Source organism: Kryptolebias marmoratus, linkage group LG21 (genome assembly GCF_001649575.2).
Source record: "Kryptolebias marmoratus isolate JLee-2015 linkage group LG21, ASM164957v2, whole genome shotgun sequence".
NCBI classification, from domain to species: Eukaryota; Metazoa; Chordata; class Actinopteri; order Cyprinodontiformes; family Rivulidae; genus Kryptolebias; species Kryptolebias marmoratus.
Genome location: NC_051450.1, coordinates 14925459 through 14997547, shown reverse-complemented (window position 1 = coordinate 14997547; position 72089 = coordinate 14925459). Strand labels below are relative to the sequence as shown.

At 37.3% G+C, this 72089-nt stretch overlaps 2 long non-coding RNA genes across 2 annotated transcripts; both read right to left on the bottom strand.

The window, feature by feature from the left end:
• Window positions 1–31139: 31139 nt before the first annotated feature.
• LOC112450212 lies at window positions 31140–32051 on the bottom strand. The gene is made up of 3 exons (XR_003038754.2): window positions 31697–32051; window positions 31453–31527; window positions 31140–31359 (listed from the first exon to the last, which is right to left on the bottom strand). It is a non-coding gene; the product is annotated as an uncharacterized LOC112450212 (long non-coding RNA).
• An 18510-nt stretch (window positions 32052–50561) lies between these two features.
• On the bottom strand, window positions 50562–51436 carry LOC119616635. The gene is made up of 2 exons (XR_005232605.1): window positions 51193–51436; window positions 50562–50878 (listed from the first exon to the last, which is right to left on the bottom strand). It is a non-coding gene; the product is annotated as an uncharacterized LOC119616635 (long non-coding RNA).
• Window positions 51437–72089: the final 20653 nt, after the last annotated feature.

The window sequence follows — 72089 nt, the reverse complement described above, 5'->3', positions numbered from 1 at the left end:
TATTCTTAACAGTGGATGAAGCCTGTCCACAACCCAATTACAGGGTCAGAATGTGAGTGGGCACCTAATTGCACAGTGACACTAATCTAGTTTCAGTTATTAAATTTTTTGTAAAAATATTGTTATCCGATTGAGAAATAATTTGCTATTTTCATGCTTGCCAGGGAGGATTTGTCTATCCTCCAAATCAGGCGAAAATCCTGATTGAAGGCTTAGAACAGATATCTGACCATAATTCTTGGTGCCAGCTAAAATGATTATAAGCTTTTGCACCAGCTATAATGTCTGTGACCCAAAAGCTAACGCCCTGAACAAATCTTGTATTGTCATCTTGTTTTCTTTTTGTTGTTGTTGTTGCTGTTTTTGTTTTTTTTGGGGGGGGGGTTGGGGCTCAACAGTAGACTCCAGCAAAACCAGCACATTATACTTAGCTGAAGAATTTATTAACTAAAGATTTTCATCAACATTCTCAACATCAAAATGTGATGCAACACTGCACAATAGCACAGTGTTACTTCACGGGTAAGTGGTGCAGAACAGAAAAGAAACTTTGAACTCAAAGATTATTGTATTATTGCTCTACCATCATGTGTTAGTTTTGCCAATGAGTTGCTTGTTGCAGGAAAAGAAAGGTTGCGGTTTGCATGAACAAACTCAGTTAACTGTTTATGCTCACAATTCACAGTTTAAATGTTAGTCAAGACGGACAAAGATAAAAGAGGGAAGTGATTTTTCCGTCTCCAAAAGAAAGAATCTGGCCATCTAGAAGCTAAATAAATGGAGTAAGCCATTGATCCTAGGAGTATAAACTAAGTGCTGGTGTCATTTACATTTCCATGACTGTGATGGTAAATTCTCTGAAACATAAGGTGTGCAACAAAACAGTTACTTACTGAATAGATTCAGTTCCATGACTAAGTGAGAGATTTTTTCATAAAGGCTGGTTGTATCTTCATTATAACAGAAGACTTCAGTATCAATGTCATTTTAGTGGTGGAATTCACTCAGGTGATGATCAGATGATGCCACTGCAGGAAATTCTCCAGGGGTGCTGCAGTCTTGGAGATCAAAATGTTAGCTCAGCCTTGAGATTTAAAGTAAATCTCTAGCAACTCAGTTGAGATGATGAAGAGATAAAGGTTCCTGAGACCCTGCAAAGACAACATCTGAGTTTAAATTTAAAATGAGCACTGAATGTGCACAGCCTAACGGAAAAGTGCTTATTTTCTCAACTAAATTTGTAAAGTTGTGCATAATTTCTGTTGTGTTGTGTGGGAATTTGTTCAAAAGACATCTACAAGAATCACAAAAATAGAAAAAGCTAACGAATGAAAAACAAATTGGAAAAATAAAAAAACTTATTTTAAATTCAGAGCAAAAGCTCCCCAAGTTGTTTTTGGAAATGGTTGAGTCACTCATAACATAGACCCTCCTCTCTGTCTGTTAGCTTGACTCCCCCTTGAGAACTAGTTTCTCAGTTGTCAGACTGCAGTCCCTCTGACTGCTGTCTGCAAATAAGACACTCGCCCCTTTCACAATACAGATCTGCAATATGACCACAAAAATGAGCCCTACTTTAAGGCAACTCTGGGTGTTCAGAACTAAGTGAATGAGCAACAAACGACAATAACAAATGTTGGATACTTAACGCAAACTAAGATGGAAAAAAGAAGTCTCAAGGGCCGTTTACACTGCATGCAGCTTAGACATTCGTTTACACAACAGCAGCAGTCAGACTCTTTGACAATGAAACTTTTTGAACCCAGGTCTCAGAGTGGAACTTTTTGGACCCCTCCTCCATTTGCATTTCAAAGGAAGCAACATTTGAATTCGCACATGAGCACCTCAAGCGGCTGCAGTTGTTAGCTGTTCTGCGCATGCACAAGTAGATCAACAACAGTAACAATGGTGGATAGCAGAGTGCTGCTTGTGCTACTCACCCTTTTCAACATGTTGCAGCAACTCAACCTCACTGTCGAATCAGACAAACGTCCATGTATTCACGATTTTGGATGTAACTGGTTCCATGCTCAATAGACTGATGTATGTGCACATTCACCAACTAGTGACCGGGCATGGAAACTACAGCAGTTTCAACAAGTACATCGGCACTGTGTAAACATGTAACGTTTTCCAATCAACATCTGAAAATCTTTAACATTTCTAGCAGATCAGTCGTGTGTAAACTGAGCCTCAAACTCAGCTTAAAAGTGTATATTAAAAGGAGGTACTGACTATTTAGAAGTAGTCAACACAACTTCCCCACTTTAATTAAAAATAACATTTAAAAATGGAAAAGAAACTCAGGAAAATAGCTTTTGAACACTTAAATCATTAAATTATCCAGTTTGTGATTAGAAATTTTAAAAAAATACTTGTTCTAAGTAAGGTCTTCTAATATAACCAGTGCAGGCACTCTTTCTCTAGGCTGCCAGACAGCTGTATTTATTCAATGCACCCACAATAATTAAGGAGCAAGCTCCATGAAATTGTCTGTTTTGTTTTATCTTCTGTCACCTTATTTTCCATTTCCACCTCATCATATCAGACCCAAATTGTTCTAGGATTATGTTTACACTTGGTCTAAAGATTGAATGAGGTGCACACATTCTTCTTTTCTAAGTACCGTATTGTGTGTCTAAAACCAATCTGTAAGGGTGGTGCTGTTAGAACTAAGTGTAGGCACCATAGCTTTTACTGGCCAAATGTTTTTCTGTGAAAACCAACATTAAAACAAATAGCGTTTTTCTCTGACACTGGCAAATGGTTAGAAATGCCCATTATAAAAATAGTTTTGTTTGAAACAGAATATCTTAAATCTGATAACCCAACATTAAGACATTTCAGACAGGGCATTTGCAAATAAAGCCAGCAACAAACAAATCAGATCAAGGAAATTAAATTGTAAAGTGGATAAGTAAATCAGAGAATGTCTACGTATAACACTAGCAGTCTAACCATTTTGTTTCTTTTTTTTTTTTTTTTTTTTTTTTTTTTTTACTTGCACAATTTTTCCTCTCTTTAAGATTTGCTGGCATGTTTAGTGCTGTTCAGCTTTCTCACATCCTTTAGGTTTTACTTTGAGGAACTTTCTTCTCATACTCAAGCCTCCACTGACTGCTGACTGAAGGATCAAAGAACCTGCAGTGTGTACCTAAATAAAAAGAAGCACTTTTCAGTAAAAACTGAGCTGGCAGTTGGAAGTTAGAGGATGATGATATAATCATGTTACCACTGATATTTGTGCACTTCTGTCAAGCTGTCTCATGGCTTTACCCACTGGATTAGGTTGTTGACTGAAAACCCAATATTGGCCCATTTAACCTTGCAACCCAGCAGCCAATTACTTTTCAATGCACTGTGAATGGGCATTAGAGTATAATACAGTCCTGCATTATGCATTAAAATAAAGTCTGAATGCTGAAATATGCACTTCATAAACTTAACAAGCAACCGAGTTTGTAAATAATGTGGCACTTTGTAGCATTGCAGTCCTGGAAATGAAGTAGTGTTGTTTAGTTGTGCTCATTGTGGTGAAAAGATGATGAAGGCTGACAACAGCATCTTTTGATATTTGTATAAAGCCGAAATTTTTGTTTGGTTCATTAGCAGGGTTTCATGTATGTGCAGATTTATTCCTGGCTTAGTAAAGAATGTGTGTTTCTGCCCAACTAGAAAAAAATATTTCTCATTACAACTGGTTGGGTTAATTTTGCCTTGATGATATATTTCCTAAAAGTTAACTGCAGTTCAGTAAAATCATTCAAGAAGTCTTCAGATGCCACAGTACTTCTTGGACTTCTTCTACTGTGTTTTTCAGATCTTACTGCATGCCCTGAAACTTCTCTAGGTGATCAGAATCCTATTCACATTCACCACCTATCCAGAGCATTTAGTCTCTATTGTTAGTACTTCACACATTAGCATCCAGACTTATTATCATGCCCAAAGGTGGTACCATGGATCAAAGGCAAAGGATGTACTGTTTAATATTTCTGCCTCATTACAGTAGAGGGGCTTTTGATTACGTGCCTTTGTGTGCCTTTGTCAATTTGAGGCAGTGATGGCCTTTGCTGTACAGCAGGAAATACAATATTATTAGAGGCACATCACTCCTGAATCAGGAAAGCAGAGGAGCTGCAACGAACTTGGGTTTCATAGAAGTGGTGCAGGTCTTTTAATTGGTCTTCATATGTCACCCTGTCTGACTTTAAGTCATATGTCCCTACTTTGAGATAACTACTCAACCCATTAAAATATTCTTTACATTTGACAAATTTTGAGAAGCACTAATGACCATGTTGACTATGTTACCAACTATGAGGCAATTGCACTTCTTTATTAGTTTCGTTGTCAGACTTTCTAATTTTCTTATACATGCTTGTTTTTTCATACCTGCTTTCTCATTTCCTAATATATGTATTTTCTCATTTTCAAATGCTTACTCTGTTTTCTCATGTCATTTCTCAGTTTAACATTCCTGCTAATATTCTTGTACATACGTTTGCATTTTTTCATATTGTGTTTTTTTTAAATAGAAACTTTCATTTTAGTTCGGTTATAGTTTAAAAAGTTTGCCCAATCATTTTGTCTCAACAATAAACTTCCATACAAATATAGCTCCTTTAAGCAGGTGTGAAGGAAGTGTTACGCCTATATGCCTAATGTATTCATATTGCCCCATGGCTTTAAAGCAAAGAGTGCTGACTAATTTGATCTGAATCCAGTCTTCCACTTAATAGATCACAACATGCTGTCAGTGAGCAGTAGCAGTACAATCCAACCCCGTGTCAGTATTATGCATATGAGCCCATTATCTGCTCATTCACTGGACTGTGAGGCTACATCTCTGGCGCTGGACTCTGAGGCACACTCCTGCTCATCTGTAGGATCCACAGCAAACTATCCAGGTGGCTATATCTCAGTCCTATATGCTCGAGTGATTATAGGAAGAACCTCAGGCAAGCATGAAGGTTGTTATTGTTTACCATGGATGAATAAACAGAGTGATGAGATGGGCTGGCTGACTGATGGCACAAGAACTACCCTGGTGTCAATGCATCGATTCGCTCACACGCTGAAGCCAATGAAGCCGATAGCTCTGTGATCAACCTCCCTCCTTCCTGAGCGCAAAACAATCAATTACTCAGGTACAGGAAAGTAAATACTGCCTTCGCCTGTGTGTAGTCTTTTCATAAGGTGGGATTATGGGGTGTTCAGACATTTTATTTGTGCCATATTACCATTTTTCCCCGCAGATAATACCATCCACCTGTTAGGTCATGCAGTAGCTAATAACTATTGACAGCATGAGCTTAAGGACTTGTGTTAATACCTGGAGTAATTATCTGATGAAGAGCTCTGTCAAAACTTAGTCTTTCAAGGAAAAAAACAGGGTCAAGGGTGTACAGAACAACACCTCCACTTATATTTCTCCTTTTAGTCCTCTATGCCTGAGTGTTCTGTTCTTGCACTGAAGACATCAATTTGACAGTTCTGAGTAAAGCCTATTAATAGTGATTAGTTTGTTCACTTCACTGCACCATTTTTTTTCTTGTTATTGCTACATCCTCACCATTTCAAGTAATACTCAACTACTGCAGTCAGATAAAAAGATAAGAAATGTTTTGTTTGAGTTGATCAATAAAGATTTATCAAGCTACGTGTTGGGGTAATTCACAATGGAATAGCTTTATTTAGAGCACTGCATTCAGAAGAGGGTACAAGAATAACTACAGCTAGGAAAAAAAATTGTATATGTACAATCCACATGGTTTAATTAGCTTCAACTATAAAATTACAGGTATTAATGCATCTGACATAATGAATGGCATGACAAGAAGTAGAAGCTAAAGAATGCCTGATGCCATACTGTTAGGCTGAAAGGCGATTACATTGAGAAACGTATAGAATAACAAGGCAGCTGCACAGTAGTATCTGAGCGTGAGTTAATCTTGCTCTGAGAAACAACCAGCCTTTTCGCAGAAGCGCTGACCACACTCTTGTTCATATTAAATCAATGCTGAAAACCTGTTTCTTCACAGAGACTTTTATCTCAGTTGAGTAGATATGGTGGATTTTAGTGTGCAAAAGAGTTTATTATTCATGACCTATTTAACAATACTTTTATTGTTGGCTTACTTATTATTGCTTATATATTATTTACTTCAATATTTGTTAGCAAACTAATTAAGCCAATTATAGCATTGGCCAGAGCTGACCTTACTAGCCCAATTAATAGGCAGTCACATCTTTGAGCAGCACGGTGTTACAGGTGACACTCCACCCTTGTATCAATTGCAAAGCGCTTCCCATATAAAGGTGTCTTTCATAGCAAGGAGGCTTCTTTTGGCACTACACCAGCAGACCCCCAAGAAAGTTGACAGAAACATTATTAAACTTTTGAAGGAGCAATGCTATATTTGCATAGGAAAACCACATTGATTTGTAAAAACATGTGAGGGTGCTCAAAAGGTTTTGAGCTCAGTGGTATTGAACCTACTGTGAGCATCTGTTCCTTTTTTTAACTATTAGAATATTTAGATTTTTCTGTTTCAAAATCTAATGGATTGCATTGTGTATAGCTAACAAAACTGCTGTTGTAAATGGCTATGAATGCATATCAGCTGAACTTAATTAATGTGTTTTCAAAAGCTTGTAATGCATGTTAGTCAACCAAGGATGTTTAAAATGTGTCGATTTAACATATTCCGTACATTCTATACCTTTGCAGCATTGATGGCTGAATCTTGTGCAACTTGAAAAAAAATGCAAACATTTCAGACAAATTATCTCTCAGCAAGTAAAGCTGCCCTTTGGATGTTGTGCTGCAACATTTTTTCATCAACATTCTGCTAATTAAATTGTTCTTACCACAATCCTCTGAGTGATGCTCATTGAACTTGATCTTTGTTATGGCCCTTATGACAGCAGTTGTAACATCTTAGTATTTGTGTCTTAAGCAGTGATTAATGTTTGCCTGCAAATGTAGTAGTAATACAACTTGATTGGTCTTACTACTAGCGGTAAAATTCACAAAGTGATGTCAAAGGGATATGTTCTATTAGAAAAAATGAAGTCGATAAAGTCACAAATGTCAAATGAATATGAACATGAAAGTTAAATATTTTATTAATTACAGCTGCTTTTTTTTAACGCAGTACCACTGTCCAAATCACCTCACAACATTTTACCATTTTACTCACAATGTTTCAGAGTTAATAGCTGCTTTGGTTATGTGATAATGTTAAAGTCTTGTTTGATGTGTGGGTGGTATATAATTAAAAGGCTTACTGAGAAGGCTTTTTTATTTTGTATTTTTGGTTCATTGAATTTAATACAGTGGTGTGTGTGAAGCTGATTTTAAAAACTCAAACTGATCCACATCATTCCAAATGCCACTTGAAATACTTATAAAAATGCAAATTATTACCTCTTAGGGCTTATTATTTCCTCGTGGATCTGCTAGAAGGCATTTAATTCACATAAAACTAAATCACCAGAAGTAATGGATAAATATATTGAGCATTTCCCCCAACATTTGGTAACAGCAGCTGAAAACACAGCCTGCTTTGTATTGAGCATAATAATGCCTATTAACAGCGTTTTTATAGACGCCCTGTGACTTGAATTTATGCGACAATCTGTGCAGAAATTGTATAAAAATTATTAAATAAGCAACACATTCTCTTTCACACAAAGATGCATACAAAGCACTGCACACCTCTTGTTTATACAGATCAGAAGGCCAACTTTCAGCAGTGTGTAGCATTAAATGAGGCGGATTCCCTCTGATGTTCTTATCACCTCATCCCGCTCCTCTCCAGGGTCCACTAATGCCTCCCCCCTCCTCACTGATGCTTGACAGAGCCAATGCAGTCTGGAATGAGCTGTGCGACTGGCCCAGATATGACAGAGAAACAGACAACGCTGAGGTCTTCTGCCCAGTAGGGAAGGGAGTAATTACTGACAATATTATCTCCAGCTGTGGGCTGCTTGTACTTTTTTTTTTTCTACATTTGCCTCGGAGCCTGAACGTCTGCTGGGAGTTCTTTCTGTTGTTGTTTTTTTCCCACTTACCTTTTTCAATTTACTGCACAGTTGCTAAAAATGCTATGCAAACTCTTAACGACCTACCCTACATGCTTGGGCTTAAATTTAGCAAACAGGAATATGCAACGTCACATTCATTTCAACCATCTGGTAAATATTTCCTCAGCACTCTGCTGTAACAAATGCACGTTATCATGCTGAAAATGATTCTGGCGTCTGCAAATTAAATGAAAAGGAGTCCTGTTAATCATTGTCTGTGACATTTTAACCTCGGGGAAATTATGTCTCAACCGCAGTTTTGTTTTCATTGTTAAAGACTTGCAAGGATGGAAATCCATTATGGGCACAGGAGAATAAATTAAACGTTCCTTGCCTTGATAAAACATGCACGTGGCACAGGAAGGAAAGTAAAATAATGAGAACTAATCCCAGCATCTCATTTTAGGGTAAGGTTTGGGAAGGCTAATGATCCAAAGATGACAAATGTATTTTTGTCCAAGCTTTTCTGCTTTAGCAGGGGCGTTTTTTATGATGAGAAGCACCCTGTGGAGCTTATGTCAGTCACTCGGGTAAAGGCAGAAGTGTAATCAGCTCATTATGGATAGGGAGAAAGCATTGGCTAGAAATACTGGCAGACAATTCTTCATTCTTGCCTGTACATTCGAGCCATACAACACTGTCAGTATTAGGTCATAAAATAGATCAAAGTTGTCAATTAAACTGTTTACCTTTATTGTCAAAAATAGTGTTGATGTAAAAGTACAGCTGGGATTTAAGGTCACAACAAAAAAGTAGCATGTTTAGGTAATGTGTTGCAAAATATAAAAAGTAGTAAATGACTTGGAGGTTTTGTCATTTTAAGGCTGAGAAGAATTGAGACAGCAGATGTGATTTCCACAAATCTAAATCTAAATTTATCTCTGAAAACTGTGTTGATGTTAGCTAATCAATAAAATCATGACTTGGCCCAAGACTCAGAGCTCACATAATAAGCTCACACATCTAGAATACCTACTAAAATTCTGCCTATCAAATGGGAGAACTAATGTTGGTTTGCTCCCTGCTATTTATCATGCCCCATGCTGTTTTATGCTTTAAAAACTTACACCTTGTGAAACATAGTCCATTTCGAAAGCTCCTTCTCTGGTAGACATTTTGTATGATTTTTCGGAATGACAAAATTTCTACTAGACTTTAAACTGATATTTTTTACCCAACAAAAAGCAGAATTTAAAGCAAAAATACTGAAATGACCTTTCGATACCATTAGATGGCAAAAATGTTGATATTAATAACACAATAAAAGACAAAAAAGAACATTCTGAGACTAAAGATTTTTCTAAATAATTAGAACTCTGTACCGCCTCCCATTTTCTTTCAATCTTTGATCAGTTTAGTGCAGTTTAATGATGCATAAGGACTAAGCTAACCAAATAGTGCACAAAGGAATAGAGGGCATGTGTAAAGTAAGCTGCTACAACAGTGTTTCTCAATATCTTCATTTGTTAAGTCTACATGGATATACCCAAAACTAAGTTTGTTTTTTACAGTCTATGTTTTTGTTTTGTTTTGTTTTGTTTTTTTTTTAACATTTATTTTACCTGGCAAGACATTAAGAACAGTTTCTTGTTTTCAGTGTCGGCCCGGCAAGTGCCAGAAGGTACTTGCCAAAAGTTTATTTCCCCAAAATGCTGTTTGTATGTATCTTAGAGTTGCAAATACAGCAGCAGAACAAGTTTACGCTGAAAAATGTTTCTGTCAGTGTAGATAGGGCCTAAAATTATTCTGACTCCTAACCATAACAGCAGCTGTTTCGTGCATTTAATGTTGGTTTACACTGGCTGATTATGTTCATCCTTTTAACAAGTACAGTAACTTCAAACCAATGCACATTTACTAGATGCAGAGATCAAACAATATATTATGTCAAAGTTACTGTTTCTGATCCTTTTCTAAGACTTAAACACACTCTAAGTGGGTCCTGACAGGTATTATTAATGAGTTGCATCAACCTAAATTGATCAGAGCCTTAGAGAAGATTATCAAAAGCATTTGAGAGAGAAAGAGAGAGAAAGTATTGATTCTTCGGGTTGGTTGCTTAGCTATTCCTCTGAAATCTCATTAAGGATGAAGAGCCCTGCCACAGTTGGCTTTGAGCTGTGTTTACCATTTTCCACATAGAATTTTTTAATTACGAGAGCTGTCTAGCTGCCAGAATCGATAGTTAAGAATCTCACATCAGTGAATGGGGAGAGGAAACCCTTTTCAGTTTGGAACTGGAAAAAATGAAACAGATGGAGCTGAGTGCTCTGCACTTGGGGCCCAGATTAACGGTGATGTCCTTCAAAACTTTACTTTTACCTGCTGTGACTGTGAAAAGAAACAAAAACAACAAAGCAGACAGCCAGCGTGACAGACAGAAAATGGCTATGATGCAAATCTCTGGACAGTTGGACAAGTTTTATTTCCTTTAAACAATAAAATTAGTGTCAAGCCCTGCCCTTTTGCACACCAGCAGTTTTTTGGCAAGCAAATGCTGCTTTGTTCAAAAAAGAAAAAAGGTACTGCATTGGAAGAGATGGTAAAACCTCACAGCCATAACAGCTTTTACAACCATGATTAGATGGTGATTTCCTTTTGTGTAAAATCCACACCAGCGCTCTCTTATAACGCAGCAGTGTAAATGGATTTTCATCAACAGAATGTAACTAGTGACAAAGTGGAAATTGAAGATTTGCTCTGTAGCATCAAAAACATAGTCTGGGGAAGGTAAATCTGAAAATATACAGTACGTTTCAATTGCTTTCGCAGGGTTGGCTCCACTCCCATTTTAGCAGATTTCAACCTTGGTTCTTTCTTTGACAGTCACAGCAGCTTATGCAATTCAGAGTGGGTTTGATACAGTGATTGTAAAAGAAAAGCACCAATAAACAAACAAGGTAGCTGCTACTGACATGTAATCATTGGATTTTTTTGTCATCTTTGGTATTATTAGAAAAAGATTGTTAGACAATTTTTTTTCTAAAGCATGAACAAAACATAAATGCAGTTTATAAAACTGGTTTATAAAACACTGTGTGTATGTAGAACTATGAAATTTTTGAGAATTAGTTCATCAGCTGGATAAGAATTAAACTCTTTTTCTCCAAACAGAGATTGATGAAAGAGCTATCTACAACAAGTAAGATATTTTACACAACCTCTCTATATAAAATCTGAACCATTTCTTCATTATTTTGACAACTGATTAGTGTGTTCTGTTAAGTGGCATTTTAGAACAGGCGATTCCATTGTGTTTTGGTATATTTAATTTATCTGATATCAAAACCAACTTCATTAATTAAAGATAAAACTAACATTTTGCAATTTTCAGTTTCCTTTCATTCAAGAGCTGCGAGCACACCAAACAGGATGGCTGAAAAAAAGGATTTAATGAGAGCAACTCTGCATTAGACCTAGTGAGAGAGTATAAATTTTTCATAGAGCAGACTGAAGGGTTCATACAGCCTCTGAATTTTACTCCAGGCTACAAAGCAATGAAACAATTCTGAGACCTGTCAAAATGTTTGACAGTGCTTGAAACATATTGTAACAATCAAATTTAAAAATACCCATACACAATAATGGTGGAGATGAGGCTACTGAATGCTTGGGTGTGTTCATATTAAAGCTGTTCTCCTCAGGCTAATCAAAGCAGCGCACAGAAATGTCAACATTGATCAGAGCAATTTTACAGATGGTGCATTAGTGGTTCATTACATGCAGTATATACTGAAAAAGGTTTATAGGAGCTAAATTCAATCAGCCAATTCCTTAAAATAATGAAGATCTCTTTTTATTCACTATGCTTACATCTATCATTCAAGCACATGTCAATAAATAACAAATCCTGATTAGCCTGACTAATAGTGGTTATTTCTTAGAAACCCAGATGTCAGATTAAATAAGAATGAAAACTACATTAAAGTCAGGACCAGCAGATGGTCCCGATTAATTCAAGAGCACAGTATGCAGCAGAAGTTTTATTTATCAAATAGTTTTCTGTATGTTTTACCTTATTTAATTTAACTACAGTTAAAGTGAAGATTAGGGCCCTAACTGCAGCATAGCACTCATTCATTGTCCACTCAGTCTGTTTTATGGGTAATGAAAGCGATCCAATATTGCTGAACACGATGTGAAGAGTGCAAGAGGGAGCAACATAAACAGTATCGACACACAGCGTACATGTTTTCTTGATGTTCTCGTCAAACTGTCCGGCTTAAAAGCCAGACGCTGTAATTAGCTATGGATTCTCTTGTACAGTGGCTCTTCCTCATTATTTGACATTATGTCATTTGTCCAACCACCAACAGCAAGTCCTTGAGCAGATGCTATATTCTTAAGTGAAGCTCTGAGTTCAAGCAAAGTTAGTCAGAACTCATGTCATAATGTATGCATTTAGGGATGTACATTATGGCCTGACATGAATTCCTGCTCACTTTTCTGGCATTATTGCCTCTACAAGACAAGCAAGTTAAAAAGATTTCACTGTCTTATAGTTAGAGATTAAAATATAGCACAAAGATAAACATTCTACTTTCTAGCCAGGAGCGTTGCAATTATTGGATGTGCCAGTAGAGACTTAATAGATTCATTTTGAGCCTTTTTTTTTCCAAGTTGCCATAGTTTTCTGAGATCTCAGTCACCCCTTTCACAAAACACTTTCAAGATTGAAACACTTTACCTGTTTTTCTCTGATCCACTAGGAGAGGTAGTCACAGAGTTGAGTTGGTTGGTGTGTGTAAGCGTAAGCTAGCATTGCAGCTCAAGAGTGTGAATGTAGTGATGTCAGACGGTCTGTATGACCAGTTACAGGATTTAAAATGGGACCTGTATGACCCACCTTTTATGTGTTTTGCTTCATGTCAGTGCCTCTTAGCTACACCTGTGGTTCTGCAATGTCAGCTTCATTGTGTAAGTACACGTTATTGTGTGTTTGTGAAGGTCCAGAAGCAAGATTTTAAAAAGTGTTCAACTTTTCAGCCATATTCTTTGTGAAAAGGTCAAGTCAAATATGTGGCACACTTTGATCAAAATTTGACCAAGATTTACTAAAACAGCTCCTTTTTTTAAACCATGAATTCACACCTATTTTCACATTAATAGGCTTTAGGGAGAAGAATCACCCACTCAACTTCAATACACCTCTTTTCCACAGGTGTGTAATTTTTTTAGACTGGTTCTCCATTTTTCAACAACGATTCAAATTTAAGTTTTGGAAAAAAATTACAGTAAATAGCCTCATTAACATCACACACATATGAGAGAGTGCAGTGTTTAGTCTCAAAGCTCACATCATAACAAACAAATAAAAATATGCTTGATTGGTACTTTAAATAATGAACACTTACATTTCCCCCAGTCGCAGTTCTGTGGGAGACAGTTGGTAATAATCTGTTTTTTTAAGCAAAATCACATTGCAAGTCATGTGTTGAAGTGGCCCTCATTAATGTAATGAAACAGCCAACCTTGGAGAAACAACCCTAACAACAATTGTGTAACTGGCTACTTTTTTACCAGCGATGCTGTGCATCCATAGACCAAACTGATTTTTCCACACTCGACAAAGAAAAAGAAGATAACAAATATAAATTGTCTTTCTTAGAGATATAAAACATTAAACATACTGGTATAGCAATATTAGGTCATTTATTTTTTAAGTCATCTATATAAAACCACTGATGAGCAAAGCATGAGTCAGAAGGAAGAGTTTTGACTGCCCACTTTTGAAGTTCAGTAAATGCAGCACAATTTCACTTCAAACACCAAAATAGATGCTTTTAAGCCCAATTTTCATCATAAACCCTTTTAGGCTTTGTAGATATTTTGGCAAACACCAGAACCTTGAACAAATTAAAACAAATTGAGGATAGTACCAAATTATGTTGACATTAGAAAACTGAACTTTATGGCAATTCATTCAGTTCAGGTGATTTTGCATTGATGCATCAGTGTGTGGGATTCAACGGATCTATACAGCTTTTGTTTTACAGCAGACATTTTGAGTTGGCATAGCTTGAAAAGCACTGGGGTAATGAATGACATTAATCTTGACCAAGTACCTTTTAGTGCCCCAAGATTTCAGTAAACCCTGACAATGAAGCAGCATAAACAACAGCAGGACCTTCTCCCTGGTGAAATGCAACCTCATTTAAGCACTTGTGCATTGCCAGCTATTACAAGTCAAAACTGTTGCAACAAAGAACAAGATTTTGTGCCATTAGAATGAGATGTTTATAGCTACAGACATGGTAGGTGGTCTTTCATATGTTGCTCCTCTGTATTTGCTAAGTTTTCACAATACAATCAGCTGGAGCTTTTTTAAAATTTTCCATTTAGCATTAGATTTAATAAATATATAAATAATTTCAAGCATTCTTTGTTGTACTGACACATGTCCCTAAGCCTTTAAGAATTCCTTTTTACATTATTTGACTCTACAAATTTTAAGAGATCCTGTCTAGAAAATAGCATGAGCGTAATTTTCAACTATTTACTTGTTTGCTATCTGCAGTTTGACTGCTGAAAATGTTCAGAAAACAAGATTGTGACCAGAAAAATTTGAAAATGAACATATGAAATTTTTATTTGGAAGTGGTGGCCCAACTGTATATATACTGCTGCAACTATGGCTAAAAATGCACATTTTATCAAGCATTTATACAATATCACTACTGATGCATAGTGGTAGAAAAATACATTAAAAGTACAAGAATTTAAAGAATATGAACTAAACATTTAGAGAGTTATTAGTTTTTTGTTTGTTTTTAAAAAGCATTATAATCATCTATTAAAATATCATCTGTTTGGCCAAAAGAAAAGATTCAGTTCAACACTGTGTTGTAAAACAGTTTTATTTTGTCATATTTGTCATTTTGTTTTCTCCCACCAACATGAAACTCCTCTGAGTAACTTTTGATCAGAGCTGAGTGCTCATTCCAATTTGAGGCACATAGTAAGAGGGATTTCGGTATAAGAACATCTTTAAACTCAGTCTGCCTTTGTGCATTGATGAAGCTACTTTTTGTTTGGAACAGGTAAGCTTTGAAGCAAGATGCCGAATTTATTTTCTTAGAGTTGCATTCTGCATTTTGCTGAAGTTCTTTATCCTACAGTATAACTGTAAAAAAAACCTCACATGACCTAGAATGTATTCATTTTTGTTCTCCCTCACACAAACAAAATAATAGTTGAGCCGTGTTTATATGAGGCTATTTGCAGATGCAGCGTCATGGGTTCAAACTGCAAGAATGCACTGGCCCAACAAATTCACAAAGCACCTGCAAAGACATCTGCACAGCATCCCATGTGGGGCTGTGTGAACTGCTTCTCTCAACACAAACCAAACCAGGACACATTGTTCTTACCAACAAAGATTTTCAAAATGTCCTTTTTCTTTCGTGTTGTCATCAAGCGTTTCACACTCAAACTCCAACCCTCAAAAACACTCACGTATCTTTTTCTCCAAAGAACTGTAATCAATCAATTAGGCCACCGACCGCCTTCTCAACAGCTTGTACATTTGCAGTCAAGAAAAAAAAAAATACATTATTGGTAATATTTTGTACAATAGTACATACTGAAGCCTGTGGAAAATTTAATTTCCATTGATAAAAGTCATGGAACACCGCTGCAAAACATTGTTCATTTTCAAAAAAGGCTTTAGAGTGAGAGGAAAAACAAAATGGTGTTTTAAAACTTTGTCCTGTCAAACAATTTTTTAGAGGAAACTGTGAAAATAAATATCTGTTTTATTATCAAGTTAAACAATGGTGACAATTTTCTAACATTCAAATAGGAATTCATGCAATGCAATACAGATAACAGCCTGACATTAGATTTAATTTGTGTTTGCTCAGTGATAATTGAAATAAAGCTTAAGATAAAAGTAGGCTTGGATGGGATCATTGATGTTACGTCTGTTTGACATTTACATTTACTTCTTTAAGTGCACGTTTTATGAGTTTCTCTAAAATTAAAAAAGAAAACACATGAACTTTTAATACCCAAAGTCAATAAATACAAGCTGCTACGGCTGCTAATATAGCATATTCGAGAAAGGGGCAACAGAAATCTGATCGGCAGATGAAATGCTCATACTATCTTTTTGCAAACGCCCTCAAGGGAAAAGGCTAGTTGTTCTACTCCGTATTAAATTCAAGAAGCCCGGGTGACATCAGTCCTCCTTCATCTGAGACGGTGAGGCAGAGGAGACACACAGGGGAGAGAGATTAGGGGGAGTTCATCTGCAAGCTAGAAAAGTTAATTACTTATGACATCTATGGGCACAGGTTGAGGACACTTATGTACTAAATGACCCTAATGTTACAGCTTTTAAACCGACTCACTCAGCAGGACAAGATGTCACTGTTTTAAAAAGGAATAGAATAAATGTAAATGGTATTCAATGTAATTATGGGGGAGGAGAATTTCCATTAGAACTCAATACACATACTTTCAATATAATAGAACCAGGGAAAGAGAAAATTAGTGAAAAGATTAAGCAAACTGAATTAGTGTTGCATGAGCTAGCAAACAAGGTTTGACAATATTCTGAAGAATATCTGGGTTGTTTTGCTTTGAGAATTACCCTTATTTCCCTTTTTTATTTCTTTGGTGCAAAGCAAAGAATAGCACATGTAAATATGGGTGTGTTGTGATATCTCTGCAGGCGGATGTGGTACTATCTGCTGCCTAATTGGACACCTTGAGTTGGCTTACAGCTGCCTTTTAACTTGTCGTTTTAAATGTAGATTCCATTTTCTGCATATGAAGTAAATGGTCCTTGATGTTGCTTATCATGCCTTTAAGTGCATTTAGGGTTCAGCTGAGCATGACAACTGTATTTTTAGTGAAGCTGATTCTGTCAACAGGCCCATAATGAACCATCGTTCTGCATAAACACAAACACCGATAGAGACAACTCTCCTTCTTTATCTCTGTTTCTACAGTCTCAAGCATAACCATTTACTAATATCTACAGTTTCTTCAAGGTTTTTTATGAATATGTTTTGTTTATTTACTCTTATAGTCTTTATTAATTTCTACCGACTGTGAAAAAAGCTAGAAAAAGTTTAAAAAACAGCTATAACATGGCAAAAAATCTAAGGTGGAAGGATTTTACACAAAATCTCATGGAAATCTTGTTCTACTCATTAAGGAAAATAACAAAGTCAGTTAAAATTCAACACTGAAATTTTGCCATTTTCTTTCTCTTTCAGGTCTCTTGAAATCTGAAATTGCTTAAATCCTACATTTTTCGACAGTTCTCAGATAATTTGTGACTTTTTTGTTTCAAAGAGTACTCATTTGGAGAGGCTGCACAGTTCTACCTGATGATCCTTCAGCAGATAAAAAGTTATTCTAACATAAAGTGGGGATGTAAGTTCATGTATGTGTTTGGAAATGTTGCAGGAGAATGCCAAGAAAGAGTTGTCAGTGCATGAGACTTGCAAGGTGTAGAACAGTGATTCTTAAGGTGAGGGGGCATGACTGCATTAAAAGCAAATGTGATTTCTCCTGTTTATTCATTTATTTTCAAATTAAAAATGTTGCAGATGGAATTAAAGTTTAGACCTTGACTGTTGTAATCACACTAAAAAATCAAGATCCTCCACAAAGATTAAAAAACAACAAGTAAATAAATAGTTAATATAGATTAAAAATTAAAGGAAAAACCAGGTAAACACACAAAATCCAGACAATAGTGAAGTTAAGCTGGTCAACATTCAAAGCAAAGACATATTGCGGTGAATACCTTGCTGTTAAAATTGCAGTAAATTTTAGGAGATGAACAAAGACTTGTTCACCCCAGCTCTGTTCAAAAGTCACTCGAGATTTTATAGAGAAAACCTGATTATCATAATAAAGCACAAAGCTACATTTCTTTCTGTACTATTGCAAGAAAAACTTTCAAACTGCTCTTGACAATCAAGCTGCCCTTATCAATATGCTTGTTTTATCAAACTGAATAAGTTATTATGCCAGTCTTTTACAACAATGTTAGCCAAGAGGGGGAACTAGCTGAACGCAACACTGTGAGTGTGGAGAGCAAGCCTTTTATTAGCTGATGCTTTTGGGATTTTTATTGCTACAGACACGAGACAACGGCCATTAAAATACTGTATTCAGTCACATGGTCAAGGTGCTTGACAACTTTAACAATGAATCGTGACAGATACTGCCTGTTAAGAAAATTACCATGATTATTATCATCACCATGTTGGTACATTTCACAGAAAACGTAATTGCTAGTATTTTGTTACGATGTAGGAGTAGCATATTCAGAGATACCTTGCGGAAACAAAACTGAATATTTACCTCTAAATCCATGAGAGAAAAGAGTGACTGGCTTTTGGTTTTAATTGCCTTAGTCTTTAAAGTGTTAGCACCATGTAAGAAATTCTTTGGGCGCCGTTTATCTATTTATAGCCTACGCAGTTAGACTCAATTATAGTCATCCATCACAGCTTTCAGATGGAGCTTTCTTGGATGTAGTGTAGCAGAAATCCTTTTTTGAGAGGTGCATCAATCTGTACCAATCACTATTTCTCCATCTCAATTATATAAATCACCTCAGTGTACATTACTCAGTGTAGCCGGTAGAGGCTAATGTCTCCGACCACTGTATCTTAAACACACAGTCAAACAGGTGCAGGTAAATTGCTCTAAGTAGATCTGTGTAAATGAGTGTCATCACAATTTATCTAAAGATTTTTAACTTCTGTGATGATCCATCTGTAGTATGCGTATGTGAGTCAAATTAAGTGCTCAAATATTCAGAGTAACTGGAAAGTAAACCGCACACAAGATGAGAAAAGGCATCGGATGTTTATAGTGGAAAAATGCGTTAGGAATTTCCCCTCAATCTGAGCCATTTATGAGCTCCTTGATGACCTGTCACTGTCAATCTTCTTTTCATTCTTTGTTTGCATTTGACTCACACAGTTGTTTTTTTTGCACAGCTTATTGTTTAATATCAAAGCTCCCTACTTTAGCTACCAGTTGGCAATCCATCACACAACACAACATGTTCCTAAACCATTCATCCATAAAGGTTATAGCAGTGGACAACTTTTTAAAAGTTGTTGTCTAGTGCGTGCGTGGGTTGTATAAAATAGCTGCACATTAGCCTCTCTAGAGGATCCTCATGAGTCATCCCATTGACTGCCACACATTAGTTAATCTGTGTAAATATACCCCTTGGTTTTTTATTTTTATTGTTTTTAAAACCAAGATGGACAATGAAATGCTGGAGATGCCAATTAGAAAAGAATACATATTCTGTTTTTTGTTTTTCTACAATAAATGGCTCTTGCTGGTGATTTTTCTTTTTTGTCAAGTTACATTTTAGCACATTTAGAACTCCTGAAGTTTACACGCTGATTTTATCTGTGGAGGTATGATTAATCCTTGGTACAGTCACCTGTGGCACACAATACTTGATATCTTTAGGCAGCAATTCAAGTTAATATTCTCTCTTTGTCAAACAAAGGGGGGAAAAGTACATTATGATGATTTTATTCTGCAAATCAATAGGCGAAATTGCAGTATTGCTAACAAAAGATTTTTAGCTAATTAGTTTCACTGTGTCAGAGTCAGAGAGTGTTTCTGTAATTTCCAAACTGCAGAATGAAAGGGAAAGCCTTAGACTGTGGAACAGTTGTCAACTGAATCAAGTGATGATGATGCAAGAGGCAGTGATTGTGAATGGCAACCAGAAACTAAAAGTTAGAATAAAGAAAGCTGTAGTGACTGTAAAGATGAAGACACAGAAAGACCAAATCCTGAGAGAGCTGAGGATGTTCCACCTAGCAGCTTAAAAAAAGTAAGAAGGAAACAATAGCAGTATGTGGAAAGCCACTCTACTTGGCTTTGCTTTTGAAGATTGAAAATCAAAAGCGAAGAAAACAGAACTATTTGATTTTGTCATTAATCTAGAAGATCTTGTAAATGAAATGTGCAAATGAATTTCTTTTATAGTGCTGAAATGAAAAAAAAAAAAAAAAGCGAAAAAGAAATCTGGCCCGGACAAAAGAGTGTCATGTCATCTTGTGCTTAGTTGATTTTTTTCAATTTTCATCCAAGATAAACTTGAGAAACTCTTTTAACAAGTTAGCAAACAGGGGAAATTGAAAACAACAAAATGTGGGAGGAAAAAGTCCTGTGTTCTTTTAAAAACCTGCATTTTTATGTTTTGAAAATCTTAACTAGATAAGTTTGGGAATGGAGGATGGCTAAGACATATAGATCTATTTGACAGGGGAAAGACGATTCAGGTTCAACATTTTTATTTGAAAATAATAATTCAAAAAGGTGTTTTGCTCATTAATTTATTTCTTTTTGAAAACTTAATTCACATTTTCCATCAAAATTATAGTGTTTAATTTTCTGTCTGTGCCAAATAAATAAATAAATAAAAATAAATAGATAGTGTCGGGCAAATTTATTATTTAGGTTTGTTAATTAATTTATGAATGAGTTTCAGGGCTCTTGCATTTGGGTCGCTAATTGAAATAAGAAAAATGATGGCTATTTAAACCACTTTTTTTTAATAAATAGGAAAAAAATACTACTTAAGTAATCCTATTTTTGTTTCTTTTATATAGTTGGTGCTTCATCAGAATACATACCATTGTGAGCACCAATTAATTATCAAACACCCATCTTGTTAACATCAATGATATAGTTTAACAGAGAGAGAGAGAAAAAATGGGCCAGTGTTTAGCTGTCAGGAGTAAGGAGGAGGCATGAATTCAAGTGAGCTAAAAGACAAAAGGTGGAGAGCAGTTTAGCTGAAAATGTTGCTGGCTGACAGTTGTGTTGTAATTAAGTCAGTCTGGCATCGTCGTCTCAGCACTAGAAGATGTGGCACTGAATGCCAGGCCTCCACTGAGCCTGCTGAGTGCCACTCACACAGATACCAGCAGACTCTGTGATATAGCTGTTGATTATTAACTTTGTGGAGCTGCTTTTTCTTTTCCAGAGCTAATTAAAAGTTTGTTAAAACTTCTTTTTTTCCCCATTATTAATACATGATGAAACTTGCAAATAGTTTTTATTGAGAATCAGTCTGAGAACCTAACAAGAAAGGTAGAAATTCTTACTTAAAGTCATCTTTTCTATGCTAATACTCACTTTTTCTCCATTGTCTTGATGAAAAATGTTAATATTCTAGTGCTTGAAAGAGCATATCAGAATTTTCTGCTTGACCAAATAATGTTCATCTTTAATTTTGGGGGATTTAGAACAATTTAACACTGTCCAGTGCTGTGAAAGATTAATGCATTTTAAACTTTAGTTATTAATCTCTGTGTATAAAAATAATATCCAATCTCACTGGAGTTAAGTGTGTAAGAAGCAGCCAAGTGCCGCTAATCAAATTTGCCTGTGTGAATGATCATCAGCAAGTGTGAGCACCTCTAAAAAAAGAGGTTTTGGCAGTTTGCTGCTCCATCACAGGGAAGCACTTGTTGTTGCCCATAAATCTGGCAAGAGTAACCAGGCCACGTTTTAACAATTTAAACTCAACTAAAATAAGTTCCCTAAGGCTTAAAAAGAGCAACCTTCTATTTCTAATAATATTTTTTTTTAAAAAGCAACCTTTCATTTGCATAGATGACTGAAAGGTAAAAACTTCAAGGCATATTGAATAGCCTTTTATTTGGTAAAACAAAACAATTTCAGTGCAACCACACCACCTGTTAAGCATAGCGGTGGATGTCTGATGATTTGGGCCATCTTGGAAACAGGCAATCACTGAGACAACCTTTGATTGTTGTTTTGGAGTACGTTTAAAACAGCAGCAATCCACTTTGATCTTTCCCCCACTCAGACTAGTCTTTAGCTCATCAACCTAGTCAAAGTTAAAATCTATGTCTCCAAACTGAAGTCATTCAAAGTGCTATCTACAACAGGTAAGATAGTAATTGTTCATGAGCTTTCCATAGAGCCACACTTTGTGGATTGGAACTATCTCTCAAAAAGATAGATTCTGTCAACTTGTAAACCTGGTAAAAACCAGGTGTAAAACCAAAGAAGAGATAGATGGTTTACTTACTGTTTTAATCGCGCTATATAAAAGATAATGATTCTAATAAAACTAATAAGTGTGGTTTCCATCAACGTGCACACACACACAATGAAGTCAGCGCTAATCAATTATTTTCCAAGAGGTTGCGGCGTATGTGAAACATCAATATCAAAGTCTGGGAGAGAAATTGGTTATAGTCATTTCACCATCCACAGAAATGCCCCGCAAATCAAAGCTTGTTTACAATCATGAGCGCTGCACTGAAGTTTATACATGTAGCAACTGCTGCTGAAGTGCCGGAGTCCGTATCGCACATCAATAAATTCACAGCGCTGCATCATTTGTCATCCATATTCTCCATCCCATATGTTCCGTCAGCAAGGCCACAAAAACACACTCTTCATATAAATGGCTCTTTGGTATTATTCACTGCAGGGAAACACAATTAGTTTAAGTACCGGGTGTGTGTCAGGCATTCATTTGTTAAAGGAACACTTTATGCTTTTAATGGTGCATAAAGGATTTTACACCATCAGAACACTAATCAAATATGTACAGTCTCCACTTAAAGCAGCTTAAAAGTGAATGGAAACCCAAATGTTGGCTTGCATTTTCTGTGCATTTCTCTGCCACTTCTGAGACCTGCAGTGAGGCCTGTCTCAGATTATCTCTGTATATTAGTGAGTTCAGACACCAGAGTGACACACGGTGACAGTTGTGTCCACAGTGGATCTGTGCAGGGATAAGAACTCTCTTTAATTCCCCTTGACATCCCTTTTGTCCACTATTCTAGCTGCTCCTCTTTTTGTCTTTGTGCTGTCATTTTCTTTTGATCACAATGTCAATATCTATTCCGAGTCCACTTCCCCGTGTGAGTAGCTACCATTTACACAAGAAATCATAAATGCTTGAGCATAAAAGACTCGTGCCTGTGATATTCCTTTACATTTCTTGAGTATCCCTTATAATTCCCCTTATAATTTTAACTCTGTGGCATTACTGTTGATCAGTGTAAGTGCTTGTGCCAGGACACAATTCAAATTAAAATTCAGAGACTCCGCTCGGGGTGAGAAATAGAACAGGCATGAGGATATTCACACTGAGTGAAATGACAGACGCTGGAAGGGAGCCACCCACCATGTAATTGCTTGCACATTGTTATTCCCCATTTATTCTCCAAGAAAATGTTGAAATGCATATTAAACTCTGATACATAAGAAGTACAATTACACACAGCACCAGTGATTCTATAGCTCTGAAACAAAACTAAAATGCAGGGCAACAACAAGTGTAATCTGAATCTAATAGATATGCATCAGGATAACTGTGGTCATCAAACCTCATCTAAATAAAAATATATTTGTTTGTTTGTTTGTTTGACTGCAAACCAGAATTTCTGGAAACTTGCAGCAAGTTCATTGTCTTTAAAGCCAAACAGAATGGGATTAATATCAAATCAGTTTAGACATTTAAAACACCACTGTTAAAGGGAACTCTGTGCCATTGGGAAGTTGAAAATGGACTAAAACGCAGACAAGCAAAGCACAGTGGACAGGTAAGTGATGATATCCAAAATTTTAATGAAAACAAACTAGGCACAACACAGGGGCTGAAAACTGTGACTAAAAATAGACATCAACTGAAGCGAAGACATCACCTGCAGGGTTCTGACAGAGAATAAACAGAAACTGGGTGTGTATATCAAATCAAATCTAACTTTATTTATAAGACACCTTTCATACAGTAGTGTGTAACACAAAGCGCTTCACACCAGATAAAAAGCAAACATAAGAGAAAAGCAACAAACAAGCAGACTAAACCACAAACAACATTATTTAAAAACAGCAAGAAGTTAACACTTCGTATATTCATATTTTCATAAGTAAGATGCTATATAAACAATGTAAACATTATTAAACTTTCATAACTTTTATGACTAGTTTTGGTAGCCATCTTAAATCAGTTTCCCTTTCAAAAACAAGTTCTTTGTCGCTATGCATCTAATGATTGCTTTCTGAGTTAAAATCCATCCAGTGGTTTAGGAAATATTTTGCTAACACACAGGCAGGCAAACAACACACACACCTCCCACCACACACACACATATATAAACACATAATTGCCTGCCTTTCATAGCAGTAAGCAATAATTAGACCCCAAATTTGTCATAGCCATATCAAATCCTGTGTAAAGTAACTTTATTTTTGGCCACAATATTTGCATTAAATAAAAAAGAGGGGGCTGTAGGAATGCTGTGTGTTATACAGTCTATGCAATTAATGATGACAAAATCTTGGGTCATATTACTATTTTCATTTGTAAGCCTCAGAAACTGATGGCAAGGAAGCCCTCCAACTGCTAGAACCCAGAGGGACCAAAGAGCTGAAGAAGCCATCAATATTATGGGCTGTTTGAGACCTCTGGTGGCAAATAAAGGCTTTATATTGGCTCCAGAATAAGGAAATGAATAGCCAGTGGTGTGCTAGTTCACCCTTCATCAGAACTATCTCAAAGTTTAGTCAATGCATACTAAAGCTGAATAAATTCACTAAATTCATACTCCCAACATAAACTAGTCTGCAACTACTCATCAAATTTTCTCAAGAAAAGTTTTCTAAATAAAGTTCTTAAATCTTGCTAGATGACATCATGTGTCAATTAACATATTGTAGGCATTATTGTTGTATTCATAATCTGTTGTCTGAAAACGCGATTACTTCATTTTGTTGCTTTCATACTTAAGATTCTCACATAAAATGTATTTTATTAAGATCGAATCTACAATAAAGATGCTCTCATTCACATAATTCTTCTGTTGTTTTTATCACAAAGCAAAACAAGTCTGAAACTCTGAATGAAAAGTGGCCCATTAAGACAATAATTTTGATCACTGTCACAACCAAAGCACTATGAGCTGGATGCTATACTGAAATAAAATTCTGATTTTGAGAGCAAACAACATGAGCTGACAAAACCTCCACACACATCAATAAAAGACAATAGCTGTGCTGTTATTTCAGCTATGCTTACATGGTCAGGGAGAAAAGGTATAAGTTAAGTCTCAAAGTTTGAAGTTTATTCCCTTGGTTGCTACTCCTTTTCTTTCATCCTCTCTGCCTCCTGCAAGCAAGATCTGAACCGATTGTGTTGCTGGAACCAGGTGTGCTTGCACACTTTAGCAGGAGCTTTCACTTTCGATACTTCAAGGTATGATGTGTGTTACTTTGCGATGTGCACACAGCAGTCAAATACCTGCCCTCTAGGGATAAACTTGTGACTTTTTTCTGCATGAGGGAGCTAAAGTTTGTCATGAATGTCTGTTTTCAGCAGCCATTCACTCCAGAATAGAACATTGTTTAATGTTGCCATTTTGAGCAGCACTAAATGTGAGGTCAAAGACAGCCCTAAGGTCAAAGTTTGTGGAAAATTTTAACTCCACTTATGGAAAAAAAAAAAAATGCGGAATGTTTTTTTAGCTGATGACTCGTTACTATGACAACTTCAAAAAAGAAATTATTTTAACGTTATGTTTTTACTTTATGTAAAGACCTGTCATTCCCATTTTCACCTATCTGTCACACAGCTGCAGAGCGAGTGAGAGGATTGCAGGCGGAGCCTAAATGGTTCATATTTCTTCTCTTGACACTCTCCTTTCAAAGCAATTTTACCGAATCTCTTAATCAAAGCCCCGGAGCAGCAGAGGATATTTAGGATGAATGTTTTTGCACTAAAACTAAATGAATCGCATCTTTTGTCATTAGTGAGTTCTCCTTACTTCCCTTTTCCCTACTGGCACTTTTGATAGAGAACCTTGTAGAAACGCAAGAGGAATGTCCTGTCATTTAAGCCATTCAGCTGGGAAGCATGTAGCGTTACGGTAGCCTTTTAGCGAATGACATATTCCATTGTCTTATAGACAATGTCAGCTAATGATGAACAATCCTGTAACTGTCAAACTGCGCTTGTGTCATGTGCTCTTTTCCAATTGCATTCTGGTTGAGTGTTATTGTTGGCAATGAAAATAGCCTGGCATAATGGTAGCTAATGGGGCTTTAATGGAGAGTGTCATGAAATAATCAATCTAAGAAAGAGCGCAGAAGAACAGAAACCCCATCCCAAATGAATTTCTGCTACATGAAGACAAAATTTTTTTTTTTTTTTTCTCACAACAACTTGTGAGATTCAGTGGCAATTTAGGCCAAAAAAAAGACACTAATGGAAAGCCATGGGGATTTTGAATTTAATTTGTAAAAGCTGTCACCTCTGCAATAAAAACAGAGCAGAAATAAACCGGACCTTTGTTTTCTCTGCAGCAGTCAGGAGCAGAGTGATGCCAATAAATTTAGGACAAAATGTGCATAATTTTACATGTTCTTGCTTTGTTGCTTAGAGATTCATGGCTAGGGTTCAGATTTAAGGAGCATGTACAAAAATGTCAGAAACTGTGGCTCTGTGTGTGTGTGTTTGCTTGTTTTGTTTTTTTTTTTTGTGTGTGTGTGTGTGTGTGTGTGTGTGTGTGTGTGTGTGTGTGTTTTGTGCTGCATTTTGAGTCAGATTTTTTCACCTCCTACAGCCCAACTCCCTGTGTTTCTGTGATAGGTTTGAGTCACTCACACTGACCTAGATGTCAACTCTTTTTGCACCCTTGCCAGATGTTCAGCAGGACCAGTGGAGCAAGAAAGGAAAAACGAAGGCGGATGATGTGCTGGGCTGCATGGGGGCAGGGCTGCATGGACATTTCAGGGCCAAAACTTTACTTGATGTGAGAAGACATCACAGTTTTTTTTTTCCCAAAAACATTATAGACTACGTGACCGACACAAAGTGACATCACTGCCACACAGAGGCTTACTTCAAATCCTGTTTTTATTTCTAAATACTATGATTCATACATAAAGTGGTCCACATTGTAGCACAGTGCCAAGAGCTTGTAGCCTTCAGTGTCTAACTTTCTAATGATTTGCTTGAACACGAAGGCTGCTCTCTTCCACTGAGATATTAAATTACTCTTTTGTACTCCGCTGGACTAGAAACAACTCTTGGACCATCTATTGGCACATAATAAGTAGACCTCTACAGTGGCCGATTGATTTTAGACTCCCCAAAGGGATCCCTGCTGTAAGCAGCTATGATGAAGGCAGCAAAATTATTTAGAGTAGGTCAGATGAGCTTTTGTTGCAGGTTTGACTTCGTCAAGCACAACAATCAATATAGAGTCTTGTTGCAGATGCAGAGGAAAGGATTGTGTGGCCTTTTCTGCTGTCAGGATCTGATAACAGCTGAAGACTTTGGAGATTTCTACCTTTTCCAATTGAGTCAACATTTTTTTAATGGCAAAAATTAAAGATATCATCTAGTGTTAGTGTGACAATGTTGTCAGGAGCTCTTTAGTATTTGTATTCACCTGAAAGAAATATTACCCTGGTGTGTTGACTAATGAAGCAGATGTTACAGAATCAACTAATTTTACATTTTCATTATGAAAATGTCTAAATTAAGGCTGCAATGTGCTCGAAGGGATGATGTAACAAAGAAAAAAAATCATGAAAATAATTGCAGCCAATTTGTTCTAAGTAATTTTGTATTTGCCTGATATTTGTTATCACTTACTGCCACAGGCAAAAGAGTGATAAGGTTTGCGCTTGTGTGTGCTGTTATGTGTGTCAGCAACATATTTCATGAACCACCTAACGGATTTTGACAAAACACACATAATCACACATAAATGGCTATAACTCAGTCATCTTTACAGATATTGAGCTAAAATTTGGCATGGTAGTAGCTGAGACTCATCCCCAACTCATATTCCAAGATTTAACTGATAACACGATTTGTTTTAAAAACTTTGTCTCTAAATATTGGATTCAACTCTGTCTGTTCACAAAATGTCTCATGAATCACTGAACGGATTGTAAACTTTTAGAAATTCATTATTTGGTGTACATCTGCAACTGATTAGCTTTTGAAAGCAATCCAATTCAAAATGGCTGCCACGTCCAACTGATCTTTAAAAACACAAAAATTACTGTAAGTGAGTCAATTTTACAGACATTTAACTAAAATTTGGCTTGGTATTGGCTGAGGTAATTTACAGCATATACTCCAAGTGCTACAAACTGTGTGACATCTTTGGTTAGAGCCAGGGGAAGGCAACCCTGGTCCTTGAGGGCTACTATCCTGCATGTTCTACTTGTTTCTCTGCTCCAACACACCTGATTTGAATCAATGGGTGATTAACAGGCTTCTGCAGAACATGAAGAGGTAATTTAACCACTGAATCAGGTGTGTTGGAGCAGGGAAACAAGGAATATATGCAGGATAGTGGCACTCCAGGACCAGGATTGGCCACCCCTGGCTTAGATATTTAGCATTACCTGTACCATGAACCACTGGATGACTGAATGAAACGCTCAGAAAATAATCATTCATTGTACAGCGACAAACTCATTAACTTTTGAAGTCACCCCAATTCAAGATGGCTGCCACAGCTCATATTGTTTAGTATCACAAAAAGTTATATTTTAATGCAATTTACCAATACTGAGGTAAAACTGATGTGTTAATAGTTGACAGTTATCCTCAAAACATATGCTAAGACCTACCATATTTTGTATCACATTAGATTGTGTAGAACATATTTTTTAGGATTCTTCTATAAAGTTGGGTGCTTTTGGTCCATGCCTGTGTAGTGAAGTTCTGCTCTCAATATGTCTATATTTTAGTCTGATATGTTCTGTTTGCTTGCGACCTGTCCAGGGTGTCCCCTGCCTCTCGCACAGTGACTGCTGGGGATAGGCACCAGCTCCCCACGACCCAAAATGGAGAAGCAGGTAAAGAAAATGGATGGATGTTCTGTTTGTTTTAGTGTGAATAAGCAATGGTGAGCAAAACTGAATCCATTAGGGTATAACAGCTCAACATCTCTGTAAAGCAGCTAATAAAACCTGACTCATAAACAGATATAAAACCATGATTACTCAATAAAAATGACAGTGATTTTTATTGAAAAAATATACTCAAAATTATCTTATAATAACTTGTAACTTTTCCAATAAAGTTCTAATGACACCAGTCATGGAAATGAGATTAAAGGATGACTTTCAGTTATTTGCATTCAGGAAAGACTAAATGATAAAGAGATACAAGCTGAAGTCAAATCTGATGGTAACAGTGTAGGTATAATATGCAACATGACTTGTTGTATTATTCATCTAATATTTTATGCTTGGACACAAACCATTTGGTATCATTTTATTTTTTCTGTCCATTGCAGTCTCCCCCCTCCCCTTCCTTCAAAATGCCTAAACTCAGTATTTCTCTCAGAGTGATGTTTTAGATGGTAAGCACAAGCCAAACCCTAAAAAGGATCTTCTTATATTAGTTGCTAAATGTGCGTCACAGGAAATATTCTTAATCAATATTCCCTTGTCCAACCCTCTTCTACTCAGCCTCTCACTTTTCAAATTATGGATCTGTCTGAATCTTTAACAGCATGTATTACATTTTGTCATCAAATTCTTCCCCCACATTCCACACACACACACCCATCACTCCTGAGCACTTCTGCAGAGCACTGATCAATTACGAGCCGGCCTGCCAAGCGATCAAGTCTATAATAACACAATCTCTCTATCTTGTTCTCTTGCAGTAAATTACCTGGGCTGCAGGACAAACCTTGTCTTCAACCCCCCTTTAACCCAGGAGGGATCTTTATTATTGCTTCGGCTTTACATCAAATAAAGTCAGGTGTTCTGGTAATGAGATCACAACCAAGCCTGGCCTGATTTAAATGCTAAATATGAGTCAAAGCCAACCAGTGACCTAAACATACTCCAACGGCTGGGTGTAATAATATTCCAGAAGCTTATGTTATAAGGACATCAAAGACAGAAGTGAAATAGGGATGTGGGCAAAGAAGTAAAAAAATATAACTTTGCCACTGAGGTTTAGCATTGGAGATGTCTGTGTGAAATATGTTTTATATATAAAATAACTGGCGGCTGCTAAACTACCTTTACACCCTAACTGTCAGCCAGAAATCAGGCTGGCTCTTTCTTCCTGTTTTCTGTCACCTCTCCTAAATACACCAATTACTCAGACTCTCAGCTAAACAGGAGCTGTCTGAAAGTTAAAAAGGGAAAACATAACAGATGAATAAGAAAACAACAAACTTGTGGTAATTAAGCATCACGGGTGTGGAAAAGGGAAGTGCTAATCCGCCCGACTCAGGTGATTCCACCGTTCCAAAAGCATTTACACTTTCATTAAAGTGTGCAGCCAAGTAGAACAAAATCATTTGAAAGCCGCTGCCTAAACACCAGAAGGAAACCTGTGGCTGTCTATGCTGCACAGTTTAGAATACAACAATTATGACTAGCTGTGACCACAATGAGTCACTCAGTGAGAGAAACTCAGAGAAACAAAATTACAGGCTCAGATGGATGATTCAGGGATGCACAGCAATGTGGAAAAGATTTAATCATTTTATCATTAGTCATGTAGTTTTAGTTGGTTGAGCCGGCATTTCAGATGCATTTTCTGAATCATTATCATTCTACCTGCTCAGTGTCTAATTTAATAAAACAAATGCAATGAGCTACAACATTTAAGTAATACCAGTTTACTCTTCTTTTTTGTTGTTATGCTGAGACAAATGTTAGCATGTAAAATGCAGCTGAGAAAGGTATCTTACCCTGTGCTTCATTTAGAAGTGTTTTGAACTCTTTAAATATGTCAAATTTTCACATGCAGATTGGTGCTGTTTTCAATGATTTGAAGTAATACTATAGACATAAATAAACTTTAAATAAGTACTTTTTTTCAATAAATTTTGACATTTGACATTTTTGTGATCAAAATAAATCCTTATTTTGAAATAAAATGGGCTACTTGGGCTCATTTAATCTTGGGACTGCAAATTTGACCCTCTCTTTTTTCACTATGTTGACCAGCTCTAGCCAACATATTCAAAGCATGAAGCGGGAAGCAAGAGCTGTTCTGACACAGCCTAATGCTTGTTTAGAAGCTTTTATTGCATTCACAGTGAAGTGTATGGGGAATAAAAAGTTTATCTTTTTTATATAATCTTGTAATGCACATATTCATATCCTCTGATGTGTACTTTAGTTGCATAGTGACTCACGTACCCGTATATCTGTGATGGTTCATTGACATCAGGCTCACATGTCTGGAAAGATAAGGCTAGTATTCTGTTATTCCCTGGTCATCTTGTTCTGTAAACACAAGTGGGGACACAAAATCGGATCTGGTGAAGCGTCATTACCATGTCCTTCAAAATTGTTATGTAAAATACAATATGTGACCACCTTCTGACGCCAGGTCAAACTGTCCTGTTGCTGATATGACTGTCTGTGATTCTCTGGTCCTGATGTAGGCTGTTCCTGTGAAGAAAGATAAATAATCTGTTAAAATTACAGCAGCCAGAACAATCATAATATCTCTAATTAGAGATATAAAAAAAAACTTTAAAACTGAAGCTTTAGCCAACAAAGAGAGTTTGCAAAAATAAGTATAAACATATACATTCCCAACAGAAGTGACAGATTTCACCTGCTTAAATAAATAAGGACTTTGAGGTGAGATTTTTCAAACCAGTGTCAGGATCGCGGGACACAGAAAAGAACCCTGAGTGCAGACTCATGGTAAAAATAAACTAATTTATTAACTAAAGAAAAATAACAAAACAAAAGCTGACGGGGCAGCAAACACAAACAGAACAAAAACCCATAAGCACAGTGGAACAAAACATCTGGGAACTAAGGCACGGAGACAGCTACTATCAAAAAAGGAAAAACAATGAACCAGCAGATAGTGAGAGAAGTGACCGGGTTTTTGAATACTGAGGGTGACGAGGTAAGTAGAAACAGGTGAGTGGAGATAATTATGGACAGGTGGAGATGGGCGTGACAAGGAGGGCAAAAAGAGTGACAGGGGAGGAGTGAACTACTGAGCAGGAACATAAAAAAACCAAACTGAAAACAATCACAAGACTAAATAAAGAAAACAAAACCAAGAACACAAAAAATCCAAATCCTCACAACCAGATTGTGTTGTAATACCTCTTCACTCTGCTAATGTGTTAAATATTGTGTCAGTATTCATCAAATCTACAACAAATGTTTACGAACACTGATATTGTATGAATCTGTGGTTGCAGATACAAAAGATGGCTGGAAACAAGACTTAATTTATGAGCAGAGTGTTTTTGTTTCCTAGATAAGATTATGAGTAAACGTGCAGGCAGAAAGATGTTTACCTTTCAGATAAGGACAAACGTATCAAACAGATTATAGGAGAGGAAACATGCTTTTGAGACAGCAGCTATTAATAAGTGGTTAGTCATTTTTGACAATTTGGTTTTGATCATGACTATAAAATTCTGCAAAGTCTCCTTTTAAATTGATGAAATCATAAAACTTTCAATTATGCATGACGAACTAACTCACTAATCCCACCTACACAGGAGAAGCTGTCCATTATTAGCTTTCTTTTCTTTTCATACAGTTCATTAAGTTTTAAAATAGGAAAATCGATGCCTGGAATCTATAATGTCAGCAGTGGGTTTGAGTAAATGCATTCAGTCAGTGGGCAGAAGTATGAGTCAATTTGAGGCGCTCTGAAGGCTCACACGGCTGCCACTCCCACCTGCTAAGCTGCCATGAGCATATGCATTTATTTTTTAAGGACTGTGTTTTGACAATGTGTGTGATTTTTACAGGAATGAGTGTATGGTAAATGTCTCGAGCTATTGTGACCAAGAATATCAAAGTCAACAAAATGAGTGAAAAAAACGATTTAATTGATTTTGGTCAATTGTTAAAAACAACATTTTATGAGAGTTCACTCTCTGAATATGTATTATCTATGACTCTCAGCTACTTCCACACTAAATGTTAGCTTGATATCTATAAAACCAACTGAGCTACTGTTTAACCATTTGTGAGTTTGCTAAGTTTAATTAGCTGTGCAGGCCTCCTTGAATTTGGCTGAGTTCAAATGTTGTATCTCTAAGTAATACATTCTGAGAGTTTCATTACATTCTATCCACTAGTTCATGAGATATTTTGCTAACATACAAAGAAACAAACACACATGGGCAAACAAATCACCCTCCTTTTGGTGGCAGGCTTTATAAATATTCTCTCAGCAAATGGTATTTAGGTTCAGTTTAGTCCAGCTGTGTTTACTCTTCAGTCTGAAGGAGACACCATTGTACCTCTTATTGCTGTCTTACAACACACTCTAAAGTTGAATAACTGATTCTGCATATTTCAGGTACTGCTACAGAGGCTTCGTCCTGCTGTGAATAAATCTGCAGTCTAAAAGTAAAGTTGACTGACTCGGTGAGAATAACTAGTTTAAGCTTTTATGATCAATGATACTCCATTAGGTAAACTTCACTACAGCCATTTTCCCTGACTTGCATTGTGGGTTAAATTATACAGATCAAATTCCTTCTCACAAAGTGCTCTACAGGAGCTCTGAAACTTTGCCTTTTCTTGCTCAGAAATTGAAACGTGGTACATTGTGTTTCAAAGGTCTGCCAGCAGGTGCTCTTAGTGTAGGCAGCCAGCCTTAAGGTGATGACAAGTAAATGTGAAAGTTTAAAACTGGCAGATTGGACAAGAATTGTACTTGTTTTACATATTTCCTGTAAATTTGCAATGTACAAACGAACTGCAGAAAGAACATTGTAGCCTTTACAAAATCAGCTTTGAGCGCTATAAAAGTTAAAATAGAATGGAACAAATTTTAGTAGGTGGGTAACTGCAGGTTATTGACAAATAGTCGAAACTTTTTGCAATTTGCTTTGCACTAACTTTACTGTCAGTTATTTTTAATCAGGATTGTGTGAAGTACTTTTGATTCATTAGTATTTTGCCTGTTTAGTTTGTTTTGTTTTTGTCCTCGTGTATCAGCCATTTCCCCTCAGTTATTCCTGTACTCAGTTAATCATTCTCACCTGCTTCCTATGTTCATTAGTCTCAGCTGTCTCCACTTGGAATCGCTCCTCCCAGCCTACTTTAACTCCCAGTTCTCACCTTCTCATTAGTCTGTCATCCATTTTGTTACTTGCCTTTTTTTCCAATGTTTTTGCTTGCCTGTTCCCCTTGCTCATCATGCTTAGTCATCTTTGTATTTTGTTTGTTGCCTTGTCAAACATTTATTTTTTGTTATTAAAGTCCAAGTTTGTTCCATAGCCCTGCATTCTTGGGTCCCTCCAAAACCACTTCAAGACAAATAAATGCTAAAAAAAAAAATGTGTTTGATGCATGTGCTCAGTTAACCTTCCACCAAACATTCGCTTATCATTCGTGCTCAAAATTATCAGAAATCTATTTGCAGAAGTTCAGGAGAAGACATCAGAGCACATGTTAATTCATTTTGCCCACGTTCAGCTCAGGTCTTTGCTTCCTGCCACTGCTTAATACAGAGTATCCTTGCAGTGGAATGGTCTTGTCCTTATCCCGAATGTGCAGGTACACAAACAATCAATGCTTGCCAAGTGCCTGGTCGCTTTTTTAATTAGGCCAGCTTTCAAATGTATCTGGAATACACTGTGTTCATCTCTGTGTGCAACAACCAGCATGTGGCTTGATTACACCCAACACTTACGGAGCAGCACATCCATCTACAGCGCATACAGGGGCTGCAAAACTGATATCATCAGTTAGAGTGCTCTGCCTCAAACTGCAAAGTGTCCACTTCTGTCCAAAAGGAGACAAACGACAGGTAAATACACCAAACAGCCTGTCGCTGTACTCATCTGCTGCCCATTTTTCATTTTGTAATAACAATGCAGGAGGAGAGTCCTTTTTGTTGGGCCTGCTGGTGCGTGAATGAGTTGGAGAGGAAATAGGGCCAGTAATTATTCTTCCCTCCACTTGTCCCCCCCTGTGGAGTCCCACCATTGCTCACACACTGAAGATACAGGCGATTGAATCCTGATGAAATTCCAGCATGGCAACAGCTAGCACGCTAGCATCGGAGCCAATTTTTATGGTAAAGCTGGTTTGAGCTGGTTGTGACATTGAGGAGGTGGTCATTATTGGAGCTGCAATCATACAGTCAATATACAATGCAGCGAGCTGTAAGTGATCAGTACGTTTGAGAACTGAACACATTTTTCATATTCTCAGAATGTAAGCTCAAGGAAGTGATATCAGCTAGTCAGGTGAGTTTAGCACTGGGTTCTGAATGTGTTTCTGAGTGATACCACAGGCACTTTATTACTGTGAAAGCACAATATAAAAGTCTTAAATTGAGTGTCAAAACACAGGAAAAGACAATGCTTCACCTTGGGCTGAATGCTAAATGCCCTGTAGCATAAATGCATGACAAAATCTACTTAACACAAGTGAGCCATAGCACCAAGATGGGGGAATTATGAAAAGCAGCAACACTGACCTTTAGTATGGTAATATAAACCTGTAACAATGTTCTACATAAGACAGCAGTCTGTTTTCTTTTGTTGTTGTTGTTGTTGTTGTTTATATGCATCTAGCTTTTCTTTGTTGGTGCAGCTATAATAGAAATAAATGTCTGTTGACCTGTAAAAATGCAATTGTCCTTCCACCAACCTGCAAAAAAAAGAAAAGAAATTCTATTCAGTCTGATGGTCTCTTTGAGCCCATGAAAAGAATACTAAAAAGAATAAATATCCATTATTAATATCTACTGTCTTGTGTGCAGACTTTATACTATGACACAAGTGGGGCTTTCTTCTCTTGATAAAAACAAATGAGCTTGCCTTCCAGTTGTTTGGGTGTACATCAGCGAAAAGCCTCTGTCCGCTGAGGTTCGGATAAAATATTCACTATGTCCAACCTTGTGCAGATACTTATGTTTGCGCAGTTAAAAAAATACTGTGTGCAAACACACAAGAGAATACAATAAAGTGAGGGGACAGAGTATGCTCCAGATGGCAATGCTGCTGTGCCCGGGATGATGACAGTAGGCCATTGAAAGGCTTGCCATCTGGGGGAGGTAAGGGTTTGTGTCCTTTGGGACACTCAGTGTGAGCCAACATGAGACAGAAAGACCAGCAGACAGACAGACATACATCAAGCCGCTGCATGATAGTTTCAAGGGTCTAGGTGTGTACAGCTGTTTTATATCCCTCCAGTTCTGCTTTTTTCTAATTTACAGGGGGAGTACTGTCCCTATGATTTTTAGGCACCCATTCTCAGAACATTTTCTACATTGCTATTCATTAAACTCAACTATATGTTTCTCATATAATTGTTTTGCTTCAAGCTACAACTCTAAAATATGTTTTCCAACCCTGTCATTCTTCATTCTGTCAATTCCTTTTAATAATTCTACAATCCTCTTCCCTTCGTTACGAGCCCCCAGTTTCACATGGTGGTGGAAGAGGGCTTTCAGGCCATGTCTGGGCAGGGGACAGAGTCCAGGGAAAAGCCTGTCATGATTAGTGACTTGGAAGGACTTTCATTTGCATTGGTGAAGGCGTGCAGCCAGTCGTAAGCAACAAAAGTGCATCACAAACCCATAAGCAGGCTTTTGTACATGAGCTGCCTTTCCAGGTCAGCCGAGGTCCACTTTAGGGGGTGGATATTTTAAATTATAATTAAGAGGCTGATGAGAGTAACATAAATATTACCTGACAGTAATGACAAAGAAGAGGGGGTATTTCTAGGTAGTGTAATGCACCTCCACTGGCCGAGCTGTGCCTTCGGTTAGGTTTGTAATCTGATGTCAGTGCGTATTAGTTCTTGATGAGTCCTTCACCTTTGTTTTTTTTGTCTGCAGGTTCAGCCCACTCACATTGTGGAAGGAAAATCACATCACAACAGAGGCAGCCTCGACCACTCTTGGGCTTTTTCCATTCTGCTAAAACTTCACACTTGTTTCAGTCAAGGTCCATTGACTTTGTATGCCCTCAGTCCTTGTCTAGAGCACTTGTTACCTTGCATGTATTACATGGTCTGACAGATTTTAGCTAAAAGTGAGAAAAAAGGAGGCAGAGAGAAAGGAAGACTTGTCAAAAGTCACTAAGGTGCTAAAATAGATTATTAAATCACAATGTCATCATTTTCATAACTTTTTTTTTTTTACAGAACACAATAAAGCACTACAAAAGGTGCAAAAAGAAAAAAAAATGTGAATATGTTACTGTCACATTGCTTGGATTTGACTTAAAAATAGGAATGCAGATTGTGTAAATTTGTGGTCTAAATTACTTATAATAAATGAGGTGACATTTTTTTTTTTTTAACACCAGCTCTGGTTTGTGTCATGCGATCAAATTATTTTTAGCCTATGAAGGAACCGCCAGAAGGATGGTGCCATAACTACCCAGCCAATGAGAGCATTTTTGTTCTCCTCAGTGTCCTAGGTTTGGGTCTTGTCAAGAAAATTCATTTAATTGTGTGTAGTTGTTTTTGCACAATTGCGTCAAATTTGACGGATTCTAAACTGCTGAACATATTCACAAAGTGTCAACAGAAGATACAAAAACAAATGTTTCCTTAGTGTGTTTGTGTTTTTACTGTCCTACAACCACAACTTGATTAGATATGACAGCAACGTAAAACACCACGACCACACTTGTCTTGATTTGCTTCACTTAACACACATTTCTGAGCTATCAAGAGCCCACGAAGGAAGAAAGCACTTTCCAATTATGCTTCACTGCAACTAACCAACCCTGACAATGATCAGTTTGGATCATAAACCTCAGCGACTGCAGGTTTTAACTCTTGGCCAATGAAGAACCTAACAAATATGACCTTTGTGAGTATGCAAATCCTTAAATCATTCACTGCAGCCATTATTGTTAACAAGCTCAATCCTTCACTTTGTTCCCTGTGCTGCCCAAGCCTGGTTGTAAACAGGCTATTAAAAAGGGTCTGCTTGTGTCTCAAGCGGCCTCTGGCCTTGTGCTTGCGGCACCTGCAATGGAGCTCTTAATGAGGCGGAAAATTAAAAGATTTGGCCGGACACTGAAAGCTTGTTTCCTTCTAAGGAGTTTTTGTTTTCTATGAATCTTTTCTGGTCACTTCTTTCAGACGGCAGTCCCCCAGATTATGGCAATCACATCCAAATAATCAAAAGTAACAAAAGTGCTTCCCATGTAAAACTAAATGTGGTCAAGCTGTGGCATCTAACATGAGAGCAAATGTTTAAAAAAAAAAAGATAACACTTAAACAAAGGCAAGAAAATTATGATAAGCTAGAATGAAAAGCTATTATCAGATGTAGAGATGTGGAACCTTGATGCACCTTATTTGCATACTCAAGTAGATTTTTAATAAAGTGCTGCATGAATGACATGCGCTGTGTGTTTCCAGAGTTTCTTTGGGCCTGTCACAAATTTCCCTCAAACCAGAAAACAAGGTCTCATCAGGATTCTATGTCTAACAGGATTTGCATAGCTGAGCAGGTTTTCATTAAAGTGTAGAATCAAAACAAAATGATGTTGGATAAGGGTTCCCTGAAGCTTTTCAAGCCAGTTAAATTACTCAAACCAACCAACAAATTAAAGTTTATTATGTGACATTTATTGGGGGGAAATGCCATAAGTGTCTGCATGGTATGCATTTAATGTGACACATTCTTATCAGGAGGCAAATAAACAAGAAAACCAACAACATCTTTTTGACCTATTGCTGTAAAATATTAACAAGTATTCCAGGCTTCTGTCTAATACAAGAAGCTCTCAGTTGTTAAACCGTCAGAAAGGAGAGTAGCTTGTGTAAAAGTATACTCAGGTATAATAATAAGAAATAATAGAAATAAGAGAAATAATAGTTTAATTCTTATTAGTAAAATGCTAGATCATGTGAACGCTACTTTAATAACCTTTACATCACCATTAATTTTAAATAACACAGCTTATTTACATAAAATGATACAATTATTTGAAAAAAAGTGCTATTGATAGAAGTTTAAAGGGTTATGAAAAGCATTTGCTTTAACCACAACAAAACCTTTGAGCTTACAGTTGTTTTAAGACAGTAGCAATCCATTTTGGTGTTGGTTCCACTCAGACTAGCCATTAGTGTGTCAGTCTGATCAGAATTTAACTCCTTCTCCAAGCTGAGGCTACTCAAAAAGCTATCTAAAACAGGTAAGATAATAGCTGTTCATAACTTTTCCACAGAATAGGGGCTGCGCTGATATTTCATGTGAGTTTGCTCATTGTGGTGACCCCTGAAGAAAACAATCTTATCACAGAAATCCCCCCCCCACTCCAAAAAATAAAAAATGAATTATCCCTTTAAATGTCACTCATCTGACTTTATAATCATCACAACCACATAATTGTTATCAAAATCCCCAAAGATCTCTGTAAAATGTGTATAGTCTTTGAGACCTAGGTTTTAAAGGGTGTGCAAAGAAAATCTTAGTTTCAAAGGTTTCAAAGAGACCTGTAAAGCCCAGGAAGTAGCTTTTAAAGAGGAAATGTGTGTCAATATCACAAGCCCACTTGCTCTAATTAAAGTCTAAGAGCTCAACAGAGAAAGAACCTCAAATTCTTTTAAGGGAAGCAAAAGAGCCCACAAATAAGTCTGATTGGTAGCCAAGGGACAAGAAATTGTTTGCCAAAAGGTAACAAGAACTTTTTCTCTGAAAATGACTTGCTGACCTTTTTCATTGACCTCATTCACTCAGTCCTGCTGTGTCCTACAATCCCCTCATGTTTTGGCAGTTTCGCTGGGTTACCACGGTAATGGCCTAATTTGGAAAAGGTTGTGGGAGTAGAAAATAAAGACACTTATTGCAGGAAAGGACCTGGGACTTCAGACTAAGAATTTGGCCTGGTGACCTTCTTTTCTTACATTGTTTGTGTCATTGAACCAGTTCGGCCTTTGTTTTCAGGTTTACATTCTCGAAAAAGAAACTGGTGTAAATGCTACATATCCATTATTTCTGTTTGGCATTAAAACAAACTTTCGTTAGAATGTTAAAAACACTGCTGCTTTCCAACTAACAGTTTGTAGCAATGCAGTGTTTACTGCTGAACATCAGGAATGAAGCCTGTTTGTGGTGGTCAGATTATTAAAATTACATTTTTGAGAAGGGCTTTTTAAATAAGAAACAGTCTATAGCTGTATTTTTTTTCCCACACACATATTTTTAAGGCTTTTTGCTGCATAGATAAAATGTCTTTTACCTTCATCCTTTTTTTCAGGTGGCAGTAAGCTTGGATACATTTTTTCCCCCATACAATCAAAACTGCTTACCTAGTCAGACATCCGACATATTTTCATTTTCCTGCAATATTTTGAAAGATTTCTCTGAAAATATCTCTATGGCACACCTCACATTGCCTGGTTTATCTGAGGAAGAAGTCATTTAACAAGACAATTTAAGAGGGTTTTTGTAAACTTTGAAAAAAGGGGTTTATTTTGTAACATTACTCTGTCCAAACATGTGGAAGTGTTTTACTCAGCAAAGCAATGTAAGCACAAAAACAGAATAATTTACAAGATTGCTGTTTCAAAGCCACACACAAAAAACAATATTTTTGGTCCATGCACCAGCCATGTTTATTGCATTGCTATGTTTTAGTCATTGACGAAATTCACAGCCACTACACCTTTTCATGACCTGTGTCGTAAGTTTACAATATACTCTGAATTTCTTTCCTCTGAGCTCCAAGTTCCTATTATCTTTTTGCAGTTTCTAGAGACCAATGACATCAGTGTTGCAGTTCCTGTGCAGCACTACTTTGATGATGAGGTGATGTGACCCAGGTTGGGGCTGCAGCTGAAAACAAAGCAGGGAAAAGAACCCGGTGCCAAACCCAATGAAACCAAGCACACATTGCAATGAGTTTCTACTATTTTTACAATTGTGAATAAGCAAGATCAGCAGAACTGTGGGGTTTTTAGTTGTCTCAGTAGGTCTTTATACAATATGAAACTCAGAGGGCTGAGGAATGGATGATGATGAAAACAAAACGAAAAGGTAAAACACAGTGACGATGACAAAAATCTGAAAATGTAGCTCATCGGTCGTGAGTTTCAGAAGGAATCTGCATGAGAGAAATTAAACTCTGGGCTACTTAGCTGCTCTGCTGTGTCTGGGAGAAAAATATGTATAAATTAAAATGTGACATGTATAGTATCTGCTTAATTACTAAGTAGATTTTCATATTTCTGTTTCCTGTATGTTCCTTCAGTTTGCAGGTTGCCAGGCTCCCAAAAATCAAAATGTGCCAACAAGTGTTGATAAATTATTGGGGTGAGCGTGGACAGATGTCAACCCCAAATGTCATGGAAATCTGGCATCAGTGATGAGAATACGAGGCTGTGAACTCTGCTGTTGATGGCAGAAAATTTATCCTCAGGACTGAGCCGCAGCAGCAGCAGCTTTCCTGCTGATGACACAACAGCTGCACCTCCAAGCAACAACAGTACTAAATGTATGCAGTGTAATGCAGTTGTGCAGATACTCATGCGATACCAATTAAAACGACACTAAAAAACTCAATTAAAATAACAATCATGTCTTATTAATGTGTTGGGAAAAACCCGAACGGGGACGGAATTAGCCGTGTGTCGCTGATTGACAGACTAAACGTACTTCTGGTGATTTTTCTGACTGATACAGCATGTCTTTGAGGGTGTGCGTATATCTGCAAACTGGCAGAGACTACTGTTGAACACATCAGTGGCTTTCTTTTCCAGTCTTGATACTTGCAATGAAGTGGTGGGTGTGATAGAAAATCTCTCTCATCCCTTTCCCTCCAGTGAAGATGGAAACCAGACAAGGAGGAAGAGAGAGTGGCACGCCGCAGCAGCTTCCATCACTTATCCACCACTCATGCATGATTGAAATGCATCTGCGAGCTTGACTGACTGCATCATTTATATGTGGCTCCTTAAAAAAATCAAGAGGCAAGCATCAGCTATGGTTAATATTGACGCTAAAGAAGAAAAAGTAAAATAAAATACAAGGTAAAGTCTAAATAAAAGTTGGTTCACTCTTGGGTGAAGCTTAGACTTTCGTCTTTTCCTTTTGCCTCAGCTCTTGCACTAATCTTTTAGATGGATTCAGCTAAATTCTTACAGTATCCCAGAGAACATAAATGGAGAGCATCCAGGGATTTGGAGCTGCTATTAGGGAGACAAAACGATCCATCAAAGCAGCTGTTAGGAAAGGAAGCAGGAAATAAGGATGATGTGAGAAAAAGAGCTATTTTTATAGAGTCATCATGTGATTTTTTTTTTCTTTTCATTTATGTTCCAAAGCTTTGTATGTACTCCTGATCTGGCAACACCACTGTGGTGACCTCATGTGTTTTCTTGCTCTGCACATTTAGTTTAGGACTTTTTTTGTCTTTAACATTAATAGGAATACATTAAGCCCGGCGTTTTAGACCTCCAACAGCACTAGAATGTTGGCTGCAGCAGGGTCAGCATCATTAGGCCAACAGTGTGGGTTCACAGATGGACGATCACAGCAAGAAATGAGAGCAAGTTTTGTTTTTTCTCCCTCCTATCCTTATTCTTGGTATCAATAGCTTTAGTTAAAAGCAGAGAATTTCTGCCCATCAGTCAGAGCCCAAGGGTGTCTGACATGCTGAATCTACATTAGATGCCTGGCTGCTGTTGAGAGAGAAAGGGCTGAGGAAGCGGTAGGAGGTGGAGGATGAGGGTCACCACACTGATTAATGACTAAAAGCAGCATAGCACCACACACTCTATTTCTTCCACCCACATCACCCTCGGAAAGCAGAGAAATGCATCCAGCAGAATCCCAAAACTCATCCAGTTGTGTTCTGGACAGTAACCCCACCCCACCCCCCCACCNGGAGTGAGTGTCAAATAAATCAACTCAGCTTTTGTTTTAGATGCAGTTTTTCACCCTGCTTCCAGAGATGGAAAGCCTGAACCTGTCAGTCACAACTGAAGCTGGGTTTTTGATCCGTTTAAAAGTGTGACATCATGTTGCGATATGAGACTGAAACCAAGGCTCGGGCTGGGGCTGCTGGCCTGGTGGATTTCCTGTGGGAAATCAAAACCACTGCAGTATTTTAAGTTGAGGTTTTTTTCCAGCCTTCTAAACTACAAAATTAATCCTTAATAATCAGCACAACAAAGTAAAACAGACAACTATCTATGGAATATTTTTTCTGTAATAGCTGAACTGGTAATCTGTTTTTTCATGCCTTAGGTCAAACAATATGGAATGTGACATTACAGTAGAGCTTGAAAATACCCACACAGGATTCAGGTTAATATTCAGAAGTTCAGAAAATTGATCAAATGGAACATTTTTAATAATTTAAACATGGTCCCTGTCCCTAAATTTGCATCCAAGTTAATCAATTTATTTGAGCAAAAGTGTAGATAAGATGTGATTTAATGTCAATAAATGAGATGCAAGGCACATCCTTTTAAACATAAAGACAGTGTTACTGTTTCATCTCATCTTTAAAAAACCTCTTTGATACCAAAACAGTTGGAGCTGAGATGTTTCACAGTCATTTTTAGCATGTCGGCACAGCACACTTCAGGGTCACGTCCTTCAATACTGTGCAGCTCTGAAATGAGGACGGTGATAGTATCTGGCCACCAGATCAAGATTCAAGAGAAAAAAATCCTGCCAGGTGAGGGAGAAAAAAAATGATTAAAATCAGATACAATATTTAAGGAAAATTACATTTAAGCGTCCCCGCTGTTCTTATCAACGATGCTGTAATGCCCAGTGAATTTAATTAACAACTTGTGCAACTACGGCTAGTATTATGCTTTTGCTTTGCTGTTAAACTGATTTATTTAAATAGCCTCTAATGTCAAGTGTTTGAAAATGTCAATTACTGTTCATCATTTCAGATTTTGTTTGTGACACATCACTGTTGACCTTATGCTGCTCCACCCACGTTTGCTCCTTACGGTTTTCACGCCTTTGGAGGAGCGTGTTGGCATCATTGATAGACATACAAAGTTGCATAAAAATTAATCAAACTTTGGAACATTTAGCTGTTAGACAGCCATCAGTCATAAGCTCCTCAGAGGATTACTAATGAAAATGACCTAAGATCATCTATGAAGATTATTAATATCACTGAAGTCTCATCAGGTAGAAGTCTTGGCGTTGAAAAACACTGCGTCAAAATGTGAATATCTGACATGAAATCCTTGTTTACTGTCAGTATTATTTACTCTTCTGTAGGAACACAAATATGCTCATCAAATCAAAGCTTTCTGACAGTGAGCAAAAGTTTTTAACTCCAGAAATTGACTTTTTTTTATTTGTTTATATTCACAACTAGTGTTTTTAACAGGAACTTGACATGGCATGTTTTTTTATACAGTACTCCCAATTTTTATGCAATAAAACAAAACAAAAAATAGAAGCATTCCAGGAAATTCACAGTGGTAAGAAACATAATGTTATTCATCATGGGTAAAGCTTGATAGTATCTTTTACAGCGTGAAGTGGAGAAAGCTAAATGCTACATGCTACACAGCATTGGGCTCAATCAGCCTTTTTATTGGTCAGTTTAAAACTTATTGATTCATAAATACAATGTGCAGTTGTACTGAACAGTGTTGTTCCATTTTAAGTAGCAAATATTGTAAATTAAATAAAGAGCCCCAGGTGTTAGAAATTGAACCAAAACAAACCCCTCGCCCCGCATCCTGACAGGAAACTCACAGCGAAGGAACTTTTCAGAAAAAGCCTGCTATTTTGGTGGATTATTTAAGTGTCAAGTTTTTAGTGAAAGTTTCACTGTTTCCTCATTCCTTGGTAGACATGTATAAACAAGGCTCCAAGGCAGTTTGATAGCAGTGCGTAAAATCCTCCAAATTTATTTATTTTTTCTCTACTATCAATTACTGCTACATTCTTTCTATGAATTTGTTGTACAGGTGATGGTTAATGGTTTTTTAATGATGTCTGAACATTAGTTTTTGGTGACTTTATGAGTGACAAAGCTAACAGCTCATTAGAATAATAATAAAACAATACAGCTAAAATATTCTGCAGGTTATTCTGCAAGCTAGCATTAGCACTGTAGCGCAGTCAGCTACAATTGTAAGCTGTGAAAGTAGGTGTTTAACAATCCCACTAGTCCTTTCATTGACTCATTCATTGATTTTTGCTACAACACAACAAGTTAGGAAAATAAATAATGTAAAGAGTGTATTTTAAATTTATCTAAATATTGGTGTTTTTGAGAACGTTGCTTAAATTCAGGCTATTTTTGATCATAATAAAAGCTCCTCAGGCAATATGTGAAATGTTGGTGTTCACCAAAGAAACAATTCTATTAAGGAACAACTTATTTCTTATTAAGAGATATGTGTCATACATATAATAAGAAAACTAACATGTCTTTTAGTTGGCTAATTATTTGGACAGTACTCCCCTAACAGGAGAAACCACCATCCCTGGTGTATGATATAAAGGGAACTGTGGGCTGGTAGAGCTCAAATTAAACCCTTTTTGACACTCAGCTGCAAACTTTTTCTCATTTGTGTTCTTTCCTCTACACAAATGTCTTGTCATCTTAACTTGGGAGTTGCCAGAGATTGATTGCTGCAGCCTAGATTTCAAGGACTCGCCAGAAGGATGCCTGGTGGGACAGGTACGTTTAGCTGACCTCACAGGCTGTTGATTAATGCTTTTGTGCACCGCTGATTTGTATCACTCTTTTTGAGAGCGCTAAGTGAAGCTGTGGAATACTTGGCCCTCTCTTGGCTTTCATAAAACCAGAGCAGAGAGAAAGACAACACTTTCATTGCCCTCTCAGAAGCAGTAGAGGAGTGATTTAGATGGTAGAAATGCTACAAGCACTCCACCTTGGAGCTCCTAAAATCTATAGTGCATCTACTGCTGCTTCCAATAAGATGCCAACACGTTGCCTGGAGGCTGCTGTAGCGAAAGTGAATGAAACAGGGCTTGCTAACTGATACAAAGCATAAAATGAGAAAAGCTGGGAAACTTTTGTGCAAACACAAATGCATGTTTTTCATGGGCACCTCCAGGGGGGATTTAACTTCACATCACTCCAAGTGTTTCAGTGAATGGAGGCCTGCGTTTAAAATCACATCCAGGCACTCCAATCAGCTACTGAAGGGAAACAGCCTGGGTACATGTGGACAGGATGAGGCACGCAATCCATTTCATGTGTTTATACTCAAGGCCAAAGAACAAAACAGGTCTGCGCTGTCTTTCCCCAGGCATAGGGTTTTTGTTTGACATGGATCTGCTCAACTTTGTTTACCATTTCCCTTGATTTTCTGTTTAGTTTCCCCTCTGCACAGCTGCGGGGCTAAACACGTGCTTTGTTGCAGAGGCTTGGTCTAATGCTGAAAGTCCCTTGGTTCAGAGTTGAGCCTTTTGACTGATGGACAGACTCCCCTCTGGCCACAGTATCCTGCCTTTTTGCCAACCAGCGTTCAGAACATCAAATGAGAGTCTGGAAAAGCTTAACAGGAAAGGCAGACAACTTAAGGGAGTTCCTTTGATATAAATGAAAGTCTTCCTTGTTTTTATGTTTTTTTTTTGGGTCTGTTCCCCATAGGTTGATTTTATTTACCATTCAGTTTGATAAAATAAAAAAATAACTTGTTTAAAAAAGAATGACGTTTAAACCTACCATATTGTGATGGGTAAGGACTCCAATGAGACACTGGATGCAGCCAAGAGACACTTTACTCAGCATATTTATTTGTCTCTCTCTGTTATATTAGCAACTTTGGTGTTATCCAAAAAATCCTGTATGCATTACTGTCACTAAAGACGAAAACACTAAATAAACCTAAATTTATTCATATTCATCCTCTGAGCAAATTTCCATTTTTTGTTTCAGATTTTCTCTACATCCACTTATAAATTTAGCTGCAAATCATGTTTGACTCAACCATATATCCAAAGCATCTAGTGGTGTAAAACCTAAATAGTGTTTGAAAACAACCATCTAGAACATTTAAAGGATAAATCAGATCTCTTGCATTGGGGTTTTGTAGAAATGTTCTGAACAATTCATATTTTACCTGTGGTAGACAGCTCTGTGAACAATCTCCATTCGGAAAAATAAAGTTTAACTCTAACAGAAATGACTAATTGGAGCAGGGCCAAAAAAAAAAAAGAAAAAAAAGAAATTCTTGGATTCCTTTCATTATAAAACAAACCCAAACTCAAAAATTTAATATCATTGGTCTTGGTTTAGCCATTAGCTCATCAATTTTGTCAGATTTAAACTCTGTTTCTCTAAAATGAGGCCAATCAAAGAGCTATCTATAAAAGGTAAAATAATAACTGTTCATAGCTTTTCCACAGACTCCCAGTTCAGAAGACCAACTTCCACTTTAAGAATTATCAGAAAATGTTTCTGATTATGACAGAGGGATAAAATAAAGCTTTGTGAAAGCCACAACCTTTGGCCTTTTTTCGAAATCCCTTGGTTTTAAACATGTCAAATGGCATTTTATGAAAAGTTCTTAACAGAGAGAAGCATGCAAACAACGCACAAAGTCTTAACAGGGTATGAACATGTATTATGTCTTAATGGGTTATAACTTACCTCACTTTGTATGAGATTTCTGGTGAAGAAAAGCAAAACGTGAGACAAATCACTACAAGAAAGACTAAGTCCCCTGTGTGAGACCAGGGCAGGCAGAACAACCGGATCTGCAAGCAAGGGTCAGGGAATCACTTGTGTGGGCATATGCAGACACGTGTATGAGTAAAGCGCACAGTGCCAGTGAAGTAATAAATAGCCTACGAGATTGACAGATTAGTAGGGAAGATAGGATGAAACGGCACAGAAAGGTGCAGGAGGGGGGGATGTGGCACTATCCATCCAGGTCTGCAGGTGATCCATCAGGATATGCTGGGGTCCAGTAAAGGCCAAAGCAGGAGATGTAGTGAGAGACAAAAACCCTGCCTGCCAGATGCTGAACACCATTCTGGGGATGGATCATCTGGCATTTTTGTGTGTGTTTCTCTGTGCAATGTGTGTGAATGAGAGCCAAAATATAAAATGGGAATGTCCGAATGGTTGCGCATGTGAATTAGGCTCTGGATAAGATGTGAGGAATCCACCTCTGTGTGTGTAGGTTAGAAATCAGCTGGGTGCAAGCATCTGTGGGGAACTTCCCCTCACAAATCAAATATGCTCAAGATTATCAGCCTGTATTCAAACCTCTGGCACATATGTATCAGTTATCCTGGCGCAGGCACATTATGCACTCAAAGAGGCCACAAAACAAAGGGTTAAAACAATATCCTCTCTGATAACTGGGGGCTGAATGGGGAGGGAGATTTGCTCCGGTGATTATGCAGTCAGACACAGCCGCCACTCTTATGCGTGATCATACTGTTGATGGCTTGAGAGTGCACAGATAAAATGACATTTTTTTCCCATTCATATATATAAATATATATATTGACACACATACCAACCACCCACAGTCCTACATTCACACACACACTAATCTGCAGACTGTGGGGCTTACATGCTACGGTGAAAGATCTGATAAAAAATTCCAACGTGTGATTCGGCTTTGAAACGGACCTCCATTGCTACCTGAGGTCATGAAATCAAATAACATACCTCCTGAGAAGAATGTTTGACAAACATTGTTTCATATCTCTGGTGCCTTCAGCTTTTGTGAGCTTGCATGAGAAATGAGAGGAACCCGAGTTCTGAAACGACAAGGGCAAAAATGAACGAATGAAAAATGCATGCTGGTTCGCGGATGGTGCTTTTCGAACCCCGCTAAATGGAACCAAGAGAGTGAGCGTCGAAAAATCCGGACCCATCCAGTTTCCCCAACCTCAGCTTCTACCTGCACATGGCTCCACCTTTCATCGCAAAGCAGGAAGAGCAGCGACGTGCTAAAGATGTTTTGTTTCTACGAATTCCTTCATTAGCTGAGGCACATTAACCCTGTTTACATTAATAAAGCAACAACTTTAAATGCAGTTATTCATGTTGAGTTAGCAACAGCAGTGGAGCAAACTCAGCTTTTGACAGCATTAGGGACATATGCACTGGTTAATGATGCCTCCAGATTGCAGAGGGCTGATTAATTGATTAGGCCCATTAGGAAAGGCGCATTAGAGGAGCTATTAATTTTGCAGCAGCAGCGCCCCTACATGTGCTCCCAGAGAGCAGATGGCAATGAATGATGTATTTTGTTAGAACAGTAAATATTGGCAGGTGCGACTGGGAGCCTCCTCGAGCTCCCCATGGACCGTGCAAAGGGAGAGCATTCTAATTAACTGTGTCCACCGAGGAGACCTCGGGAAAGCAGATGCCCTGACCCAGTTTAGCCTAAAAAGGCCACATAGCCCCGAGCTTTGTGCTTTATCCTCTGTACACTTCGGGGGACAGAGAATAGAAGGAAGAGGAGTGAGGTGGTGAGGAGGGAAGTGATTATAAATCTGAAAGGCCTTAGTTTGACCAAGGGAACGAGCTGTTATAGGTCGTTGCCTGGCTCCACTTTGCCTCCAGTCACAATGGCTCCATGTTTTTTCAATCGAAAAGCCAAGAAAAACTCATTCCTGAGCAGCCCTGACATGAGCTGCACTCCGATACTCAGTGATCATTTTAAATCTGCTGCAACACATAAGGCTACACATAGTGTCTTGCCTAATATATTGTTTGTGCTGAACATGCAACATGTCTGACTAATACCTTAAAATTTTTTACACAGATTTGAAAAGAGCAGACTGAAAAGCTCTTACAATGCTAACGTTTCTTAATTACAGTGAGTTTGGTGTCTTTGCACTGTGAGACGAATACAAAGTACAGACACACGCAAATACAGCAAGATGGTAAAGGTATTGATCACTGGTTCTTCTTGTCGAACGGCATCAGTGACACAAACACAGAGACGTGTCAGTAAAGAGTGACAAAATGAATCCCCTGAGGAATAGGCACCATCAAGACAGTTAAGTAAGCTTAGGTCAGGCGTGGTAGGACCCCGATCTTCAGCATCAATGCTGTAGGTCACCAATGAAAATATGAAAAGATTAATACTTAGGTATTTAATATTACTCCCATTTTTAATTGATTGATTGTTTAATTATTTGAGTAAAATATTGAAGGATATTCCTCCTTTTATCATGACAATGTAACATGAAGAATGGGAAATCCTCGTGAACTTTTTGGGAGGGATTTCTTTTCTTTGGAGCTACAGTCTGTTCAAAGTCAAGGGTATTTTGTGTGTAAATATATGAATTTAAACTAGGCACTAACTTTTTGCAAATTTTGTTCTAAGTGTAACCAACTAGTGTAACTTACGGATAGATAAGTTGAGAAAACTTAGATTTCAATGTTGAAGTTACAGTTAGTCTATCTTTCTAAGTTAAAAAAGGAGGATAATAAGCACAAACAACCATATTATCAAGAATGAACAGATTATTTAATACAACTTGAAACAGAATGTTACTGTACAGTTTTTTTCCCTTCCTTTTTGTTCAACATAAAGTGTCCACCTTTTTTATATCAGGCAGTGTATTTTCTTTGGTTCAGATTCCTTATAGTTCAGTTCGTCCTTTGGAAGTTTTGTTTTCTTTTGTTCAGTAATTTAAGTCAGTCAGTCAAGTCTTTGTTAAATGGCCATGTGTTTCTTCGGATCCAAAAAAAATCTTATCTTATCCAGTGCAAAATAGGCGGCGGTTCCAGCAGTCCTGGGTCTTGGGTTGAAACCTGGAGCTCAGCAATCCAATCCAGGCCTGCGATGTTATGCAGCTGGACAGTCTTCAAAGTTGAATGGGGGTTCTAAAAAAACCAACCTGCATATATATAGAACTTAATTAACTATTAAGTTTCAAAAGTATGCAGGAAGTGATAAATTCCATTTATCACAAAAATAATATTCAACTAATGGCAAGCTTGCAAAACAAACGTATCACACTGTATCCGACCTCTTAGTTTATACATAAAAAAAGCAATACAGTGAAAATCATCATTTTAATCTCACACGTTTCCCCGATTGGTTTTATTTACGTTTCTCTGTCCTTCCTTGTCGGAATATATGAGCAGTAATGCCTGTGACGCCAGTTAGCATTAGCTTAATTTCGGTTGCAAAACACGTTACAACACTCACCAGAGAAAATTCACAGTAAAAATGTGTTTTACTGCCAGAGATCAGGTCACGGATCTTCTTTTCTCTTAACCGTTACCGGAATTAATCAAGAATTTATCCTATAGCATGCAGAAATTCGCACAACGTGCTACAGCCAGCTACGGTTTTCTTCTTCTTCTTCTAATATTTTTTCTGCTGTCTAAACCAGAGTGTAACTCACAAGCCACCTGCTGGCGGTTTCTGGTATGACAAGAAAACTCAAAATGAAAATATAAACTGAATTTCTGGGAACATTAAATAACAAAACAAAATCCTACAGAAATAAAATACCACTAACAGTATCACACATATACATGTGGGTTACATAAGCAGCAAATAGTACCTTTCAAGAGATTGAAAATGTGCTCAAAGTCCTACGAGAATCTTTTTTTTTTAAATAATGATTCACAACCTAAACATGCTTTATCATGTTTTATCTGTTGACATTTACTACACAAGTCTTTTGAAAATCACAATGTTTTGATTTTTTGTGTTTATTTTGATGTCAACAATTTCTCAGACTTCGTAAATGTTCCTACTTGTTTGATTGTTTTTTAACAGAATCATTATTTTTGCATCATGCACATATTTCATTTATCATCTCATTTTCCCAACAGAAGACTCATCTTGATTATGGTCTGTGGTGTCAGGTTTAATAATATAACATAGTTTACCTGGCTTTATTCTGGTATTATTACAGATAGGTAACTTCTCTTGTTTGGTGTGAAGGGAGCATTTACCCTGTTTTCATGTTCATGTTCTGTACTTTACTTTCTTTTTTGTTACATTTTGTAAAGCTAATAACTTCAATCAGCTTTTTTTCCCCATCACAGCTGACTTTCACCTGTTGTCCATTTGCCTTTAGTATATATTCACCTCACATCCTTTTGTTTCTTTGTTTTTGCGAGTCACTGTCTTTCTTGTTCTGTTTTACCTTTTGAACTTTTAAAGAATTCAGCTTTGATAGGATTAGTTGTACCTCTGTTGTGCTCTTGTTATTTTGATCTCCTTTAATTGCGCAGTGTTTCATGAAAGTGTTCTTCACTTGCTGTCTCCTTTCGGTTAATTTATGTATTTTCATCTACCTCCACACTCTCTTTACTGCCATTATGTTGACCATGTGGTATCACAAGCATTCATAAACTGAAAATCTTAAATCTAAAACAATAAACATCTAGCTTAATGTTTTACTTTTTAAATGACATTAGTAAAACATCCTGCTACTGGTGCAGAATGTCTGGGTTGGTTGGTTCTGAGATAGAAAACAATTGTAAAACTGTGTGACTTTTTACCATTTATGGAAAAAACAGATCTAACAATAGCTGATGTTCTCTGTTCTGCTTTAACAAACATATATGAACAATTAAATTTGCCTTTTTACAGCAGATTTTCTGTTAACAAAATAAAACTTTAAAATGAAAGTAGCATTTCTTGAAGGAATGAATATTGCTTGCATGTTAGAGTTTTAAACAAAGATGTTGTATGATCTGTAAGCACTTTAAGTATGTGTCTGGGGTGACTCTCAGCTACTAGCACACCAAATTTGAGCTCAGTGTTTGTAAAATCAACTGAGTTATAACCAATTTGGTGCCAATTAGGTATGGCGACAGTGTTGAATCGGGTCGACTCTGAAAGTTAATCTGTTGTAGATGTACATGCAATTATTACACCCACTGAGAGTTGAATTAAATTATCTTTGGTAGTTCATGAGATATTGAGCTAACAGACAGACAAATGAAAACACACACAGGCAATTACATGATTGCCCCTCTTTCATGGTGGCAGGCAATAAAAACTGGCGCAGGTTGATAGATGTGCCATGCACTCAAAAGAGAAAAATGCAAATATGCATTTGAGCTGTGTACACCATCGCCAGTCAAACATAAACCCAACGTAGAGACACAAAACCATACACTCTCAATCTCAATCAGAAGCACAGATTAACCTTGTATGATGGAAGCTGTACATTTTTAACATCCAAACCTTTTAATTCCTTTGAAATTATTATTTTTACAAGAAAAAAGGTTTGTGAGATTATTCTTCTTTTAAAAGAATGTCCAGACAGAAGCTCAAAGCTCAACAATAATTTCCAGTGTTTTTGTTTATTTTACGATATTTTAGAATTTGATTAACTATTTGGTGAAGCAAGCATCAGAAGATTAAAGTGGTTTTGGAGCTGATCCCAAAAGAAGCTATCACATATTTAAATGCCTTTTCAGTGCAGGCTCTTGGTTCAGTCAAAAGGGACAAATCTTCACCTTCTTGCTGTGAGGTGACAGCAGCATTGCCCTTTTAATGTAATTATTCCATACATCATATAAAACCGAGCACCATCATTTTGCTTTAAGTCCCATATTTAACATTGCCACTTTTTTTTTTTATTTCCCAGTGTGAAAAAATACACTGAGGCTTTTAGTTACATGACAAAGATAGCTGTTTGATACAATTGTGTCGTTTCAGTAGTTTTCCCTTCCAGTGATATGTGTCTTTTTGTTTCCTATCCAAGCAGCAATAGCCCTCAGGAGAAAACAAGTGATGATGCTCAGATGAAAAGTCTTTCTGGGAAATAAAGGAATAATAGCTCTCCTCCTTCTACCTTCACTGCCATATTTTCTCTTTTCCTGAATGGATTTTGGTCTCTGTAAGCCAGCAGTCCACTGTACCTACATTCAATTTCTTTATTCCTTTGAGACACAGCAAATTGAACTATGAACAATGTTTGCACATGTAAGTGCATTTTTCTACAGTCATGCGGTTACAATGAGGCAAAAAAATAAACATGACTAATTCTCATAAACCACTAAAAGCACAACACAATGGATAGAGTTCTCTTTAATTTCAAAGATATTTTCTTTTAAACATTATGCTCTTTGAATCTCGTCTGAATGGGATCTTGGCTGACGATTCTGTTTTCATCCCAACTTGCATGCTCAGTCTGTAGTCTCTTTTTAAACTTTAAAGTGGTATGTTATGTGATTTTGATGTAATTCTGTTGTGAACTCTGGTGCCAATGTTCCATGACAAAAGGTATTTAATAAAAGACGGGAAAATGTCAACAAGATAAGCTATTTCGTTAGAAAAAGATTTTATAATGTGCTTTGTCAGTTTGTTACTCATTTCTCTTCAAATTTTCTTGTCTTCCTGCTCTCTGTCCAGTAACTCAGCATTTAAAGTATATCTAGTGTGGAAGTTAGAATTTAACAAAACTCATCTCAGGGAGCTACAGAAAAAGTAAACAGGCTTGATTTAAATCTATCTATCTATCTATCTTCCCATCCATCCCAACATATAAATATTATTTCACCGCATATAGAAAAAAGCTTTGTTTTTGCTGGATTTTATCTGAAGGTCTACTATCTGCCTACAGAGTGGTGTGATTGCAGTTAGAACCTAACACTATATTTTTTAGCCCTCCCAGCTGCTTGCTGTTATTGACCGGTGTTCACAGACTCTTTGCACAGAGGCTGCAGTCCAGAAACATCAAGTACTCTGCAAACTGAGAAACAAGTGAAAAAACAGCATAGGGCTGTGCCTCTGCAGGGAAATGCCCTAACACTTATGCCTATGATTCTTAAGATATTACTGATATTGTTATTCATCCGTATGTTGGTTTTAGACAAATCTGCCTGAGCAATTAAAGTGTTACTCTGTAGAGACCTCTTGTAAACTCACTCAATTATAGTTATAATAAATAATTATTATCAAAGTCCCAGAAGGAAGGGCACTTTCTTTTACCATTTATAAAATGATGATGTGCTGATAAATTTGTGACCTGTGTGCAATCTTCTTGGCTACTTACCTGATGCACTGCTGCATTTCTTGGAACATTAAAAACGCTGATCAGTGCAGAGGTTTATGCATGCACCTGTGTCCAGTTGAGCATTACACCTAATGTTCTGCTCTCGTCTTCATTCCTACCTCTCCTTGTTTTCAGCAGAGCGGTCCCGACGAGACTACTTCTTTCACATTAAGAAGCTGCAGTGCGTCATTTGCTCTGTCAAAAAATATCACCAGCTACGAAGAGGCCCTCCATTGATCAGCTGTACCCCCACCAGGACCCAGCAGTATGCAGGCAGGATCATCTCAGAGTCATCCCACCCATGGGCAAACATTCTTTGAACTTCTTCCCTCAGGCAAAAGACTGGGATCCATAAAAACCTCCATGAGTCGACACAGGATCAATGTTTTTTTCTTTTTTTTCAGGAAAATAAGTTGTAGGTGTCCAAAAGATGAACTGTACTTCTAACTGTACATGCTATTCCATCTGTACTGTTACATTATTGATTTATTGGTTTCACATCTCTTACATATTCCTATCACTACTTTCAATAAATAATATCAACTTGATATTTATTGAAAATAGCTGTTGCCCATCATTGCTATGCAATAAACTCCATCTCTGCTGTAATCTGGTTAGATGTTGTCAGTAATGTAATTATGTCACTTTTACAGTCATATGTCCACTTCTTTATAACAGCACAGCACATATTAAATCACAATTCCCCTGCCCCCCACTCTTTTTTTCACAATTTGCATCCTTTAAAGGATTGTTTAAATCTCATAAAGTTGGGGTCTGTGGAAAAGTTTGAAACTATATCTTACCTGTTAAAAATAGCTCTTTGAACATTGTCACTTTAGAAAAATCAAGTTTAATTCCAGATTGAGGAGCTAACAGCTAGGCTAAGTGGGGCCAAGACCAAGGTGGATTGGTGTTATCCTACCTCCAATTACAAAACTGATATAACAGCTCATGCAAACATCATTTCATTCATTTAAAATTGCAAATAAATCAGTTATTCCAGCAGAAATATGGTATTCCTGTTGGAAGTGCCCCAGGCTGCACTGGAAATGCTGCTGCAACTATTTGGGCTTCCAAATAATTATAGAATCTTAAGTAAATAACTTAGTAAGGTTATTTACAATGTAAAGGTTTATAAAAATTCTCTTCACATAAACTGCTACTGAATTATTTTTGTTGTTTTAAGGTGTCAGCATCCACTTTGGTCTTTGTCCCGATCTGACTAGCTGTTAGCTCATCACTCTAGTTAAGCTTTAACTCTATTTCTTCAAACTGAGGGTGCTCAAAAAGCTATTTAGAACAGATAAGATATTATTTATGTATAACCTTTCTGCACAACTGCACTGGAAAAGATCTATAATTTGGCTTCTTTTACTTTCCTAAGTTTGTTGCAGCAACCTTTTTAACAAATTTAGGGACATTTGTTTTCCTTATGTTTGCAGACATGACTAATAAAACCGAGTAGCAGACATTGACACACATAAACAAAACACAGACCTGCTGTTAAAACATTGTTTAATGTCAATGCTTGTAGTCACTTCACAAACCCTTTTAAGCACTCATTGAGTCCATTACATGACTCACAAGACTATGCTTGGATTTTGTGTAACTGAGCGGATAATGATGCATGGTTGGACCACCTGACAAAATGCTTTTTAGGCGCTTAGCTGGAGCCCCAACACCTCGAACGTTTATTATTTGGCTTGCTTAAATGCAAATCAAAGCTTTAATTCTGTAAGGCAGGCCTAGGAGAGGACGAGGTAAATTGAGGTGAGAAGAAAGAGGTGAGTCATTTTTTTTCAATGTCGCCCTCAAAGCCTTATTAAAGGAAAATGGAAGAAACTAAACACGGCTGATAATTCTAAAACTGCTGAAATACCATGGCTATCTCTAACCGTCTCCCTCTAACGAAAGGATGAAATAAGGTCTTTGTCAGCAGTCAGGGCATCTCTCCTCTTCCCCTCCTGCTTGCCTTGAGATAAAAGAATCATCAAAGTCGCATAATGATTGTTAATGGAATCTTTATTAACCAAATTTTTGTCTCAGAGATAATTGCTCTCTCAATGTCATGTAGCTGTTTTACGCAGGAATTGAATTAAATTTGCCCATTAATGAAGCTGATTAGCCAACATCGGAGCAGCCCTCCGCCACCACTTTGATTGGGATAATCAAGTGCATTTTTGTTTGTTACCAACCCAAACTGAGCATTTGGAACTCACATTGTAAAGGTTCTGCAGCCTTTTTATGATGTCTGCGTTTTCTTCTTTTTTTTAACAAGTATTAAGCACGTGTGATGAAGCAGATCATCGGATTGTGAAAAGTTTTGACCTTATAGTCTCTTTCAAAGGCCTTTATACCCTCCAAAAGATAGCAATGCAAAGGTGGGTGTGTGTGTAGGTGGGGGATCATGAAAGCTCAGGCATCCATCTGAAATCTCATTGTGTTGTAGAGGCAGAGATGAGGTTCGCTTCTATTTAATTAGTGACCCAGCAGACTTAACCCTGCCTCATCAGTCTGCCTGAACTAAGGCCCCACAATTAATTGACTCTTCTAAGTTGTCATGAAACTTCATTTCCTCTGGACGTTTTAAGTGTGCCTCTGAGTTCACGCTGCATTTTGCTTGCACAAATATTGAGCTTTACTTTTGACATCTGGTAAAGTCCTGCAGGGGCTCTTGACGCTCCACTTTATTTTCCTGTCTCTCTCACAGCCATGAGATATGTTCATCCGTCTTTGCCTGCACTATAAGTTTAACAACTAATCATAAAATTATTTCCCTCTTATTTTTTTTTCCTTTGGCAGTGTCTCTTTTTCCAATTTGTTTCAGGTTTAATTGTTCTTTTGAACTGCCGGCACACTCCTGCTGGCCCCAGTGGGTGACTCTAATACTTTTTTTTTTCCAATCCACCTGTCGAAAGGAAATCTGAATTATACTTTTGAATTGTCTGAAAAATAGAATGCAAATTAGATGCATTTTCATTAGGCGCTGAAAGGCATAAATAGTCTTTCATTATATGAAACTTGCTCAGACAGAAAATAAATCTTGAAGAAAAATGGAGAATGTCTTTATGATGGATCATTATGTGAAAAATGTTAAGTATCAATTACTTCTTTGCGGTTAGCATGCATAACTGTCCACGATAATGAACCCTCATCACAATCTACCATTTAAAAAGCCTCAGCCTCTCTGAATAATCAGTCATAATGTGGCGTTTGGAAACCTAGAATTAGAAAACTGGACACTTGCACTTACTTGGATCTCAAATAGTATGGCATCACCAGAATAAATAATGAAAGAGAATTAGAACTGCTGATTAGAAATGCCCGGAACGATGCATGAGGGGCATCTAAAAGAAAGCTATCATGAGACGCAAAACCCTAGTCATTTTGGAACAAGTTTTCTGCTTTCTGGTATTGAAATGTTTCATGTTTAATTTCATGCTGCGCAGCTTCAAATCACTTATCAGAGTAAAGCTTTTATGACTGTATAATGTTACCTTTTCTTTTCCAAAAATTAAAAGGCACTGAGCATTGAAGATACCAATAGACAGGTCATGTTTTCTATTTATTTTACATTTTTTGCAATAAAGGCTGCAGAAAGCCAGAGTCTAGCCTCAGGAGGTGGAGTATATCTTGAATAGACTGTCAGTTCACTGGGAAGAACATTCAACCTCCACACACCTAATCCCAAAATTTGAATCAGAAACTTTCCTATATTGAGACACAGTCAAATTCTCCGCACGTCCTTTGTCTATGACTGCAGGCAGGCCAGTCCAGGTTCACTACCCTCCCCTTCTTATAAAGCCATGTCCTTAGTAGTGCATGCAGAATGTGGTTTTCCATCGTCTTATTGAAAAATGCATGGAAAAGTTGGAGCCTTGGGGCGGCATGTGTTGCTCTAAACTCTCGATGTGTCACAAAAGCATGAACGAAGGATGGAAACGCAGGCTTTCAGGCAGGAGGCAGGTGGAAATGAAACTGAAGGACTTTGTTTTCATAAACAGCAAAAACAAAGGCGCTGCCATGGCAGTTAATCTAAGAAGCATGAAGGCAGAGCACTATGTGGTAAAATCTGAGCGTGCCAGGGTCACAACTAAGAGACAGCAAGGATCTGACAGAAATAAAATCTTGGGATTAAATATACTGAAGCTTGAGACTAACATAGTATATAACTGAGACCAGAGGGGTATTCAACAAAGCAAAACTTGAAACTCCACTCAGGGAAAAATTGCACTAGAACAGTGATTATGACCTAACAGACTGCTGTTAATGCAGTCTGTGCATATTCATGTAAAATAGTCATTTTACGTGTAATTTGCCTTTTAAAGAAAACCAACCACCAAATAAAGTTATGAAAAAATATATAAATATATTTATTTGTGTGTGTTTCCATGCTACTGAATTATTAGCAATGTTCTCTTTCTTTTAACACTTAACCTTGTTTTCTTTTTTTCTTTCAGTGTTTACGGATTTATTGCACAGAACAGTTTTATCCACTTTTAATTTGATCGTAAATAAGTTTCGTTTCTCAGAATTCCTCACAGAGAAGAGATTATCTTAAGCCTTCATTAACCTCAATATACTGACCTTCACAGTGGCGTATTGATGAAAGAATTTGTCCAATCTAAGATGGCACTTTTTTTATCCACAAACCAGTTCTCTAATCTGCTTTTTGTTCAGAAATCAACAAAGATTTCCTGTATTTGCTCCCACACCTCCTTCTCCTCTCCTCTCTAAGAAATTCCCACAGCAACCAGTTCCTTAGCAGGTGATTGGCTGACTTGTGAGTAGCCATGACTCCATCGTGGCTACTCACAAGGTCCATGTCTAACCACTGGCTCCTTCGAGGCCCTGGAAAAGAACATTTCTAGGCCCCTTTTGAGCCTTTGAAAGAAGACAGCTTTCATCATGCTGTTGTGTTGAAGTCAGGTTTTGAAGTAAGCCTTGGAAGGATAGAGACCTTGAATTGGGACAGAGCTATTTTTTCCTCTCAGGAAACATATTACACAGCATCTTCAGGGAGTGGTTGTATCAACTAGATTTATATATATATATATATATATATATATATATATATATGTATGTATGTATGTATAGCAGAATTTTAACATGCTATGACGCAAAGTATTCTCAGGGTTCCAACATGTAAAAGTGACTCAAAAATGTGTCTGCATTTTCAAATAAAACGCTACTTTATGCGTTTCATTGTATACCTGGTACAGTTTGTCCCAAAAATGACTGTTGCTCAGTGAATTTTACACATGCTGAGCTAAAGTTTGGTCACAGGCAATCTCGCAATATTGCACAAAATTGATCGTAATGTTGTTTTTAAAGTTTGACCAAAATGGCAATGACGCCATCATTTCTGATCCTAAGGTCGTCTTGTTATAAAGCTCTAGCATGAAAGACAGCGTGTGATATGCAGTTCTTCAAGAAATGCTAGACCTTTCATTTTCCATGCAGCACAGTGTCTTTAGCAATATATGTAAAAATACACATTTCTTCAAGAGCTTTCTTAACTTTTAGCTCATGAGGACAAAAATGCACCACAACTCTCCTCTCCTCTGATATGGAGAGTGAGAATGTGATGAAAATATCACTGAAAAGCAGGAACAGAGTTAGAAGCATTTGTCTATTTTGCTGCTTTGTTTGTGTTTAAAAAAAAATCATTCTCCCAACAGGGAACCACTTTCTCTGAGCTACAACCTACATGCTTAAGCTGCAGGTTTTGATAAAGATTAGAATTGTGTAATTAGGAAGGTTTTTTTTTAATTGAACGGTTGTAAAGATTCACAAAGAATATGTTTACATGCATGAACAGTCTTTCATGTTTACCCAAAGTGGTAACTGGAATTACTCCTTTACAAGCAGCATGCTATAGACTTAATCAACAGATCAGCCAAAGAATTGCACCATAAACCCAATGCAAGTTTTGGTTTTAAAATCTGACAAACGTTGACAAATATACCCGCCATGCAACTGCTTCTTTGAGTGTTGATTTTGAATGTTTCTGTTTACGCATCCCCCATTAAATTTACATATATTCATGAGAGAAAAGAAGTATTTATAGCTTGTGAAATGCAATCATCAACGTGCAGCACTGAGTTTGCAGCAGACTATGAACTCAGCGGGAGTGCAGCGCTTCTATTGAACCCCATCTGTTATACCTAGCTATACAGAGAACAGCAGCTCAAACACAGAGCATCACCTCCCCGGGATGATAATCTTTCCTATAAACTCAGCTGAGTGAGTCTATCTTTATAGAACATGAACAGACAGTCTGTATATTTGCAGCATCTGATCTCAGGATGCAACTAAAGCGGTTGTGATAACCTTATTAGGTTGTGCTTGTATGTTACTGGGATTTACTGCTGTAATATCTGTATACATTCAAGATGCTGTTTAAAAGTGGTTAATCAGGGACTATTAAAACGTACTGCACCATCATTAACAGTTTTGTTTTGCGCGCCCACAACCTTCAGCCAAGTACTTCTAGAAATTGGCTGTTTTCTCAGCTAGGCAATTGCTACACTTTTTCATTACAATAAAAAGAAGAAATATCTACTGGATTTATCTGCACATATAAACCAAATTTATGTGGTGACACGACAGAACAGCACGCTGAAATGTTGAATCGGTTCCCAAAGCACCAACCAATGATCTCTGTAACTCTGTCACATGAAGTAAAAGCTTTTTTCCCCTGCACAGCTCCACAGTGTTACAGTACATACACCCTGGTATTAAAAAATGCTGCAAACATATGTGGGGGTGGGTGGTTGCTATTACTTACTGATTTACATTAATACTATATAAACCATAAAGGTAAATTAATTAATTCAGTGCAGTGTGCAGTAAATAAAAATGGCACAACATGTACCAGAATAAACATTTAATGATGAAACAACATAAAAAGCATACATTGTGAATTTCATCCCATAGGAGTGCCTCTCTGTGGCACAGAGTACCTGTGACATTATTATTAAAATAGGCAAAATAGAAACACATTGAGGTTTTTTTGTTGTTTTCAAATTACACAGACCAGGAAATACACCACAGTTTGAACTTAGTTTATTTATTTAACTGTCTATACATAAGTATACTGTCTGCATACAGTATTTTCATTAAAAACATTTACTGTAAATGGGTAAATTTCACAAATATTGCAACTAAAATTAATATCTGTCTATGCAGTGTAGCATATTTCCAGAAAAAAAAATGAAAATAGCAAAGTCAATTCTACTTTATTTCAATTGCCAAGTACTGTATTTACAGTGACATCATTGCTTTCTCGTTTTTCTAAAAGTGATTTGTGGAAAAATGGTAGAATAGTAGAGAAAAATGGTAATTATAGATTTACATCAATTAGTTCTACATCTTCTGGATTATTTGAATTGTACTAAGAAGTTACAGCATTAACAGAAAACAGCAACAAACAGTGGGATTGTTTATTGATTAATAAATTAATTTGATATCATGGATTGTCTTTATTGCGCTCAAAATTACAAGATTATAGGATGAGGTGGACAGTTCTCAGGCAGAAAGTAGTTTGTCATCAAGAATCAGAAATGTGACGTACCAGAATCTTCTGTCTTGTTTCCTATAGTTTTAATCCTTTATCTTGTTAATATTTGTTAAGTATTTAGAATAGTACGATTTATTTCATTTTAAAAAAGATACACTTCTTTTGCTCTAGGAATTATTTAAAAATCATGACAAAGCAAATAATATTGAAATGTCTGAAATTTAGAAAAAATGATTTAATGATGATAAATTATTCATAAATTGGAAGAAAAATAATGGGTTTTGGCAGCAGGAAAAAGGATGATTTAACCACAGTGGTTAAAGATGGAGTTTCAGTAGAAAGGTTATTTAAAGTTAAATTTCCAGGGGTCTAGAAATTTAAGATGCCCTGAAGCAGTGGAAAAAAAAACAATAGTGTAACGCAGCCCTGTTGTGGCTGAGGGTGAGTATATTAAGGATCTGGCAGTTCACTTTTTTATGTTTTTAGAAGCAGTGACAACTAATATAGAGTTTCCCTGCAGGAGGTAAATCTTTCACCAGTGAATCAGAGCTGCACGCCCTGCAAGGAACATTTGAAAAGAGGAAGCCGAGTGTAAAGCAGACAGGAATACTGATATTTGAAATGAGCCTTATCACCAGTTTTTGCTTGTTCATCCAGATGTGACAGGACTGCATTTCATCTCCGAACCAAATGAGAAAACAGAATTGCGTGTTAGGACTTGTTTTGCCGCCCGTATACCAGGAGTTCCCCTGGAGACATGAAAAGAAACATTATTCAGGTTTTTTTTTCCGTTGGATGTCACCTAGAGCTGTACTTTTAAAGAGCTTTTACTTTAATTCATTTTCCCTCCTCCATAACTACTTCTTCTCAAATTAATGGGCCCCTAAACGTCTATCAGCTGAACACATTTAGCAGTGCTTTACTGTGCCTCAATCACTGCCAAAGCTTTCAAGCAGTATAATTTCCCTGCTTTGCATCAGTTAGAAACATTCAGTCTGTGCATTAACTGCATTACGATTTTACCCAGAACTCAGAACACTTGAATAGGAAAAAAAACGAGGAAGAAAAAAATGGAAATTGGCTCAGACAGAGGTACTTACACAAAGTTTATGATTATGTCTTTATCCCATTTCAAGTGCTAACACAGGAAACTTAAATTAGCTATGAGGAAATGATGTTAGTTATTACCGCTCCATCCAGAAACACTTTGAAATGAGTCACCTACCTACCACTTTTAACTCAAGTAAAGGAGAAATTGTCAAGGTTCTCTGTGAGCAGAAAAGGGGTCTGGGCGTTTGGCAACTGAATTATCTTGTTTATTAAAAGTGCTGCCATGTGTTCTGTGGTTTAGAAGTGCAAGAAAAACAGCTTGAGGCATTTTTATAAAGAAGAGAAAAAAACAGGCTGTCAAATAATGCAATATCTTGCAGCTTTAAAACTGTTTTATTAAGTTGGATAGGTCCAAAATTTAACCTTTTATTGCTTGTGATTTCTGCTCTTTGAGTTTCAGCTTTGCCACAAATGTCAATGTGTAAACTGAGTAGTTTATCTGGGTGAATAGCCGAGTGAGAACAAAGACTGAAATTACAAAGGCTGTTTTGTGTCCAGCTGACGCCTAAGATGTTATCTGAAAGAACAACACTGGTCAGACTAAACATGCTGTGGCGTATCAAAGCAGTCATGGAGCTCCACATTGTCATGCTGCCCTGTGAGGAAAAAATCTGATGGAGCCAGCTCGCTGAGGAGCCCGACATATAATGTGTGCCTCCCCTTTTTTTTGTTAAGCCGTCATGTGTGGAAGTTGCAGATCTGCTCCTGCTTGTTTATGCCAGGAACAGGCGACTGAATGGAGCAGAGACACGACACGGCTGATCTGGGATCACACACGCATGCACGCATGCATAAACAAATACAGCTGCTGCTTCCTCTCAAACACAGGCGTGCGGAGGGATAACACACCTACACTATCATATTGCAAACTCAGCCCACAGTAAGGATAGTGGCTATCAGATTACAGTGGGAAACATCAGAGGTGACTATGCAGGCAAACACACACAGAATGCATCAAAATGTGTCTCGGAAAAATCCCCAAAACCAATTGCTTTTGCAGCTTTTTCTTCCTCTCTCTAGCTGTAAAAGGATACAAAGAAGGAGCCCCTAAAACCACAGAGCCCCTCATTTCCATTCAAATGTCCCATTTAGGCATCAACTGGCCAAGAAAGGAGCAGAAAGGAGAAACAACTGACCACAAATTAGATGGATTTGCAGTTTTAAATATGATTAATTGAAAAAAAAAGAACAAGACACGTAAGACAAATCATTCCTTGAGGGCGCCCTTGGAATTGTGAAAGCTCCTCATGCCGAGCTACAAATGTATCAAATAAATAAAGAAGTCAATGTTCATTTAAAAAGAGGCCAATAAAACAGTCCTCCTGGCTTGAAGTTATATTCAACATTTATTGCGTTTGACTTTTCACAAGCGCACGCTCACTTTTGGCATGAGCTCAAGGCTGCATCACGAAGCGGGGCCAAATCCGAAGCGAGCATACACCCCATTTGCTGCCAAACTGAACAGTTTTCTACTGATTTTTTTTTTTTTTTAAAAAACATCATATGCAAACACTCTGAAGACGTCTACAGCAATCCGAGGTCTCAAGATCTAGATGCAGAGTCTAAAATGTTACAGTTTTTACAGCTCAACTCAAGCTGAGGCCAAAGTGTTATTTTCAGGCTGCTTTTGTTTGGTGGAGTTAGCATTTTATGTGTAATTAGCTGTCAGGGATAGTGAAAGAGGCTAATTCCTATTCTGCTTTTACCTCCCCGAGTGGCTGTGCTCAAGTCTGACACTGACAATAATTAAAACTCTGCCTCAATGGCTCTCATGTGCAGCGTTAAGTTTGTTTCCACCCGAGTTCTGTGCGACGTGACCGAGCATCATCCCCCCAATATTTCTCTAAGTAATTTGTTCCCCTCCCTCAGGGATTTGACCCCAATGACAACAGCAGGCTGTGATATTTAACCATGCTATCACTCAAAAGCCTACTTAAGAAGTATTTGAACATTATAGATGTATGTGTAATCTGTATATTCAATGTAGCATATTTTTCTAGAAAAAAAAATGAAAATGGCAAAGTTTTACATTATTGCTTTCTCAAATTTCTAAAAAGCATAAAATGTGATTTGTACAACTTTTAGACATTTTTGGAGAAAAAAATGGTAATTATAGATTCAAATAAATTAGTTCTGCATCTTCTGGATTACTTAAATTGTAGAACTCATGTTCTGGTGACTTTTAAAAGCACTTGAGCATAAATTGCAAAGTTGGTTTTAAATAAACTTCAGTATTCATGAAGATACTTTTTTCTTTACTTTACTTTTGGAGATCGGGAGTTGAGGGAACAGTCCTCCAAAACAACTTGTGTTCTTTCTTTTTTTATTATTTTTTCATATTTTTCATATTTTTCATATTTTTATATATATATATATATATATATATATATATATATATACTGTAGTCTTGTTTTACACTCTCAATATCAAATGTCTAATTATTGCCTACACTTGATTAAACTTTGAGGATGCACATATGGTGAGAAGCACACCAGGGAGGACTTCAGTCACTCAGTCCAGCAGAAAGAAATTATGTAATACAACTTTCTACACTGTGCTATCCTTTACTTTATTGCTGTTCTTTGAGGAACATGTTTGTTTTATTTTTAATCCATGCTTTAATTTGATAAAAATCTGCATAATGATCTGTCTAAATCTATGCTGTAAACCACCCACTGAGCAATAGACGTGTTTCATGTTAGACATAAAATATATATATTGTGTTTCTCAAATACATGATGTAACTCATTGTCTACCTTTAATTCCAAATTTTAAATCACAGAAATCAAAATAATGAAAAAGGTAACAATAATAAGAAAATAAAGACATTACGGTTTAGGAGTAGTTAAAGAGTAAAATGGCAAAGGTGTTTGTACTAAAAGCACTTACTGACAGCTGTTAAATCAGTTCAAAATAACCTTACAGACAGAATAAAGTTAGGAGTAAAATTCACTATAACTTAATAAATCGTTCAAGTCATATTGTGATAAGGGCAGTTGGTGTTTTCATATTTCCCTCCCGTTGGGTCAGGCCTTTTATCCTCAGCCTGATAGAAATTAAGGAGCACATGTCACATGAAATGTGCGAAACTCTGTTTTTCCTTTCAACGCAACATCTATACTAGATTCATTTTCAGCAATCTAGATCTCTGACCCTCGACTCTGGATGGAGTGATGGTCTGAGACGGAGGTTTCGGCAGGATGATCCTCAATTACTGAAGCTGGCCGCAGGGCCATAAAGCGACGCAGTCTGCTGTACTCATGTGGAAGGTTAAGAGGAACGGCTAAAAATAGTTGGGCTCACCTGAACGAACAGACAGAACCGGTCCTGGAACCAATCTCCTGTTGAAGAGCAGGACTCCACTACACTCTCGAATCCCCATGATGGAAAAAATGGCTGATCAAAAGTTGGGTTTTTTTGTTTTGTTTTTTTCTTGGTGGACGAGAGAGGGGACTTTTTTTGTGGTTTTAGGACTCTGACAGTTGTTCACATGTGTTGATGCCGTGATTCACTTTTGTTCAAAAACGACACTAGCAAGGAGAACATGAAGTTCAGAAATCAGAAGCTTTTTGTGAGGTCAAGCTCATATTGCAATACATTTGCATTAGCACAACAGTAAACTTAAAAATTAGGATTTCTTGAAGGAATGCATATCACCTTGCATGCCAAAGATTTAAAGAAAAGTCTAGCATAATCTGTTAGTGCTTAAAATATGCACCAAATTTTAGCTCAATATCTCTGACATTGACTGGGTTATAGCCATTTTGGTGTAGGCTAACTTTGATTAGCTGTTGCAGCCATCGTAAATCAGGTTGACTGCAAACATTAATCAGTTTTATATTCATGATCAATGATTACTTTCTGAGAGTTTCACTAAAATCTGTCTGCTGGTTCGTGAGATATTTTGCTAACAGACAAGATAGGATTAACTCCAACAGTAAATGCCAAATCTTTAAACTAAGATCTCATGCAAGCTGTTAGTGCTAAGAGTTTGTTTTGGGGATAAGTCACAGTTACTACCACACGAAATTGTGCCTCAATTTGTGTAAAATTGATGAAGTTACAGCAATTTTTTTGTGTTTGCTAAGGTTGGTCAGCTGTGGCAGCCTCCCTGAATTGAGTTGATTCCAAAACTTAGAAGTTGTAGATGTTCATTCTATAATTACATTCTGAGAGTTTCATTAAAATCTGTCCTGGTTTAGGAGATATTTTGCTAACACACACACACACAAAGACACAGGCAATTACAGTACAAGGTGGCTTGTCAGGACTCACTAAATATGTATTTTTTAAGTGATTAGACAAACCGATGGGATAGTTTCTATGTTTATCTTTGTTTATGTTGGTAGATTTAGGTTTGCCACAACCCTTTATTTTGTTAAAATCTACTAAATAATTACACTAAATGAGCTCAACAATGAGATTCAAAATAAAATGTTCTCTCTGGCTGCTATCTAGGTCTAATTATTTCCAAGAAAATTACACATCTGGGATCTCAGCTCATTCTCCGTGATTCTCAGCATCATCATTACGCTCATCATCATAATCTTTGCTATTGTGCTTTTAGAAAGAAAAGAGAATAATGCCATCATATACGTTTGTTCGCAAGTGAACGCCCTTTAAGAATGTGAGATTGCTGCGAGATCTTACATGACATGATGATATTCATATAGCAAAGTCCAATCATTTGATCCGGCTAACGTCAAACTGTAGTCATGGTAATCCTTATGATCAAGATGTCCTGTATTTGTATAGGAGACGCTGAGGTATTTGTGCTTGTGAAGCGCTATAAAAAAGAATTCTCTTAAAGCTACAACACATTCTGTAAATTCCACCATCAGACCATGCATATACTGTATGTGAATTTATGATTAACAACACTGCTGAATAAGAGTCAATAAAAAAGCAGCATACTTTTTACATCCTTTTACTGTTTCTGACTGCAAAGTGTTTTTGTCCTCATCTACAAATGGTATAACCTCTCGAACCACCTGATAATGCAGTTCTGTTTGTAAGATATGTCTGACGCACAGAAAAACAAAATCAGGGTCAGACACTTAAAATCAAACAATCTGAATCTGTATATATGTGTGTGTTTTGTTTTAAAGGAGAGGTTTCATTTGGTAGCAGTTCCCCACATACGTCCAGCAGGCATCTCCCATTTTAATTTGCCACACGCTCAGTATTCAGCCGCATGGATCAAAGGGACACTTAATTTTCCTCCCCTCGCCCCATTATGTGCAGTGAGGAATGAGGCTAACCCTCATGGGAGCAGATTTGATTACGGTTTATCATTACTGTCACTCTCCATGGTGACAGAGGGGCTGATCTCCAGCCTCCAAGTAGATTAGTGAGAAGACCTTTGTTTTTCTGCTGTGATTTTTATGCATCTCCTGCAATGCCAAAGTCTTGTTAAATTTGAACTGAGAAGTTAATGTAAGGCCTAACTTCGGATTTGAACTTAAAGAGATAGTTCAGATCTTTTGAAGCAGGGTTCTATGGCGAGATTACGAACATGTAATTACGTGGTGTGGATAATGTTTTTGAATGGCCTCTGTTTGGAGAAATAGAGTTTAATTCTGACTGAAGGGACAAGCTAATGGCTAGTCTGAGCAAGGCCAAAACCAAAGATGCCATCTAAAGACAACTGCAATCTTAAAACTTTCATATAAATTCATGCAAATGTGCTTTGTAAACTTGTACACAACTGTGCATTTCACATTATGTGGTTATTCTGGCAGAAATAGTATGATATTGTCCTTGGCTGCGCTGGAAATGATACAGCTAGCTACTGCTGTTGCTATTTGCACTTGCAAATAACTATAAAACTATATAAATAACTTTGTGATGAGAAACTGACAGCAATTTAAGGGTTTGGAGAATGGAGTTCTTTAGAGATGGTATCAGTGTATTTTAATCTTAGCTGTTAGCTCATCAAGCCAGTCAGAATTAAGCTCTTTTTCTCCTAACTGAGATCATTTAAAGAGTTATATGCAGCAGGTAAGACATTAAATGTTCATAAGCTTTTCACAAGGGATGCACCAGTACTGATACCAGGATTGGTTATTGTTCCAATGCCATGTTCATGTACTCGTACTCATAAATAAGTTCTAATATCACAGTAGCGAAACCACTTTGCAGCAGCATGACGTTCACCTCCTATTTAAACAGTCAGGTAGGAGAGGAGGAGCAATGTCAGCTACATGGAGAGAGTTTTTATTTTTGGAGATGGCCTTGCAGCATAAAAGTGTTTACAAACCGCCAATAAACACCACCAGAAGAAAAAGAAGAAGCTGTATGGAGGTGTTTCAAAGTGAACAATGGAGACAAAAGCAAACTGCAAATTATGCTCGGCAAAGTTGTCGAGAGGAGAGACAAATTCTAGCACTTTCAAAACAGACAATTTAATAAAACATGTAAAAAAAAAAAACAACATGAAGCACAGTTTAAAGTGTTTGCTAATAGCAGCTAGAAACAGCCACAGTCTCTCATTGAGCAGAAGAAGAGGTCCTGAGAATCTGCAGAGCTTCCAGACAATCTCACCAATGCACGCTATTGAAAAAGATTATTGATGTCCTGGCTCTGTTTGAGGAGTTGACAAAAAAAAAAAAGTAAGCTCCTCTGATTCCTAAACACATCTTCAAGTAATTGTAATTGCAGTGGTATTTATTAGCAGTCGCACTGGTATTCAGTAGTGGCAAGTACTCAAATGTAAGTACTTGAACCTGGTTTGAAAAAATGTGGTATGCGTTCATCTTTACTTTCCACATAACACCACTCTAAAAGATCTGAACTATCTCTAACAATAATATTGACTAAATGGAACAATTATTAAAGGTATAAATTGCTGTAATTACTTGAACTAGCCAGATGCAACAGTGAATGGATGCTATTGCCTCTGCCGAACATTTAAGGCCAAACCTGCCTATCTCACATCCAAGTTTACTGTTGTCTCTGTTTCAGGTCCATCTGTGTGACTTTTACTTTAAAACCATCTTGCATAATTGTGAACATCACCTCATCACACGCTACGACAGCGTTCATTTTCAATTTGCAGATATCATACTTTCATCTTTCAAGCGAAGCTGGAAATTTATATTCGATTTGCCCCCCCCCCTCCTCCTCTATCTTATTTTTTTTTCTTCCACTCCTTGTGTGATATTTTCCTGTGTCTACATTAGCATAAGTGCTGCACTGATCTGCTTCAGGTTGACGGTTTTTAATGGGACGGCATTTCCATTTCACAGAGGACACATGTGGTGGTGGGATGTCGAGGAGGGTTTTTGGAGGTGGCGGGTACAAAGAGAATGGTAGAGACACGCCGCAACGAGTCCTGTCACACTTAATAATGCAGCAGGGATGGGGAAGGAGCAGTCATCTTCATCCTTAAACGGCAGGTCTAAGTATTGCAGAAAGCTTCCACTTTTGTCCAAGAGCATGTAAGCACTAAATCTAAGCCACGGACGCAACTCAGAGAGCAATAAGGTCTTCAAAAACAACAAGAAAAAAAAGAAGTTTGCAGGGAGCACAGGTGACACACAGGTAAGTCTCGAAGCCTAAGGGGACAGTGACATGGCAGGGACTTGTCATGGACGTCGGAGGGACTTGACCCAGTTGCCGGATTGAGTGTTGGCAGCTGTCTCGTCATTTGAGCGCCTGCCAGTCTTTCCTCCCTTTGCAAGAAAATGCACAGGGAAGAGCGAATCATTTCTAGGACATAACTTGACTGCTGGGAGAGTTTATGCAGGAGATACAAATCAGGTTCAAATGACTTTAGAAACACAGACAAATATTGTCTAAGACACCAGTGTGCAGGAAGCGTCTTCGCGTTACAAACACGCTGCACTTTTTTTAAGCAATCCTCAAGCCGAACTCTGACACAAATCAGTGTTGACATCCGAAGCAAGGAGATGTTTCAGGTGGCTGAGGCTGAATAACACTGATTATCTAATCAAGTTAGTTCATTGAATGATTATATAATTATCATTGTTTTTAAGTAAAGGTCAGATTGCAAAGGAAAAAAATATCTTTAACCTATGAAACGCTTACCCAATCTTGTCTTAGCTGCATTGTTTCAGACAAATATGATCAGTCTCGTGAATTTACTTTGATTAAAAAAATAAAGAGAAAAATGAACCTGTGTCATCTCGCTCTACTGAACTTTGCCTAGCGTTATATGGTTAAGGGCTCTCCACATTCTGCAAAAGTAATTATTCTGTCACAGTAAGGAGTCTGAGTAAAGAGTCTTTTCTCATAGTTGAGGAAAAAGCTCAGCTCTGAGAACTTGTTTTTCATTAGGAAACTAAACTGTTTTTTAAGAGTAAACAGACCGTACTTCTTTACAACCATTTATATCAAAAGCTATTTGTATTCCCAAATAAAGACTATTTCTGTAGAAACGCATGTTGCCCTGTCACCTTTTGTGCCAGAGTTTTAAACTAAGATCAT